This window comes from Panthera uncia, chromosome E1 (assembly GCF_023721935.1).
Source record: "Panthera uncia isolate 11264 chromosome E1, Puncia_PCG_1.0, whole genome shotgun sequence".
NCBI classification, from domain to species: Eukaryota; Metazoa; Chordata; class Mammalia; order Carnivora; family Felidae; genus Panthera; species Panthera uncia.
In genome coordinates this window covers 24,848,943-24,910,938 of record NC_064814.1, presented here as the reverse complement: position 1 = coordinate 24,910,938, position 61,996 = coordinate 24,848,943, and the positions used below count along the sequence as shown (strand labels likewise).

At 56.3% G+C, this 61,996-nt stretch overlaps 2 protein-coding genes across 2 annotated transcripts; both read right to left on the bottom strand.

The window, feature by feature from the left end:
• Positions 1–7,626: 7,626 nt before the first annotated feature.
• Positions 7,627–45,516, bottom strand: TTYH2 (tweety family member 2). Its single transcript, XM_049637725.1, has 14 exons — positions 45,373–45,516; positions 38,330–38,502; positions 33,670–33,781; positions 28,587–28,807; positions 24,001–24,096; positions 23,389–23,461; positions 18,992–19,061; positions 18,682–18,737; positions 18,295–18,387; positions 17,909–18,001; positions 15,998–16,140; positions 15,128–15,313; positions 14,529–14,607; positions 7,627–9,706 (listed from the first exon to the last, which is right to left on the bottom strand). Exons 1-14 carry the CDS (start codon positions 45,499–45,501, stop codon positions 9,626–9,628), a joined length of 1,605 nt encoding a protein of 534 aa, XP_049493682.1. The 5' UTR covers positions 45,502–45,516; the 3' UTR covers positions 7,627–9,625.
• A 5,381-nt stretch (positions 45,517–50,897) lies between these two features.
• Positions 50,898–55,688, bottom strand: RPL38 (ribosomal protein L38). The gene is made up of 5 exons (XM_049637752.1): positions 55,617–55,688; positions 55,380–55,418; positions 55,156–55,216; positions 51,696–51,818; positions 50,898–50,972 (listed from the first exon to the last, which is right to left on the bottom strand). Exons 2-5 carry the CDS (start codon positions 55,380–55,382, stop codon positions 50,947–50,949), a joined length of 213 nt encoding a protein of 70 aa, XP_049493709.1. The 5' UTR covers positions 55,383–55,418; positions 55,617–55,688; the 3' UTR covers positions 50,898–50,946.
• Between the last annotated feature and the right edge of the window lie 6,308 nt (positions 55,689–61,996).

The following is a 61,996-nucleotide window of genomic DNA, read 5'->3' as shown; positions in this document are numbered from 1 at the left end:
GTTGTAAACAGGCAGTAAGTGTTCACGGAATGCATGAATGAATACGATGAAGTTTCTCCTGGGGTTAAGGCAATGAAGCAAAATAATGTAAACAGGGAGCGGGTATGGGTGGGGGGGGGGCTAGCTCACGTGGGTTTGAATCCCAGCTGGGCCATTTACTGATCGTATGACCTTGGGAGATTTACTTTCTAAGACTCAACCTTCTTTTAAAAAAATTTTTTTAATGTTTGTTTATTTTTGAAAGAGAGAGAGGGTGTACGAGCGGGGGAGGGGCGGGGGGGGACAGGGGAGGTAACAGCAGACAGCCCGTGTGGGGGTCAAACTCAAGAACTGTGAGATTGTGACCTGAGCTGAAGTTGGACGCTCAACCAACTGAGCCACCCAGGCGCCCCGAGACTCCTGGGGCAGACAGTGACAGAACTGGGAGACACAACTGAGACAACACAGCAGGGTGCCCATGGCTGTCAGCTCTGGACTTCCCATCTCGGGGAATCAGGCTAACCAAGTTTAGGGATGGGTGCTGGAGATCTGGACGGGGGTAGACAGGGGATGTGTCAGCCCCCAAAGTGGGATTTGGGGTTGGAACTGGTCTTGACAAATGGTGATAAGTCGCAGGGGAAGGCGTGGGCAGAGCATTCCAGATTGGGGGGAGGGCATGGTGTATGCAAGGGAGGGGCATTTGTGATGGAAGAAAGACACTTGGGGGAGGTTGCCGCATCATTGTGGCAGGAGTTGACAGTCCCTGTAGGGGAGAAAATCAGAGAGGAATTTGCAAGGGCCAGCTGGGGCCAGTTTGTGGGGTGTCCTGAGAGGAAGGCTGAGGCATCTGGACAGCTCCCCGTGGGTTTTTGGAGCTGTCAGATTACAGGAAGAAAGCAAATGTCCCCGACTCTGGCTCCCCAACTTCTCCATAGTGTGTCTTCGCCACTAGTCACCTGCCTTTAACTGGGCAAGTGCAACAGAATTCCCAGCACGATGGCACTTTGCCCAAACATACTAACAAGCCCCACAGTGACGGCTGCCACCAACCCCCCCTCCCCTCCCCCCGGCCCTTGCTCCCACCAGCGTCTCTAAGCAAAGGGTTTCCTCGGGGTGGGCGCTGAGGGTGTTGTTGGCGGCTGGGTGCAGGAGCGTCTGAAAGCCCCACCGAACTGGCTTTGTGTGCTCGGAGGCACATCAGACCCAGACAAAACGTCCAGAAGAAACAGATCGGCTCCACAATGGAGCCCTGGCTGGTTGGGGCTGGAAACATAGGCATCCTCCTCCCCCTCCCCCCCCCCCCCAGCCCTGGAAAGGGGAGACCCTCTGTGCGCACATTATTCCCTGGGTGGGGAAGTGGGAGCAGCGTGCCTGCAGCCACCTTTCTCTTGGGATCGCAGTGATTTATTACAGGTTCCCTCCCCCCATCCTTCCCTGCACCCAGAAGGCCTCCAGTGCTTCCAACAGCCTTGGGCACCTCTGTTCTCTGGCAGAACAGCCGTCACCCCTTGGCAGGTCTGTCTCAGCCGCGCTGGCCGGGAAAGCCAGCATGAGGTCGTATCATTAGTTTGCACAGGGATCCTGTTAAAAACAATTTTCAATTCTCTCTGATCTGTGCCCAATCACAGGGGAAGGGACTACTGGAATCCTTGGCTGAAGACACCCCCCCCCCGTGTTCCCCCCCCCCCCCCCGCGACTCCCCACCATCCATTGCACTGCCGTCTACCCCCACCTGTTCTTTTTCCGATTTTTTTCTATCATGGTAAAATACGCAGAACACAAAATGTATCACCTTAACCATATTTAAGAGTTCAGTTCAGCAGCATTAAGTGCACTTACAACGCTGGGCCACCGACCATCTCCAGAACTTTTTCATCTTGTATAACTGAAACTCTGTAGCCATGAAAGCCTAACTCCCCATTTCCCCCTCCCCCACCTCCTGCCACCCAACAGTCCTACCTTCCGTCCCTATGATTGTGACTACTCTCAGCACCTCATAGAAGTGGAATCACACGTTGTCTTTTTGTGATTGGCTGATTTCATTCAGCATAATGTCTTCAAGGTTCAGCCAGGTTGTAGCCGGTGTCAGAATTCTCTTCCTTTTGGGGTGCCTGGGTGGCTCAGTCAGTTAGGCATCTGACTTTGGCTCAGGTCATGATCTTGGTTTGAGATCGAACCCCGCATCGGGCTGACAGTGCAGAGCCTGCTTGGAATTCTCTCTTTCTCTCTCTCTGCCTCTCCCTCACTCGTGCTCTCTCTCAAAATAAATACATAAACTTAAAAAAAAAAAAAAGAATTTTCGGGGTGCCTGGGCGGCTCAGTCGGTAAGCATCCGACTTCAACTCAGGTCATGATCTCAGGTTCGGGAGTTCGAGCCCCGCATCGGGCTCTGTGCTGACAGCTCAGAGCCTGGAGCCTGCTTCGGATTCTATGTCTCCCTCTCTCTCTCTGCTCGTCCCTCGCTCACACTCTGTCTCTCTCTCAAAAATAAATAAACATTAAAAAAAGTTTTTTTAGGGGCACCTGGGTGGCTCAGTCAGTTAAGCGGCCGACTTCAGCTCAGGTCATGATCTCACGGTCCGTGAGTTCGAGCCCCGCGTCGGGCTCTGTGCTGACAGCTCAGAGCCTGGAGCCTGTTTCAGATTCTGTGTCTCCCTCTCTCTGACCCTCCCCCATTCATGCTCTGTCTCTCTCTGTCTCAAAAATAAACATTAAAAAAATTTTTTTTTAAGAATTTCCTTCCTTTTTAAAGACTGAATAATATTCCATTGCATGTATACATTGCATTTTGTTTATATCCACAGATGGACACTAGGATTGGTTCCGTTTTTGACTACTCTGAATAATGGTGTTGTGAACGTGGATACACAAACCTCTCTTCAAAAGTGTGCTTTGGGGTGCCTGACTGGCTCAGTCGGTGGAGCTTGTGACTCTTGGTCTCGGGGTTGTGAGTTTGAGCCCCACGTGAGGTGTAGAGATTACTTAAAAATAAAATCTTAATGCCCCTCTCCTGCTCGTGCTCTCTCTCTCTCTCTCTCTCAAAGATAAATATTAAAAAATAAAATAAAATCTTAAAAAGAAACGGTGCTTTCAAATCTTTGGGAAGGAGAATTGCTGGATTCTATGGCAACTTTATCTGCTTAATAGAATTTATTAATTTTTCCAAGAGCCACCATACTGTTTTCTACAACAGCTGTGCCATTTTGCATTCCCATTGATAGAGCACAAGGGTTCCGGTTTCGCCACGTCCTTTCCAACAGTTGTTCTTTCCTGTCTCTTGATAGTCGCCATCCTAATGGATGGGAGGCAGGACTTTACCATAGCTTTGCTTTGCATTTCCCCAGCGATTAGTGATGGGGAACATGTTTTCATGTGCTTCTTGGCTGTTTGTGTGTCTTCTTTGGAGAAATGTCTACACAAGTCCTTTGTCCAGTTTTGAATCAGGTTTTATTTTGTTATTGTAGGAGCTCTTTATATATTCTGGATATTAATCCCTTATCAGGTACACTATTTGCAAATATTTTCCCCCATTTTATGGGTTGTCTTTTTGCTCTGTTGATAGTGTCTTCTGATGCCTCCAATTAAAACTTTTTCATGAATTAGGGGCACCTGGGTGGCTCAGTCGCTTAAATGTCTGACTTCAGCACAGGTCATGATGTTACGGTTTGTGACTTCAACCCCCCATCCGGGTCTGTGCTGACAGCTCAGAGCCTGGAGCCTGCTTCAGGTTCTGTGTCTCCCTCTTCTCTCTGCCCCTCCCCTGCTTGCACTCTCTCTCTCAAAAATAAATGAACATTACAAAAAAAATTAAATTTTTTTTTTTTTCATGAATCCAACTTGTCTATTTTTTCTTTCATTGTCTGTGCCTTTAGGGTCATGTTCCAGAAATCACTGCCAAATCTGACGTTGTAAAGTTTTTACCTTATGCTTTCTTCTAAGAATTTTATAGCTTTAGGTCTTATTTTGAGGTCTTTGATCCATTTTTAGCTAATTTTTGCTGTATTTGCTTTTTGGTTAAGAGACCAACCTAATTCTTTTCCACGTAGATATCCAGTTTTTTCTTTTTAAGTTTATTTATTTATTTTGAAAGAGAGAGAGAGAGAACAGAGGAAGGGACAGAGAGAGAGAGAGAGAGAGAGAATCCCAAATAGGCTGTGTGCCCTCAGTGCACAGAGCCCAATGTGGGGCTTGATCTCGTAAACTGTGAGATCATGACCTGAGCCGAAATCAAGAGTCGGTTGCTCAACCAACTGAACGACCCAGGTGACCTGGATATCCAGTTTTTCCAGCACCTTTTGTTGAAAAGATTGTCCTTTCCCCCAATGAATTACCTTGACCTTGACCTTATTGAAAATCATTTGACCACACATTTGAGAGTTAATTTCTGGACTCTGTTTTACTCTGTTGGTCTCTATGTCTGACATCATGCTAGCATTACTCTCTTTTTTTTTTTTAATTTTTTTTAACGTTTTTATTTATTTTTGAGACAGAGAGAGACAGAGCATGAATGGGGGAGGGGCAGAGAGAGAGGGAGACACAGAATCGGAAGCAGGTTCCAGGCTCTGAGCCATCAGCCCAGAGCCCGACGCGGGGCTGGAACTCACAGACCGCGAGATTGTGACCTGAGTTGAAGTCGGACGCCTAACCGACTGAGCCACCCAGGCGCCCCTACTCTCTCTTTTAATTATTGTGGTTTTGCAGTAAGTTTTGAAATGAGAAGTGTGAGTCCTTCAGCTGTGTTCTTCTTTTTCAAGATCTTTTGCCTATTTGGGGCTTGAGGAGATTCCATATGGATTTTTAGGATGGGTTTTTCTATTTCTGCAAAAAAAAAAAATGTCATTTTTCAATAGGGGTTTTGTTGAGTCTGTAGATCACTTTGGGTAGGACTGACGTCTCAACAATATTAAGTTTTCCAATCTGTGAACATAGCATGTCTTTCCATTTATTTATTTATTTAATTTTTTTCAGCAATGTTTTATAGATTTCATTATACAAGACTTTCATTTCTTTGGCTAATTAAGGGCTTTGGGGGGGATACTATTGTAAACATAATTATTTTTTAAATTTCCTTTTCAGATTGTCCACTGTCCGTTTTGATTTACAGAAAAGTTGTAAAGATGGTGCAAAGAGTTCCCATACACCCCTGCTATGGTTGGAATGGTTATGTCCTCCCTGAATTTCTATGTTGACGTCCTAATGCTCAGTGTGATGGTATTCAGAGGTGAGGCCTCTGGGAAGTGATTAGTCATGAAGAAGGTGGAACTGTCGTAAATGGGATTCCTGCCCTTATAAAAGAGACCCCACGGAACTCCCTAGCCCTTTCTACATGTGAGAACAGAGAAGAGGCACCATCTATGAGTCAGGAAGCCTTGTCTATTTGTAAACTCTATGAAGTCAAGGCCACAATTGCCTTAGAGACTTCTGTAGTCCCAGGATTTAGAGAAGGTGATGTGCTTAGGCCAGGGGCGAGCAACCTGCAAACTACTTTTAAGAGAGAGTAAATATTTTAGGCTGCAGGTTAACGAGAAAAATCAAAGACATTTCGTAGATACTTATACGACAAGAGAAAAACATCCCCATTGTTGATTAGCGAAATTCAAAATATTATGCTGAGTATACTTTTTTTGGTAGGACAGGACTGTTGATGAGAACGAAATTCTCTGGAAGGGGGACAACACCTTGTTTCAATGAGACTCAGGATTAGTATTCTCTACTGTCAAAATCAGTTGCAAGTATTTGATTTTTAAAAAAACCATTAAAAAATACAAAAACTGTGCTCACAGGCCATACATGGCAACAGGTCAGACTAAGCTCACGGGAGGTAGTTTGCTGCCTCCTGTGATAAGCAATCAATGCATTTTTGAAGGAGGGAAATTGAAATTTGAAAGGGAGAAGAAAGGAAAGTAAATTCTCCTGATCTGGGTACATCTGTCAGGGGGCACACGAGGCCTCTTGAATGCTGATGGCTCCACCAACACTGTAGAGCCCAGAGGCAGTGATATTGCCCCCAGTTCTTTGAAATACGAGACCCCGAAACGTTAGAGGGGGCGAAAGCACGGCACAGCACAGTTCAGGGCTCCTGGAGAGGAGTCAGCTTTGGAGAAAGGACCACCCGGTCGCCGCTCCACACGGGGGAGTTGGCCCTGAACGACAGACTCAAACGCACACCTGTTCCCGGCAGAGGCTCCCCTTACAGAGGGCCGGATGTTCATTACTTCCTGTCGGGGAGCAGGTTCCTGGGTCTGGGGTCAGTGCTGTTCAGAGGTGTTTAGAAACGCCAAAGGCTGTGCTGGTGGGCCAGGCAGGCAGAACACGGGCGTGCTGGGCACCGAGGCCCTCTCACCCCACCCCTTTCCCTTGGTGAGAGATTGGTGCAGGCCAAGGCAGGAATGCGGGGGTGAGCGGGTGACACACGTGGGGACCCAAACCACCCTCGGCTGTGCATCCCCACGTGACCTCCTTCCCACTTCACGCAGGGCCTGCCTGCAGCGCGGGTCTCTCTGCAGCTCCCAGAGACGACGAAAGCCCCCAAAGTGAATCTCATCTGAGCATTGAACTGCAGTTACCTTTAAAGAAAAAAATCAGATGGGGGGCGGGGGCGCCTGGGTGGCTCAGTCGGTTGAGCGTCTGACTCTTGATTTCAGCTCAGGTCAGGATCTCAAGGTCTGTGGGATCGAGCCCCGCATTGGGCTCTGCGCGGGCAGCACAGAGGCTACTTGGGATCCTCTGTCTCCCCCTTTCTCTGCCCCTCCCGAGCTCGCTCTTGTGTGCTTCTCTCTCTCTCAAAACTAAAGAAACATTTAAAAGAAATCAGATTGGTTTCTCTACTGCTTCAAGCCTTTTCCCCGGTGCTCTTGGTTTCCTGAGACGAGGGAGAAAGGTGACTCTACACGGGGTGGGGGAAACATTCCTATTTGAGAAACGCCCTAGTCCTGATGCTCAGTTTTGAGGGACGCAGAGTTCTGAGTCTGGCATGTTCTGTGGTACACAGCCCTCTGTATCACACCTCAAGTGCTCCCAAAGGATGCATAATCCACTCCCTTCAGGAAGTTCCTTGCAAGGCAGTCACTTCTGGGAGCCTAGCTGCTGAACACAAGAGTCAACAGCGGCACAGGGCCACGGGCAGAGAGCCGGAGCCTGCCCTATGAAGGGTACAGAGCATCTCGGTGCCCCAGCCCAGAGGGATCGTGAAGTTTAACTAACAATTCACATAACTATCTGGGACAGTCCTCAGTACACTGCAGGTGCTCAATAAATGCCACTACTTATTACTGGCAACATTAAGAGCACTGACCTTCAGGGGGAACTTGGGAGAAAGACTGGGGCGGGGGAAACAAGGCCTGTCCTTGGTCCTGAAGAGTAGCCGGAGGCCACACGAGAGGTCCTGTGACATCCCTTCAATAGTCCTGTCTTGGGGCACCTGGGTGGCTCAGTCGGTTGAGTGTCCGACCTCGGCTCAGGTCATGATCTCACAGTTCGTGAGTTCGAGCCCCGCGTCGGGCCCTGTGCTGACAGCTCAGAGCCTGGAGCCTGCTTCGCATTCTGCGTCTCCCTCTCTCTCTGCCCCTCCCCCACTCATGCTCTGTCTCTCAAAAATAAACATTAAAAACAAGTTAAAAAATAACATTCAAGAAAAAAATCATCCCGCCTTTCAATCCTTGCACCGAAGTCACTGAAATCTGCCGAGAAGCCCTCCCCACCAAAACCCAGCTGGAAGGGAGCGCTCGGTGCCCCTGTCACTCCCGCAGCGGAGGCAGTTAGACGGAGTGCACGCTTTAGTACAAGTGGTTTATTTCTCCCCAGGTGAGGGCGCACGTGTACCAAGCAGAAGTGTGCCCACCTGGCTCCTTCGGGAACCACCCGAAGGATTCTAGTTTAGTTTACATGCATTAAAAACAACTCTACAGTTGCCAACCACAAAATGTTAAGAAGCAACATCCTGACACCGCGGAGTTCCTATCTGCGTGCGACGTGGCCCCACACAGATATATTTACGGTACACGGGATGTCGAGGTTAACGCAGGTAAGACAGGAGTCCTGGATGCCCCGTGGCTCTGTTCTGTCCTGGGGCCGGGGCTGGGCATGGACAGCCACGGTGCTGTGAGTGTTTTGATGGCAAAGTGGCTCTCCCCAAACGGAAATGGAGCCCTGGTTCCAAGCCACGCCTCCCCACGCCCCTGGCTTCGGGTGGGCGAGGCTGTGGGGGTTCCATGTCTCGCACTCTGAGTTGACAGGAGATTAGAAGCACCAGAGACCCTAACCCTGGATCCTCAGCAGGCAGGACGGTGGGTCATTATTTCCTCCTGGCCAACGAGCTCCTTCTCAGCGAGCAGGTACATCCCAGGACAACGGGATGGGTCCGGGGTTGGGGGGATTAAAGAGGCCTGTCTCAGGTCAAGACACAGTCGTCTCGTTTTGCTAAAACCTTTTACCGCAAACTTGCTCAAAGACAAAAGGGAGGGGCAAATTCACATGGGCATTCCCCGGAACAGGGGACTCTGGTCAGCTGTCCCTCTTTGCTTCCTTCCTGTTTTAAAGGGCCTCCTCTCCGACTGGGATGAACCCACATTCCCATCGAGCAGCAGCTTGGGACAGCGTGTCTCACTGATCTTGTACTTTGTTTCAAAACCCTCCCTCCCTGCAGATGCTTAAAGACCTGGCCGATGCCAGACAAATCTGCAGCCGGGGGTAAGGAGTGAGCCCCAAGTCTACTGTAAAAACTGGATGTGCTGTGAGTTTCAATTCTTTGGATAATCAAAGTATTCAAAACACTGGGAGGAAAAAAAAGTTAAAGTCGCTTTCAAAGTGTCTATTAATACCTGAGACTGTCCCTACCTGTGGCGAACGAACTCACAGCATCGATTCTGGAATGGAAGACAGGCGGGGAAGGGCGCAAAGGATGAGCAGAGAGTGGCTGCTGTTACCCACACTGCCCCCCGGCTCTCACCTACGAGGAGCCTACGAGGGACGAAGCTGTGGTCCCCCAGCCCTGGGACCACCCACCACACAGCCTCTCCAACACCTTCCCTCTGTGGTCCAGGGAGAGTCCGTCTGGTGGCTCCGGGGCACTGATTTGGACAGTGTCTTGTCTCATCAGGGACATCACCTCCCTTAAAGGCATCTCCTGATCAGCTCTTCCGCTTTTATCCCCGGGAAAATGCCGCCCATCAGTGGGCAGCCGAGAGGAGAGAGGGACTCAGGGAGGGTGGTCACCCGGACTTCCGGCCATGTTAGCAAGAGGCACGGTCCTGGCAATGAGAACCATACAGCTCTCAGGTGGTGACGCCCGACCCTCCTTACTGCCGCTCCCCAACTGGAGAGGGTGGGATGTGGGGGTGAGCAGAACGAGGCTCCCCGCTTCGGCGTGGCGAAGCACCTGCGGGCGTTTCCGGTGTGGACAGGAGAGCAGAGGAGGGAGAGGCTGGCCCGAGTCACGGGTCTTCTGTCCGCCTGGGCCTTTGGTCAGGAATCTCAGCCAAGCCCGGGCTGACTCTCCCTGCTTCTCTGCAGCCCCAGGAGCCTGCCAATCCCATGGTCCTGCGTCCAGTCTCCAGACGCCTTTGGTTTCTATTGAAGAAATGCGTGCGTTGGCATTAATTAAAAACCAAAACAGATCAAGGAGGCAGGAACCTCTGCGGAACGCGTGTTAGGCTGGAAACTCATTCCCGTAGTGCCTCAGGTGCTCATCCGCCACGGACAGGTAGGTGGCCCTCATGCTGGGAGAATACTGTGGGAGAGAGGGGGAGGGGACGAGTCAGAACAGGGTCACCTGTTACCGTGAAATCAGACCGTACTAGCAAAGGGGCCGGGGCTTCTCAGGGATCGGGGGCCGGGCCAGTCTTTATCACAGGCATCGTGGGGACTGGACCAGAGTGGCTTGGGCAGGCTTCACTGCTAGCCATGCTTCCAGTTCCGGGGCCATCAGGACGTCTGGCTTCCAGCATCAGATGTGAGATGCACACACAGACCAGCCACCCTCCCTCTGCTATGGCTGCCACGTCCACTCCAGGCCACACCACCGCCACTGGGGACAGCGTCGGGGTGCACCAAGGCACTGGGGAACCTGCCTCCTGAGTAGCTGAGGGCACAGGCCCAGAGATTCAGAGACCCAGGTTCAAATCCCAGTTATGCATTTTACTCATCCCGTGACCTTGGCTGAGGCTTTCCAACCTCTGCGAGCCTCAGTTTCCACATCTGCAATCAGGGATCTAGGAGCACCAGGCGGTAACCGTGCAAGAACGAGATGCTACGAAACAGGCAAGACACCTCACACAGCGCATCTCACACACTTGGCCCAACGTTACAAACACCTGGGAGCCTAACAGTTCCTGATGCTCGGGCCACGCCCACCAGTTTTGTTTTGTTTTGTTTTTGAGGTAAAACCCACATAACAAAATTAACCACCTTCAAGTGCCACCAGCACTTTTTTTTAAAGTTTATTTAGTGTTGAGAGAGAGAGAGAGAGAAAGAGTGAGAGAGACCACAAGTGGGGGAGGAGCAGAGAGAGAGAGAGGGAGACACAGAATCAGAGGCAGGCTCCAGGCTCTGAGCTGTCAGCACGGAGCCCGACGCGGGGCTCAAACCTACAAACTGTAAGATCACGACCTGAGCCGAAGTCGGACGCTTAACCCACTGAGTCACCCAGGGGCCCCGCCATCAGCATGTTTTCAAAAAGCTCTTCCAAATGCAGCCAAGTCGGAGAAGCACTGACCTAACACAAAGTGTGCTCAACGGACGTCCGTTAGTGACTGCTTGGGGAGCACAGGCCTCCAGCTGGGGGGGGCGGCGGGGATGGGTGCTGGGGCTCTTTAACCCAGCGGTTCTTAACCATTTCGCAACATCTAAGACATTTCTGGTCATCACACCTGGGGGGTAGGGAGAGTGGGCAGAGGCCAGGGATGCAGGTAAACATCCTACAGCGTCCAGGACAGCCGCCCCCCACAGAAGGACCCAGCCCGTCAGTAGAGTGGGGGAGGAAGCCTGCTTCAGACTGTGGGGGCTTCTCCAACCTGCAGCCCCAGCTTTCCCCGTGAACCCATTAGAAACGCAGATTTCCCGAATCAGAAACGGGCTGGGCCCAGGATCAGGGCGCCTGGGTGGCTCAGGAGGTTAGGTGTCTGACTTTAGCTTGGGTCATGATCTCACGGTTCCTGAGTTCGAACCCTGTGTCGGGTTCTCTGCTGTCGGCGCAGAGCCTGCTTTGGATCCTCTGTCCCCCTCTCTCTTCCCCGCTCCCCTGCTCTCTCTCTCTCAAAAATAAACATTAAAAACAAAAACAAAACAAAAAACAAGCTGGGCCCAGGACCCTGTGTTGCAACATGTCCCCCGGGAGATTCTGATGCACATTCGAGTCTGAGCATCTCCCCCTCGAAGCACTGTTTCCCGAACTTCCTTGATGATAAGGATCACCTGGCTGCTCGATGCACTTAGAACTTCCCAGGTGCCTTCCCTGGACAGTCTGTGTCAGTGAGTCTGGACTGAAGTCCTGGGATCGGTATTTTTCACAATTGCCTGGATCATTTGTGTTCGTCAAATCTAGGACATGGTGCCTGAGAGGGAAGCAGGGATTCCCGGAAGGTGGAGCCTGGGGAAAGGCACATTTCCAGCCAACGGAACAGGCTGTACCTTCGGCCTGTCTTGCTTGCTATCACCCCGGGGCAGTGAAATCCCCATCTGTCCCAGAGCTGGCGCTGGCAGAGGGAGGGGTGCATCTATACGTCAAACTCGCCATTAGCGGAGTGCTGATGAATATTTAGAGCAGGCACAGGGGGAGGGCAGGGAGTGGCAGGTGCGAGGTCTATGGGGGTGCACGTCCACACACGCTGGGGGTTCCTAGGTCGGCAGCATCTGTAGATGCCTCCTCGTGCCTCTTGCCACTTGCACGGCAGGAGGTGGGGGTCAAGCTGGGTGGGCTGGGTAGCCAACTCGGCCAAAGCTCTAAGAGGCCCTAAGCAGGTCTTAATTCTAGGGAGGAAGGTGAATTCTGTCCTTGAGCCTTGCAAATAAAGTCAGCCCTTGATTATCTCTGCTAATGGCAGGGAGAGTGGCCCGGATCTTTCAAAACAGAAGGTAATCCCCAAATCATTTTTATTTGGCATCACAGCGCACGGACTAATTCCTCATTCCCAGCAGCAGATTGCCCCTAATTATGTTTCGCTGAGATTACAATTAAGATCAATCTGCATTCCTGGGTCTACAGCAGCTGGTAGGAGGAAAAGGAACCCAGGAGGCTTCTGGGTAGAGAAAGCCAGGTTGAGATTTAAACGGTGCCTACTCTGAATGCTGGCTTCCACTAGCCCGCGGTCCCTCCCTGAGGACCCCAGCGAGAGCTAGGCCTGCGTCTAGGGCTGTGCGTAAAAGGACGGCAGGTGAGGTGCTCTGGGCAAAAATAGCAAGGTGGGGCCGTGGGCGGGGCGGGGTTTCTCAATGTCCCAAAAGTGGACATTTGGGGCCGGATCATTCTCTGTTGGGCTGAGCAGCATCCCTGGCCTTTGCCCACTAGGTGGCGGTAGCACCTGCTCCCCTCCCCCACCACCCCCAAGTTGTGACAACCCCAAATGCCTCCTGACAGGCCAGATGTCCCCTGGGGCAGAACTGTCCCAGGGTGAGCCGCTCAAAGCTATGGTTCAAGTGCCACCTGCTGCACAGGACTCCCTCGGATCCCACACAGCAGCAGGGACAGGTCCCACCTCCAGGTCCCAAAGCACTTATTACAAGAGCCGCGTTTTTGAGCCCTTCCCGCTGCAGGTTATGCACTTCCTGAAGACCCGGCTGGGTCCCCCCCCCCCCCCCCCCCCCCCCCCCCCCCCCGAACAGCACTGTGGTTTCCCCCGCAAGCACCACCTGTGTTTGGGGCTGACTCGCTGGATATGCGTGTGTGTGAGCACCAGGGCCCGGGCGTGTGTCATTGGCCCCGTGTCCTTGGGTCCCCAGCAGCAGCCGCTCTAGTTTACCGGCTGGATGGCCCCTTCCAAACCCCCTGAATTAAAATGCCTTGTCCAGGGGCGCCTGGGTGGCTCCGTCAGTTGAGCATCGGACCTCGGCTCGGGTCATGATCTCACGGTTTGTGAGTTCGAGCCCCGGGTCGGGCTCTCTGCTGTCAGCGCGGAGCCTGCTTGGGGGATCGTCTGTCCCCCACTCTGTCTGCCCCTCCTCCACCTTGCACATGCTTTCTCTCTCTCTCTCTCTCAAAAATTAAACATTAAAATAAGTAAATGCCCTCTCCAGCCAAGTGGAGGCAAGGGGCACTTTAACGGACACCGGGCTCAAGAACTGTGCTGCAACCCCACCCATCACAGACTTCCGGCCTTGCTTTCCACTCGCCACCCCGGCCGCCCCATCTCTTACAGATGTCGCAGCTTGTGGAGAAGGTGGCGGCGGGAGGGAGTGGGCGGGACGGTGGAGAGTAGGGGTGGAGTAAGCGGTGCCCTCTTAGAGCATCTACGCACCACACAGACACGCGTTTACAGTGACTGAGTCCTCCAACACCCGCCACCACCGTGGGGTGTGTGCTATTATGCCCATTCTACGGGTGGGGAAACTGAGGCACATAGAGGCAAAGTGCCTGTCTAAGGTCACAGAGGTCAGAAGCAGTGAGCTGGTGTGAACCCGAGCATCTGGCACAGGAGTCTGTGTCCTTGGATTCCACGGTCTACTGGCTCTACTCGAAGCGATCTATCTGTCTCAGCCAGGATTCCTGCGGCCCCCACACTTCTCTGGGAGAGGACAGAGCCTTTTCTTTCCAATATGCACCCCCTCGCGCCACAGGCTCCTTTCCCGATGCTGAGTCTCGGTCCCCTGGCTGGAAGCGGGCGTGGGCCAGAGGCACAGGCCCCACTCAGGTACCAGCTGAGCGGGGTTAAGGAAGGCTGGTGTCCTAGACATGGCACCGCGGGGCTCCATCCCGCAGCCCACGGTGAAAGGCTAAACACCATCGGAGAGCAAAACAATTTCCTTGGAGCAGAAAGGGACGCTCTCTCTTACTTACGTTATTTCATTCAGCAAACTTATCACTGCAAATTATTTCTCTGTCCCTTTGAGATGCATATAAACCTTTTTAAGGGCTAAACCAGGCTCTTGCCAGCTTTGCAATCCAGGAAATGTTTTCTTAAGAGCCTGACGCGGGGCTCGAACTCACAAAAACCAGGCTCTTGCCAGCTTTGCAATCCAGGAATGTTTTCTTAAGGGCCTGGGAGCCACCTCTTTGGAAGGTAACCATCAAGGACTGCCCCCATCTCCGTGGCAATGAGCGACGCTGAGGGCCACCCTAACTGGCATCCATTCGGGATGGACTAGTGTGACAGAGGCGCTGTGCGGTCCTCTTGCCTGGGGACAAGCGTGCACGGGGGTGAGCTTTCCGTCTTTGCAATGTCTTTAGCAGATTGCCAGCGATGTGCTTGGCAGTCCGGGTTTAATGCTTACTTAGTAACAAAACTGTTTCACTTTTTCTACCTTCGGGGAGGGGATTCACCAGGTTGAAGGGAGGTCTTATCTGTCATCACTTCCCCAACAAGGGCCTAGCTCTGACTTTGCCCGGGAGCCCAGGTTACCGTGGGAGGAGGGGAGCCTCTTCCGATGAGCGGAACGTTCTCGTAGCGTGGGTTACCGCCGAAGAGCATGGCCTGGTTCCTGCGGGCAGAGAGGACAGCTCAGGACGGGGAGGTGCGGGGGTGGGGGTGGGGGCGCTCGGATTTCTCCATGAGGGGCCCACGGGTGCGCATGTGCAAGCACGGGGTGGAAATGGACCTGGGGGAACTGTGGGCAGGAATATAAGGGAAAGAGCCCTCAGAGAGGCCCAGGGGAGAAGCTGCGGGTGGGGCACCGGGGGCCAGGAGCAGCGTGGCCCAGAGAAAGGCAGCTTCTGGGCCCTGCGATCTGCCCTGAGGGCAAGGCTTGGCATCTACAGGGATGCACATGTACTGGGGTGGCTAGATGGCCCCCGGGGGCCTTCCCACCAGGCACCCTCTGGCTGCAGCCGGGAGACCACGGCTGGCCTTGGATGCCTTCCTCCCAACCCGGTTCTCTGGTACCCAAATGTGCTCCAGATCTAGCTCCCCTAGGGCTGGGGCGGGGGGAGGGGTGGCGGTGCTGCCCCAGCCGCGATGTGTCGAGACATGTACAGGGGGAGGCCCGGGGAGCCCTGCCGTACATGTATTCCGAGACTGGGGCATTGGAGATGGTCTGTGCTGGGGGCTGCAGGCTGGTCTGGCTGCCCAGGCCGCTGCTGTAGCTGCAGAAGCTTCGAAGCTGCCCCCGAGGGGGGTTGTGAGCGGCGATGCGTCGGGCCTGGGGGTTGAAAGGGTCGTCACCGTCGATGTCATCATAGGCTCTGTCCCTAGAACGACATACAGGACACAGCTGGCCGTGAGGGCCTGGACTCGGAGGCAGCGGTGTCCCGGCCGGCTTCCCAGGCTTTGCTCCGAGGACCCTCTCTCGCCACACGCGTGTGTCTCCCTCAGGTTCCTGAAACACATGGTCTTCAGGCCTGCCTCACATAGATCACTCCACCTGTTCCCAGCTTCACATCCACCTCCTCCAGGCAGCCCGCCATGCTGACCCCGTCACACTGACCCTCCCTGCCCTGCTTCCTTTTGTCCGATCTGCCCACAGGCACTGAAACACCTCATCTCTATCTGCTTCGTGAAAATGTAGGTGCCCCACTACCGGGGCTATAATCTACCCTTCTGGGTATTTTGGAAGCGCCCCTCCAGCATCCAGAGCCCTCATGATCTGGCGTCACAAAGCCCTTCAGAGGAAGAGAGGACGAGGAAGGGGCGCCAGGTGGGGGTATGACACTGTCACCATGCTCTCGGCTCCGCTCCTGCCCCGGGCCCTTGGAACCTCCTTTTGGGGGTCTGTCTGGACTCTCAGGGAAGCTTCTGCAGAAATCCAGCCAGCCTGTTGGGGCTGAATGCCTGGAGCCCCTGCGGCCATCGTTCGGCCCAGGTTATCGGCTCTGGGCGCAGTCACAGAGCAGAGCCTCCTGTGTGCTCCCCCAGGAAGCCCCCTGGCAGCCCACCTGGTGGTAAAGTGCTTCCAGGCCCGCGGCCCCGCGCAGATCATGGTGGAAAAGGCCAGGGCGGCCAGGAGGGAGAAGAGGCCGAGGTAGAGCAAGCCCTCGATGCCGTCGTAGCAGATGCCAGCAAGGGCGTCCAGGTAGTCCTGGAGGAGGAGGAGGGACACGTTGCTGGAAGGCGGGTGAGGGCACGCCTGGGGTCTGAGCTCACTTCTGGTGGCCCCTCTCCCCAAGCCTCGGCCGGGGATCGTCTCTATCCCGAGCGCTTTTTGTACAGCCATTAAGGGTCCACACTCTGGAGCCCAACAGAAGGGCTTTTGGGGTTCACTCCATAAGCGTCTGCTGACCGCCTACTGTGTGCTAGGCACGCGAGGGTCGGGGTCGGCTCCGAGCAAGACAGACACGGCTGCAGGGTGGGAGAGCCAGAAGACAGGAGACATTTACGCTAAGACCAGCATGGCCAGAAGGAGTGGATTGTGCCTTGAGCAGATGGGGGAAGGGGGCACGGGTGACATGTTCGGGAAAGAGGAAAAAGGGCCAGAAGGAGACGGGATGGGGGGGGGGGCGCCAGTTCCCGCTAGGCCTTGCAGGCAAGTGAGGAGTTTGCTTTTTATCAGTAGGTGACGAGATGCGAGAGAAGGGATGCGACCCAACTGGCTTTTACAAAGACCACTGTGGTTGCTGTGTGTGAAAGGTCATGGAAGGTCAGGGGGCGAGAAAAGGCTGGAGACCAGTTAGGAGGCCACGGCCGTCACCCAGGGGAGCAGGGCGGTGCTTGGGTCGTGGCAGAAGCGGGGAGGGAGAGAGAAGTAGACGGGTGCAAACGCATACTTGAGAGTCTAGATGCCAGGATTTGCTGAGGGATTGGATGTGGGTGGTGCAGAGGGAGAGAGGGTACGTGCCAACGTCCAAACCCAAGCCCTTGACCTAATAGCCTGGAACCTTCAGTGAGCCACTTTACAAATACACACGCATATAGGGGCGCCTGGGGGGTCAGTCGGTTAAGCGTCTGACTTCGGCTCAGGTCATGATCTCACAGTTCGTGGGTTCCGGTCCCATGTCGCGCTCTGTGCTGACGGCTCGGAGCCTGGAGCCCGCTTCGGATTCTGTGTCTCCCTCTCTCTCTGCCCCTCCCTGCTTGCACTCTGCACTCTGTCCCTCTGGCTCTCTCAAAAGTACATAAACATTTAAAAAAAAGATATCCATATATAAATATCTGTCCGCACACGCAGTTTCCTTTTCTATAAAACTGCCCACGAAATAACACGTATTTGACAATATTTTTTTTTTTTTTTTGAGACAGAGAGAGACAGAGCATGAATGGGGGAGGGTCAGAGAGACGGAGACACAGAATCCGAAACAGGCTCCAGGCTCCGAGCCGTCAGCACAGAGCCCGACGCGGGGCTCGAACTCACGGACCGCGAGATCATGACCTGAGCCGAAGTCGGCCGCTTAACCGACTGAGCCACCCAGGCGCCCCCGTATTTGACAATATTAACCGTGACAACCGAATGGCTTATGGGTACAGACTGTACGGAACAAGGGTGCGCAGAATCAAGGGCCCACTACATGGAGCTGTGATCGTTATAGGACTCTCCGTGCTAAATCCATATGGAATGTGAGAAGTGTCCACACACCCTGGCTTAGTGCTTGGGGGGAGGGGAGCTCACCCCCCCCCCCCCCCGCCCCAGAGTGTTCCCTGCATTCGGGGCTGTGTGATATGCCAAGTTCTTGGAGAGGCAACCCTGGAAATGAGCAAGGAATGTTCACTTGCAGCCGGGGAGATGGACGGTTGACCAGATGGCCGGGGAGTCTGGCCGATGGAGAGAGGCTGCTCTCTGGGAGAACATGGCTGGCGGGGGTGCCCCCGTCCTGCTTGCCACCCAGGGCACCCCCCCCCCCCGCCCCCAGCACCTTGTGCAGCCCTCGGCAATCCAGCATGGCTGTCAGCTGGTGAAGGCCGGACTCCGACGAGTTCAACAGGAGCTGGATTCCGAGCAGGTCTTTCTGAAGCAGGAAGAGGCAAACACACGGACAGGCAGAGAGATGGAGAATGAGCGGTGGGGGAGGGCTTGTGGATAAAACCTCAGAGAGCAGCGTGTGCAAAGAGGCCTTTAAAGCCAGAGGGAGGAGGGGGACTAGACCCCTGGGGAGGGGAGCGCTCTCCACAGCCTGGCTCTGCAAAGCCATGGGGTCCAGGAGGGGTGAGGTAGAGTGGGGAGGAGGGGAGAAGGGTTGTTGGGGTCCAGCTGGGGCTCCCCCTGTTCCGGCACAGATCCCGGGGGAGGCAGCCGCCTTACCTCCGCCGTGGGGAAGAGGGGCACGGCAAACTGTAGCAGACCGGCCACCTGGATCTGCATGGTGGTGAGCGAGCGCTGGAAGATGGTCAGTGCCTGGCCAGGAGAGACCGCAGCCCTGCCGTGAGACTCCCCTTCCCAGGCACTGTTCCCTGGCAGTCCTGCCCCCTGGCGTCCCTGATTCCGGCCCTTCCCCTCATCCCTCAGGTTTCGCGGGAGCAGCACGGTCCCCTGGCTTCCTGCTACTCAACGTGTGGTCCTCGGATAAGCGGCATCGGCCTCGCAATGAAGCCAAAAGCACACAGCCACCTACACCTTACTGGTCGGTGTTGGGGCTTGGGGTCAAGGGGGGGCGGTAGGCAGGGCGAGGACGGGGCAGGGTGGGCATACCTGCTGGAAGGGGCTGCTTACGCTCTGACTGCAATATAGGTAGTAACGGGTCACCTCTGCAAGGCAAAGGCGTCGGCATCAGGCAGGAGCTCACAGGTGACCGGACCGTCATCCGTCCTCAGTGGCCAAGCCAACCCCCAAACTCCCAAAGGAGGGCGCTTCTATGAAATGGCCCAGAGGTCCAGCTGGACCTGAGGTTGGGGGGTGGGGAAGGGTAGGGGACTACAGGGCCGAAAGGTACGGTTCGCCATAGGCCTGGTCTGAGTATTTAGAGCCTCTCTTGACAACACAGGGCCCGAGGGGGGGTTACCTGTGCGGATGTGGTCCTCTGTGATGTTCAGGATGAAGGTGTCGGGAGCTGAGCAGAAGTCACTGGTGCCCTGAGCCAGAGAGAGACGGGAGGGTGGAGGAAAGTCACGACACCGGGGTCCCGGCTGGAGTCAGGCACCCTCGGCCCCAGCCGCTCGGACCCCTCTGCTCAGTCCCGGGTGGAAAGCAACAGGCAGGAGCCAACTTCCCTGGGCCTGAATCCTGGCTCTGCCCCTTCCTAGCCCGGTAAGTCTGGACAAGTGACTTACTCTTTCTGTGTCTCAGCTGCCTCGTCAATAACACGGAGAGAAAAACGCTATCCACCTTAAGAATTAATCTATGTAAAACACCCCGGGTGTTTAATGACCCTGGCTTGGTCATTAAGCATCTGACTTTGGCCGGGGTCACGATGTCCCAGTTCGTGAGTTCGAGCCCCGCTTCGGGTGAGCCCCACTTCTCTCTCCCTCCCTCTTGCTCTCTCTGCCCCTCATCCACTTGCACCCTCTCTCTCAAAAAATTAAAATCGATCAATCAACCCAACACCCAGAAAAGTGACTGGCGGACAGCCAGCACTTGGCATTGTTACTGCTCTTTATTTCTCAGTGCCTGGGATGGACCCGAGGGGTCCGTGAACCTGCAAGACGTGTGATGGGGACTTCCTGCACCATGGCCATTGCTGACCTCTGTTGTAGTTTTGTCTTGCTGTTATTAAGCCCCACATGCTTTTGGGGTGTCAATCTATGAAGCGTCCCCCGGACTCTCTTCCTAAAGGATTCTGTTGGCATCGGATCCATCTCTGAGCCTTTGGGTGCGGGTTCTGCTCAGGATAAGATGTGAAGGGGGGGGACGGAGAGTTAGACTACGGGGCTCCAGGCTCTGCCACTGACGAACCCGATGGCCTGGGCCCCCCAGCATGGCCCGGAGAGGTGACTGCTAAGGGCCCACGGACTGTATGGGGCAGGCCGGGGGCCCTGGGAGAGGGAGCAGCCAGGATGGCATCCTCTGAGCCAGGCCTTTCCCAGGTCCAGCCTGGGGGTACGGTGGAGCATTGGGTAAAGGAGGCCTCAGAGTAAGCTCTGGTCCTCCAACCTGTTCCTAGGGGCTCCCCTGCTCCAGGGGACCCATCCCCACAGCCCCCGCACTGCTGGTGCCCTGCCCTCCTTCAGGAGCAGCTCCAAGCTGGGGCTTCGTTCATTCATTCACAGAGTCGATAACTACTTATAAAGCACCTACCAGATGCCCTGTGCTGTTAACACTAGGCATGAGTATAGTGGCCAACTGCATCGTGGTACTTACAGGCTTTGGGTAGGGCTGGGGAATAAGATGCCCCTTTACATTTTTTTTTCTTAATGTTTATTCATTTTTGAGAGAGACAGAGCGCAAGCAGGGGAAAGAGAGAGAGACGGAGACACGGGATCGGAAGCAGGCTCCAGACTCTGAGCTGTCAGCAGAGAGCCCGATGCCGGGCTCGAACCCACGAACCGTAAGATGATGACATGAGCCGAAGTCAGACGTTCAACTGACTAAGCCCCCCAGGCGCCCCTAGATGCCCCTTTAGATACGGAGCTTCCACAGGGACACATCTGTACATGCCCACGTGCTCATGTGCCCACACACAGCCACGTGCTCAGGACCCTGGGAGAATTACTCTATATGCAGATCACTAATACGTATCAATCAGACTGATTTGTTACTACCCATCAGAGCCACAGCACCAGCAGGCCAGGGGGCACCCCTACCCGGTCACTGGAGTGGCAAAGAGGGAGGAGCCAGACCTGAGTGGGGGATGGGAGGCCTTGGGAAAGATAGAGTGAGGTTGCCATCTTGGCCTGGGTCACCTCTGCCCCGTGCAAAAATATGGGATCCAAAGGGGGACGGGAGGCCCCCTCCCAGCCCACTCAGGCCTGCCTGCTCTTCAGACCCGAGTGAGGATTCAACTTTCCTGTCCAAGGAGACAAAGGCCCACACGTGCGTTATTCACACAGTGGGGATGGGGTGGGGGGAGGCAGGGGGCACTGGGCACGGGTGGGGACTGAGCACCGGAGAAGCCCAGTGTCCAGCCCCGTTGAGGCAGCTCTGGAGAGCACAGGTGACGGTCTGAAGGAGTCCCCCGGTGCCCCTCGCCTGATGACACAAATGCACAGCAAAGCAACGGCGGCTACTGCTTACTGAACATTTCCTGTATGCCCCCCCCGCCCGGGGGGTTAACCAGCCCTTCTCCTCCTCTGGATCAAGTGCTATCCCTTCTCCCCATTCCACACTCGAGGAAGCTGAGGTCTGGGGAGCTTCAGTAACTTTCCCAGGGGTCCTGTTGGGAAGGGGTGAGGGGGGGCCGGCCTCCCCCGGGCTGGCGGGATTTGCAGGGAGTGTTCTGCTCAGCTGCCCACTGGCGTCACCCAAAGCCCAGAGCTCAGTTCCCCCAAATTCTACTCTGAGCAGGTTCTCGGGGGGTGGGGGTGGGGGTGGGCAGAGCTCCTTCCTGAGGGAGGTCCTCTCTCGGGGACAGGGAAGGGACGGGGAGGGAGGAGCTCGGCGGGGTCTGTCCTCGGCCCCACTGGCTCAGAGAAAGGCGGCTTCCCGGGGCAGGGCAGCGGGACCACACAAAGGCTCCCACAACAGCCTGCCTCCCGCGCATCACCCTGCTTCCCATTACCATGCAGCAGGGCCCACAGTCCGCTCAAAGGCGCATTCAGCTCCCTCACACAGGCCTGACTCAACAATTGGGGAAATGGCCTTTCTCGCCAGAACTGGCAGCCCAGGGCGCCCAGCTGGGGGATTAAACCGCCTCTGGTCTCCCCGAACACTGAAGCCCAGTGCCAGGGAGAAGCCCCCGCTGGGAGGGAGCTGTCCCCCAAAGGGCAGCTCATGGCGGCAAGATGGAAGCTTCCGCTGCTTCCAGAAGGCAGAGGCTGCCCAAGGGGCAGGATGGGCCCCCGGAAAGCCTGCCTTCTGCAGTCTCCCTGTGCTTACAGTTGTCCCTGGAGGAGAGGCTGTCGGCCAGGCAGCTGTGCATGTGGCTCGGGCCAACAGCCACTCCCCTGGACTATGTACCCGCTCAGCTCCTGAGGACATCAGAATGCTCTGGAGCAGGACCTGGGCCCTCCTATCCTGCCCTTGCCTGCATCTGGAGGGGACCCGGCCCTCGGGACATAGGCTCCCATCTGCTTTTTCTCTCTCATGCCCAAAGTGGACACTGCATGGTGGGGGCAGGGAACAAAACAGGAGACACGCACCTCCTCTCCCTTCCGGACAAGCTCTGCCAGAAGTTGCTATGAGCTAAGCAGCACCAGGGGCCATTCATACTGTGGGCATCACGGCGGCGAAATGCTCAAAGCCAGAACGACTAGCCGGCCCCCAAGTCCCTGGGCAAGGCGTGAGTTTGGGGAGAGGGCTTCCAGAAGGTGCCCTTGACCATTCTTTTATCCCCAGGTAGCTAGGGCAGTACAGACGCACGTCAGGGTCTTAGTTTGTGGCCCCTGAATCAGGCAGGGATTCCCAGAAATCCCCCCGTCAATCCTGCCTGCCCCCCCCCAACTCTCACGCTTACACACACACACACACACACACACACACAGCAATGCACCTCCATGGCATCCGTTCACACGAGGTCACAGTGATCTGCCTACAAGTCTTTCTTCTGCAGGCTGAGACCATGTCAAGAGCAAACATCATGTCCTCCTGGTCTCTGCATCCCTGGGCACCTGGCACGAGATGCCACAGAGCCAGAAAGTCGGTGAATGAATGATTCATGCGCACAGCTTAAATTGAGCGTTAGGTGTTTAAAGACCAAACATACCTACATAGGAAGCTTCCCCTACCTTGTGTGTTTCTTTTTAGACATTTTCAGGCACCACATCCAGAAACATACACCATTGTGTTTTAGGCTGTGTGTGCGAGTTCAAGGCAACGGGCCGGAAGGCAAGCTAAATGCCACATTCCACATTCCCGATGCCCAGGGAAGCTGGCCAAGCAGTGTGCTTCTGAGGCCGGAGGCTTCTCCAGCCTGAGGTTGAGATCCCGCCCATCCCCACCAGACCCGGTTAGTTCTTCACACCCAGAGAGGTCACCTGGCCATCCCAGCTTGGCCTTACTAGCAGTGGCTGGGATGCTGGAGTGGGCCAGTGGGGCGGGAAAGGGATCAGGCATCTTATCTTGGTTCTGCCCCTAAATACCTCATGACCTTGCGTGAGCCTCTTCCTTTCTCTGGGCCTCCGTTCCCCCGGGAAGGGCAAGGGGGCCGGTGAGGACGATCCAAGCTCACTCAGTTCAGGGATTCTAGGTCAGGGACAGAGACCAGAAGCTGGCCCTGCCCTGGGGGCTCTGGGCACGACACATCGACATGCCACCAGACAGACAGTCCTGGTCGGACCACCCACCTCCCCCCAACCCCGAACTCACCACTGCTGCAGCTGTGTCGGCTGCCAAGGACGTCCAGCTGAGGAGCAGAGCCAGCACCCCGCAGCACAGCATCCTGGGAGAGGCACAGGCACAGGCTGGCAGGCGGGAACACTGAGGGCTGTCACCCCACCAACCTCCAGTGCCCTTCCTCCTCACCACCATCCTGTCGGCCCTGAAACTCTTGCAGTGGCCTCTAATACCAGCCTGCTAACTGCTGGGAGAGAGGCATGGAGGCCGGAGCCCTGGGCCGAACAGGGGACCCCTAAGCAATTGCCCCTGGCCAGCAGCAGAGTACGAGCCGTGAGGACACAAGCTACGAGGAGGTGTTGGTTAGAGATGGCAGAGGCTCTAAGGCTTGGGTCACATTCCTTCAGCTGTTCAGCAGACAGACCCAGGGACGGAGGGGGCCCAGTCCTCACTCCGTGTCCAGATGGTAAGTCAGTGGCTGCTGTCTCCCTCGACTGGGGGCTGAGGAGGGGTCGGAAGGTGGCTTCAGGTTCTTGCCCCCCACCACACCCTCCGAGGCCGGCCAGGCCCCCATCTCTCTCAGACGGTGGCACCGTCACCCCCGATGCTTGCCCGGCTCTCTGGCCCACAGACGGGGATACTCACGAGGCCAAGAGACCCCTGGAGCGCCTGGCCAGTCCCAGGCAGGCAACGAGGCAGATGAGCAGGTCCAGGATGAAGAGGAGGAGGTAGGAAAGCCATCTGGGTGGACAGGTTGGGACGGTCAGGGGGAGGTACCACCCCACCAGGGTCACCCCACCTGGTGCCTAATGGAGAAGCCTGCACGGCAACCCCGAGGCCCCCCCTGACAAATTGCCTCAGGCCAGCAGCAGAGCACGAGGCTGTGCCCCCTACCCTGGATAGGAAGCACCAGTGTGTGCAGCAGATGGGCTCTTCAGGGGCTCCCGGGGCTGCACCCCCCAATTCTCCCTGGACAAAGGGGCCACCCTCCCCCGCCCAGGCCGAGGGTCTAAACCAGCACTGACTGCTAGAACTTTCTGCAGTGACGGACACGTTCAATCTCTGCACTGCCCACTGTATCTGCCCCTGCCCACGCGTGCCTCCAGGGAACTCGAGATATGGTTTGGGCAGCGGAGGAGACTCATTTCTAACCTTAGCTGCTTTTGATTAAATTATATCCCAGCGAGAGGCCCCTCGCTGGACAAGGCAGGTCGCCATGGTCTCCCTGCAGCCCCCCAGCAGGTGCGTCTTTGGACCCCGGTTCCTGCTGCTTCGAGAACTCTCACCAGTGTCAGATCACAGCTAGCATCTATGTCCACAGATCTAAGAAAGCCGCTAAGATGCTGCTTCTGTGATGAGGGCTCAGCCTGGCTTCCCATCGTCCCGGTGGCCTGGGATGCACCACTTAGCACAGTTAGGTTCATGTAAGCAATATTTGTGCCATACCCTGGGTTTACTGCCAGGGGTGCCTGAGGCAGGGGGCTCGTTTCTAGACCACCAGGGAGCTTAGCAGGGGGCAAGGGAGCCCCAGGCCGGGTCATCTCAGGGCACCCCTCACTCCTCAGGCCTTTTGCTCCCACCCAGGGCTGCACTGACGGGGACAGGCAGTCACACACCATTTGGGAGAGCCTGACAAGCTGCCTCCCTCCTTTAAGACTCAGTTTCCAAACCTTTACTGCTGGAACCTTCATCTCTCAGGGCTGGATGAAAAATTAAATGCTCACTTAGGGGCGCGTTGGGGGGCTCAGTCGGTTGAGCGTCCAACTTCGGCTCAGGTCATGATCTCACGGTTCGTGGGTTCAAGCCCCGCCTCGGGCTCTGTGCTGATGGCTCAGAGCCTGGAGCCTGTTTCAGATTCTGTGTCTCCCTCTCTCTCTGCCCCTCCCCTGCTCACACTCTCTCTCTCTCTCTCTCAAAAATAAATAAAACATTAAAAAAAATTTAAATGCTCACTAAATGCAAAGGTTAATAAGGCATGTCATCGAGGGATTTCAAAGTCCCTGCTTTCCTGCTTCTCCAAAGCATGGGCTGAGGAATCCAGAGCGTCTAAAGTCCAAAGGCACTGATCCAATCCTAAGCAGAGCCCCCTAGTTCCTTTCGCTTCCAAACAGGATCCCAAGGGGGTCCTTACAACCGAGCGCCAGCCTCACCTAGCAGCTGAGGGACAGACAGAAGGGGCTTCTCCAAGCCCCCGCAGCGGGAACGCTTTTGATCATGATTATTTCTCTTGATGCAACAGGCAGATAACTCATGGACCCCCTCCTCTCCAGCAATGATTTGCTGCTTCACCAGCACCGTCAGGAGGCTGAGAACCCATGTGAAGCGTAGGTGGGAGCGGACGGAGCTGGAAGACAGCGACAGTGGCTTCCAGAGGGAGGAGAGAGCATGTTGAGGCCACCAGGCAGCCAAGGGCGCTTCTTCCCGCCTCTGGGAGTGGAGGCTGAGTGCCGAGAAAGGGGGCTAAGCAAGACCCCTGACTCTGCACAGAGACGTACAGCAGCCTCGGGTCTCCCAGGACTGGAGCTGGGGTTTTGGAGCAAGTGCAGGGCCCTCCCTCCACCGACGAGCCAGTTTCCTGAGAGTCAGGACAGGAAGGAATCTCAGGAACGTCACATGTGAGGACCCCATTCTGCAGATTGGAAAGCAGACAGAGGCCCGCGGGAGGAGAGCCTGGCCCAGGAATTCTGGACTCTCCACATCTGTGAGTCTCCCCGCAAGAGACATGGCCAGGCACCTCTCAACATCCTGGTCTCATGTTTCAGTCCTAAAGGTTTCTTATTACCTCTCTCCCTGCTCTGCACATCAGCGGAAATCAGGTTAGGATTGCTTCTGTCACCCTCCATGATCGTGTTTCAATGTGTTTTCTCTGTATCCGCACCTTGTGTTGTAAGGAATTCCTGGAAATAGCTCTGTGGGGCGGATGTGTTTTCCCAGAGGGGCCCAGCGGTGATCCGGGATGTGTTTCTAACCAAGAACTTGGCTCTGGAAGGAGCTACCCAGGCCTTTACTCCCAGAGCTCTCCCGGACCCGGCCTCCGCCGATGCCTTGGTCACACCCCTTATAAGCCTCTCGAAGAGGCTTGGCTTTTTATGGTCTCCAATACTTGGCCAGGCCGTGGCTACAAGTGCTAAAAAATATTTGCTTAGCTGGATGGCTGTGCTTTAGAACCATCTGGAAAGAGAAGATGGGGAGTCTGTTCAGAGGAGAAAGCTGGTTAGGTCGAGGAATATGTCCTCTGTTCCAAGGAAGTTGAGGCAAGGGAAGAAATGGGCAAAGAGCAGGTGAAGGAAGGGACAGAACACGATGGTTTCCAGGGGCCATGCATGGGTGCTAACCTTGGACTAGGCCGTTTCCACCTCAGCCTGAGCAAGGGGGCTGGGGATCGGGGGTCAGAGGGGACCCTTCGGTCACCCACACTGAAACAGGTGATAAGCTTCATCATGATCTTTCCTCCCTTTTTAATGAAATCGTCTTAAAAAGAAGCCCCTTTCGATACGTAAACTCTGACTTATTTCATCTTTGTCGTTACCGAATGCCCACACGAGGCCCTTGGGTGTACAAGGTCCTGTTCCATATCCGCTCACAGAGAATGGCAGGGTCAAAGTGGACACCGGCTTTCCACCTGCCCCCGAGCCCCCCTGACCAAGGTTCCAAACGTTCGGACAATGAATGGCCCTCAGGTCACGGGACTAATCGGATGCCACTGTTTTAGGTCACGGGTCACAGCCAAGTCCTTAAGAGTCGGGAAGTTTCTGTGGCTTGGGAGAATGGCAGTTTGGGATGTGAGGAAAAAAAAATTGGTGGGAAGCTGGATCCATGATATCCTGGGGATGCAGGGGCTGGATGGGCTGCAGGGATGAGTGGGGAGCGCCAGTGGGGGCTGGGGACTTCATGAGTTTCTGTTGACAAGGTCTGGCTTTATCCTACCCCAGGGGAAGGGAGAGCCCTGGACTGGAGGTCCCGCCAGAAGCATATCCTCTGTGTTCTTGTTAGTCAGTCCGGGGTGGGACTTTCTCATAAAGGAGAAATGAATCCAGAAAACCAGTGTAAATTGTGCAATGGGGCGGCGGTAAAGGCTCTGACCTAATGCCTTGAGGGGGAACCAACACATTTGGGGGCGGGGGTGGATCCCAAGAGCTGCTGTTTGCTCTTCAGGACTCATTTATTCATTTCGACCCAGGGGCTCCCTCCGTGTAAGGTGCTCGGCCCTGGCGGCACGGCGAGGCGCACTTTGTGAGTGGAAGACTCAGGCGGGGAGCTACCCAACGCCAAGACTGCCGCCTCCTTCCTTGGCTCTCCCCAGAGTGACCTTCACTAGATGCTGCACGTAGAGGGAGGCAGCCGGTCCCTGGTCAGCTGGCCTGTGTCCAGTGCCTTAACTCGGGATGGGGTCTGGGAGGCAGGGGAGACACAGACGGACGCCCCAAGGTTAGATGATGTAGGTATGAGTTTGTACAGCTGGGTGTGGCCAAGGTGGGGTGCTGCCCCTCAGCCCCCCATCCCTCGGGCTCTGCATTAGTGAAGCTAGGGCATCTCTGCCTTTGCTAAGAAGTTGCCATGAGGGGGGGGCGCCTGGGTGGCTCAGTCGCTTAGGCAGCCGACTTCGGCTCAAGTCAATGATCTCACAGTTCGTGAGTTCGAGCCCTGCGTCAGGCTCTGTGCTCTGACAGCTCAGAGCCCGGAGCCTGCTTTGGATTCTGTGTCTCCCCCTCTCTCTACCCCTCCCCTGCTCACGCTCTGTATCTCTCTGTCTCTCAATAATAAATGAACGTTAAAAAAGTTTTTTTTTTAAAAAGAGAAGTTGCCATGAGGGGAAGCTCTATGCAGGCGGATAGGCCACCGTCTCCCTGACCCCCTGCACCCCTGTGGCTGAGTCTGCAGGTGTAGGGAAGCCTGCTCCGGAAACCCTGGCCGGCAAGGAACCTATAAAGCCCTTATGTCTTACCCAGCACCAGCCATGGAGAATGCTGGTCCCGGAGGAGTCCCTGGAGGCCAGGCCCAGCCTCCAGCGCTGGATCCTGGCACTTCACGGCCCCTTTGCCCCTTTCTGGGCCTCTGGACCTGCCCACATGAGGCTGCTTTACATGACCACCACTCAGCACCAACACCCCTCCGATTTCAGGCATGGCTTCTTGAGGCCTTCGGGTGGGGAGTCCCTGCCTGGCCCCCAAATGCAGGCTGGGCTGAAGGAAGACGCACGGCCCCCGCTGCCCCCCCCTCTGGCCCCTCACCTGTAGTACTCCACGTAGCCGGTCTCGTCGGCCAGCTCGGTCAGCTCTGCGGTGACCTCCCTCCACGCCGGCAGCCCCGACAGCTGGACAATGATGTTGCCCGCCATCTGCTGCATGAACTTCAGCGTCTGGATATAATCACCCCGGGCAGCCAAGATCTCACTGAGCCGAGCTAGGTGCTGCTCTAGGTCTGCCTCCATCTTCTGGGTGGTTCCGGATACCTGGGGAGGGGCCGGGGTTGTTAAGTCTGGCCTCCTCGGGTGGGAGGAAGCTGGAGAGGTAACAACTATCCTGACAGGAGCAGGAGGGCAGAGGCCCCGATCCCCCCCACCCCCCCAGCCAGCCCTCACGTCCCTCCATCTGCCGGGGGAGGGGAGGCCCAACCTGGCCTTAACCGGCCCCGGGCTCCCAGATGGGGAAACAAACAGGAGAACCTGTTTTGCTTCCTTGCAGATTCTCTTAAATCTTTGAACATCTTGGAGGATCAATTCTTTTTTTTTTAGACTGAGGAATAGAATATTTCACTGAAAAATTCCTCTGTTGCTACCTGACTTCTTGTTCCTACAGTCGGATCTCTGAACGCCTCACAAGAGGAAGGCTTTGTCGTGGGACCCAGCAACAGCTCCCCGGGTGTCCCGGGCCCGCATGAAGGCAGAACAATAGCACTTTGAAATGACACAGAGGGACCGATCCTGCCTCCGAAGAGCCTGGCCAAGTGACAGGGGGAAATCGGGGCCTGCTCTGAGGGCTCACACACCCGCCCCTGCTGCCACCGTCCAGCCAGGTGGACGGACAGGTTCCCTCTCTCAGCTGGGCCGAGAGGGCCCGGAGCTGAGTGGACCCTGCAGGAACAGCTTTCTTTCCAAAGGCACAGAGGGAAAGGCGATGGCACTGACTGTCCTTGGCTTTCAAACAAGAAGCACAAATAGGGTCTGGCTCAAACAGCCCGGACTCAGGGTTCCCGCTGGACCCAGGGACGCAGCCTGGGGACCCCGAGCTTGCCCCCGCAAGCCTGCTCTGAGCCCGCGTGCCAGTGTCAGGGGGAAAACTCTCTTGTGGAAACTGGCTGGCCAAACCAACAAGCAGAACCGGCTGGAGGGCGGAGTGTGTGCTAATCCTCCTGGGGCCGCCTCAGCTCCCCCAGGTCTGGAAGGAAGATAAAATGCCAGCAGAGGGGGCAGAAGCTTCCCAGAGGACAGGCCCATTAGGTAACACTCCTGGCCACCAGCGGTGGGGCAACTTTGTGGCTTTTCGCATCTGCGCTTCTCCATGAGCTTCGGGTTCCAGAAAAGAGAATGGCCCTCTTTGTTCCCCTTTGTTTTGTTTTTCAACGTCAGCGGCTTGTTCCATTTTCCGGCTTGCTCTCTGTTCTTACAAGTTGGGTAAGGACTAAGAGGTACCAGACGGCAGAGGTAGTCTAGATTGGGCAGTTTATAGCTTCACACGGAAGAAAAAAAAGACATACAAGCAGATTCTCTAACTATCACCCTAATAAACTTTCCGTTTCAATTCAGTAAGATCCGCGTGTAAGTGTTTTGTCCAAAAGGCACTATTACTAAGTGCCAAGATTAGGATGTGTTTTATATTCCTACATGATAGAAAACCGGCTTTAGAGCAAAGGGCTGCTAAAAATGATCTGTAAACTTTTTCTGTAAGATGATTTTTTTTCTCCTTCCATAGCTCCGTAGCTTTAACTTCTTGATTTCTTAAATCTCTTCTTGGCAAAAGACAAAAGCCAGGAAAACATCTGCCAGGCCCCTCGCTTCCCTCCTGATGTCTTCCCGAAGATAACAACAATAAAAAAATTAAAACCACAACGTTGATCTGCTTACAGCCCTGCCCCCTCCCCATTCCCCACTCCATTCCATTCCTCCTCCATCCCCCGGCCTCAGAGGGTGACACGAGAGCTCCCAAGGGACAGGGACCAGGGACGTCTCAGAGTTGGGACAGAGTTCTCCCCCACCTCGGTGACGAGCTCTGTGAACAACAGGGGACAGATGGCTCAGCTCTCTGGGCTGGGCTGGGGTTGGGGCAAGCAAGCAGGTATACCCCCAGATGACAGAACAGTCGTCCCTGGCCCAAGCACCGGCTGGGTGATCAGATGCAAATTCTCAGCCTTGTGCCAGGCCTACAAAATCAGAAACTCTGGGGAAGGGCCCAGCACTCTGTGTTTATCAGGCACTCAAGTTTGAAAACCTCCAGAGGGGAGGAAGCTTCTCTGCTTAATGAGATTTTCTAGAAGGGCAGCCGCATCAGGGGGCAGAGGGGTACAGCCTCTGCAGGTGGCCATGAGCCACACACCCCCTCCCCCCCCCCCGTCTCAGATCCTGAAGGGAGGGGCTAAGACCAGAACACCTGGGTGCAGGTTCTGGTTCCAAACACACTAGCTTCAAACCCTGTGCCCCGGATTCCTCACCCAGCGGCTGCCATGGGCTTGCTGGGGCTCTAAGGAGACAGCCCAGAGCGGCCACACTGGCCACTGGAACGGGTGGCTTAAGTCTGAATCGGCCAGGCTCATGGGGCCCTTATTTTAAGCTGAGACTCTGAGGGGTCAGAGGTGTGCCTGGTCCCCTGGGTGAGTCGCTGTAGCTCAGGCTCCCTTCACTGGAGGAGAGAAGGTAGATGAGGGGCACTGGACGAGAGAGAGGAAACCCCTGACTGGCACTCCCAAATGACCCTTTCTGACCACCCCCAAATCAAAATGTGCGGCTGACCCAGAACCCTGCCAGGCCTGCCTGAGCCTTGAGCTGCGGCCCCCACCCACTGGGGTCCTCAGAGTGGAAGGGTGCAGGGGTGGGACTTCCGATCCAGGAAAGCCCTGAAGGGTTCATCTTGCTCTGGCCCAGTTCTGGCTGCCTGACCTGTCCTTGGAGTCCTGCCCTCCCTACTCCCACTCACCAAAGCCTCCTCTCTCCTTCACAGTGATTACAGGAACATATATAATTACAGTAATTATAATAATGGCACTCATTATCATAGTCACACCATCTGGGGGGACTTTGTAGATTACCGGGCACTTTCATCAACATTATCTTATTGAACACCATTTCCCTGATGTAGGCCTTCACCCCTTGGATCTGGGGAACCCTCCAAAAGCTGCTGCTTCCCTTGCAACCCTTGGGACCCAGTATGTGGGGTGCCTACCTTGAGGCCCAAACCAGCCTCACAGGCCCTGGCAAGGGCCCAGAGCCCTGCCTTTCCACAGGGCCCCCCGTGGGCTCACCCAGAGGAGGCAGGCGGTGGTCCTGCGCAGGAAAGAGACAGCTCCCAGCTGGCTGGACCATCACAAAACCCTGGGGCTCCTGACCTCAACTTTTAGACATGGTGCATAGAAGAGGGGCTGACGTCCAGAGACACACAGAACCCTTCCCTTTGGGAACATGGGGGAGTTTGGAGACGTGGGGCTCGCTGTGGAATGTCCAAATCTGGCTTGGAGACTCAGCCCTCGGGGCAGACGGGCCAGCCTAGGGGCTTGTTCCCAGTTCCTTTCGTGTATATATTCTCACCTTACAGGACAGGAAGAACTCAACCTTTCCCATCAGGATGGCCCTGGGATTCTCGATCTCAGTCCCCGGCGGGGGGAGACAGGGGCCATTCCTTATGATGGGCACTGGTCAACTAGTGCAGGTCATTTCTCTGGGGCTTCCCCGGGCAAGGGACTCTCCTTTTGGGGCTGGGTTCCTCCTCTAGGGGGAACTGGTGCTGTGGGTGGAGACAGAGGGGGAGGCAGAGCCTAGAGGCAGTAACCACGGAAGCCCTTTCCCGCTAGGGTAGAGATGGGGTGGGGGGCCCAGAAAGTGAGGACCCCTCCCATGCCTCTGGGCTGGCCAAGCTGTGTGCGGCCTCAAGGCTGCCCTCAGGCCCACATCCCAGCTGCCCACCCTCGCCCCACAGAGCTGCCTCTGCCCCATGTCTGGACGACTCAGTCTTCCAGGGATGGGTTCTGGTGGATGCAAGGGGTAGATGGACAGGCGCTGCAGGACAGGTGGGTCCTGGTCTGGCGTGTGACCCTCAGCTCCCCAGAAGGGCTCTCTCTGAGGCCAGAGCCACGCCAGCAGCCTTCCTAGGTGCTGTCTCTTTAAGGGGCACCACCCACCCCCTGCCAAGGGCTGCTGAGGGATTAAGGTCTTAGAGGAGCTTAGGGAGAAGGAGCGGGCAATGAGGTCGAACCCTCTTCCAGAATTGGGTCCCAGGGCAATGTCCAAATGCTCTGGCTGGGGCTGGACTTTGTGGCTGTGGCTGCCCAAAGACACGACCTGGCTGTTGGCTGAGGTCACCCCTCTGCAGGGGACATGGTCCAGAGGGGACTGGGAGCAGTGGGGATGTCCAGGGACTGGCTCCCCTGAAAACTGTCCTTTGGTTTTCTACCGGAGCTTGGCTCCTAGGGGCACGGGGGCTCCCTGGAAACCGGCCCAAACACCTACCTGCTGCTTACAGCAGAGGTGACAAGCACTTGGAGGCCAGGGAGCCAAGGCCAGTGTTTGAGAAAACCCTGATCCTGTGGCTCGGCCTCTCACTCAGGCCAGGGGCCCAGCAGAATGGCTGTGGCCCTAAAATTCCAACCCCTTCTCTGGCAGCCCACCCCATCCTCCACCCTGAGCCCCAGCTGGACGCCAGAGCCCGGAGGACACCTCGTCTTCCCACCCCTCGGGGTGCTTCACTTGGTTTTGAAGCGTTTCACACCTTGACATCTTCTGGACCTCACGGTGCCCCGTACGGAGCATTTGAACTGAACATCAAACACCATGGGGCTGATTGTCCACGTTCAGGCTCCCCTTGGACAAACGGGGAAGTGGTCAGCCCTCCGGAAGTGAAGAGGATTGGAGTCCACGGCCATCTCCGTGTCCTCCCAGGACCCGGTCAGCCTTTCTCCTTTTGTCCTCACCACCCCTCCCTGCCCGAAGAGCAGAAGTTGCCTGTTTACTCCCAGCAGAACCAAATGCAGCCCCAAGGGGTGTCCGCTCCACCCCCCCACCCCCAACCCCCGAGCCAAGCTGGCCGGGCCGTGACTGGGGCCCTTGTTCTGAGCACGCTGACCTCACGGGCTGCGCCCGGCCCGGCCAGTGCTGCCCGTGAGCCTTACCAGTGCATCTATCCCCGAGAAGGTGTGGTTCGCGTTGTCCAGGGAGTAGATCAGCTGGTACACCCCGTCATTGGTCTCGCTGTTTCCATAGAAACCAACGCCCACCGCGGCACTAGAGGCGAGACCCCAAGCAGAGTCAGAGGTGACACCCAGAAGAGAAAGTTTTTTGTTTTGTTTTTTCAAGCACAGTATTTTTAAGAGCGGTTTTCGAGTCACAGCAAAGTCGAGCAGAGGTACAGAGATTTCCCACATCCCCCGTGCCATCGAGAACACCTGCACGGACACGTCATTATCACCCAGCGTCCACGGCTTACCCTAGGGACCACTCTGGGTCTGGAACGTTCTGTGGGTTTGGACAAACGTATGACACGTATCCACCGTGACGGTATCCTACGGACCGGTTTTGCTGCCCTAAAAATCTGTGCTCCACCTATCCCGCCCTCCCTCCCCGGCCACCCTGATCTTTTCGCTGTCTCCACAGCTTTGCCTTTCCCGGAATGTCATATGGTTGGAATCAAACAGTCTGCATCCGCTTCAGACTGGCTCCTTTCACGCAGTGCTATGCTTTTAAGGTTTCTCCACGTCTTTTCATGGCTTGATAGCTCATTTCTTTTTAGTGCTGAGTGACAGTCCAGTATCTGGATTTACCCATTCACCTACACAAGGGTACCTTGGCTGCATCCAAGTTTTGGCAATTATGAACACAGCTGCTGTGAACAGCCGCTCCTTTTTGAGTAAGGAGCTCTTTCCTCCCCAGGGAGGGAGGGGAGGGAGTTCCGGCAGGTGAGGGAGGTGGGGGTGAAGGTTCGCGGCCACCTTGCCCCTGGCCTGGCTGACCAGCTCTACAGTACATTTCCTTTAGGCAGAGAATACTACTGCTGTCTTCAATCTGGCAGCTCCAAAGCGGGGAAGGTTGCTGGCCTGGCCCTAGGGATTCTGCTGCTCCCCAGGTGACTGTCATAGGGAGGCTCGGGGGACCCCTGAGGTCTCTCCTGAAACCTCCAGGAGCTGGGCCTCCCTCCCACCATCCTCTACCCTTTTCCCCTGCTTCCCCACAGCACCCATGGGGCCGCCTGCCATACTGAAACCTTCCAGCTGGTAGAAAGTTCCTTCTGACATGGAGCTGCGGCCCACATCCTCACGACGTGCACCCGCTGGTTCTCGACCGTCCTGGGGGGCGGCCCGGAAAAAGCCTCCAATCCTGCAAGACGCCCCTTGGGCATCAGAATGTGGCTCCGTGTCGTGTCACCTCTTCCCTCCTGCTCTCCAGGTCAGACACGTGCCCTCCAGACCCCGGCCCACATCATCACTGTCCACCAGGTTCAACCCCTCCAACCGGTCACCGGCGCTCCTAACCACGGCCTGTGGGTGAGGCACCCACGGCCAGGTGTCCGCTCGGTTCCGAGCACCCGGGGGGCTAAGCCCCGGCAGCCCCCCTCTCCCCACCGCCGACCCCGCGGCCTACGACCCCCCCCACCGGATCAAGCCTGCTCTCCCCTCCTGCCTGTAGTGCCGCTCTGATTTTCGTTTTGTTTTAAGCAAAAGCAGAACTTTCAATCTGTCCTTGTGAAACCGCATCTAGTTGGTTTTGATCCAACATTCCAGCCGGGACACATCATCTCACATCTCGCCAACGTCATGTGCCGGACTTCGTCCGACCTGAGCCACTGGGGGTTCACTGTGCAGCCTCCGAGATCTCACCCAGAACAAACACTACCTCTGGGGGGGCGGGAGATGAATGCACATGGGCATGCACTTACGTGTTTTCTTTTCTCCTTAAAGAGGAAGGATCTAGGGAGACTTCACAGAAACCTCCTCCCAGGGCGGGCTCAGCCACGAGCTCAGTGTTTCTCGGAAAGTGGCTCGTGGACCACAGGACAGAATCACCTGGAGCGCCTGTTAGAAGTGCAGGTAAGGGGCGCCCACCCTGCGCCCACCGTGTCAGTGTGCTCTGAGCACGTGCATTTATTTGACAGCAAAGTCCCTACCGCTTCCTCTGAGTCACACACAAACACACACACACACACACGCTGGCCACGGTTTGCTGTCCCGCTGTGTGTTCCGTTCATTCAACCGCATGTTCAACCAGCTTTCATTCCAGTTCACTGCACTTAGGGGCGCCTGGGGGGCTCGGTCGGTTCAGCGTCCGACTTCGGCTCAGGTCACGATCTTACGGTTCGTAAGTTCAAGCCCCCGCATCGGGCTCTGTGCTGATGGCTCAGAGCCTGGAGCCTGCTTCCGATTCTGTGTCTCCCTCTCTCTGCCCCTCCCCTTGGGCTCTGTCTGTATCTCTCAAAAAATAAATAAACATTAAAAAAAATTTTTTTTTTTTAATTTTTATTATGCTCGGAAAAACACCTTTTGTTTGCCCCTTGCGTTTCTAACTTTCTCCTTTAGTCACCTGCGTCATGATCTAGTGTTTTCTGGGGATTTGGCCTGAAGCCAACACCTTTCCATCTCTTGCTGTTTTGGGGATTGGAGGTATTCTACTTCTCTGCCTTCTCCTAGTCCGGATTTATTGGAGCTGGCCCAGGAGGGCACCTGGTCTTCAAGACCAGAAATGGCCCTGGCTGTTCAACGAGGGCCTCCCAGCTCCCGCCGGGTGTCATGGGTCCTGCCTGGGCCACGTGGACCATTCTGCTCGAGGAAAGAGACAGAATAAATGCAGTGATGGCCCTGTCTATCTTTCCCAGCTATAAATTTACTGTCTCCCAAACAGAAAAACACAAGGAGCTCTCCTCATACCCCTTTTGACGTTTCGGGAACCTGCTGCTGGTACTTTCTTCTATGGATTGAATCTCCTCTCTTCTCCAGGATCCTTACTGGCAGAGCTCAACACAACATCTCCCCCCAATCCCCCCAACCTCACCTTGTACCCCGCTACTCCCGCTTTTTCTACTCCCCACCCCCCCTGACTCTACCCCTCCGTTCCTTCCAATCTGAGCACAACCCCAGTGAAGGTGACTGTCAGCCACTCTACTTACCGCTGTTCCCCAAGATCCCCGTAGCACCCCCACCCCAGCCCCGTCATCTGCTCTCTCTGCTCTAGCCTCACTGGCTTCTTCCAGTTCCTTAAATGTCCTGTGCTCCCTCCTGCCACAGGGCCTTTGCACGCACTCCTCTTCCTTCTGGCTGGAAGTACCTCCTCCTACCTTGCCCCCCACTTTTGCCTGGTCACCCTATGGATCTTGGCGTCCATCACCCAGCAATGCCCGACTCGAGTCGGCCATCCAACTTGACGCTTGTTCCTTTCCTCCGAACTTACTTCTCAGTTTGTAATTTAGTTTGTAATTGTAAACAAGTGTGTAATTCTCTGCCTTTCCCAGTGGACCAGGAGCCACAGAAGGCAGAATTAGCGCCTGTGCTCACCGCCGGCTCGCTCTTGCCTGGTGCAAATAGCATGTAGAATTTTGAAGGATGAGTCACGTCACATTTCTGTTCTGAGTTTTCCTTAAACAGCTGGTAATTATTGCTTATTGGGATTGACCCTCATAAAGTCATTCTCACTGTTCCAAAGTATTCTTCTGTCATTTGTAGAGGTTTTTTTGTTTTTTTTTAATCTGAGTTCCCAGAGAGGGCTCGCTGTGTGGTAAGCACTACAGTTTCCTTCACTGTCTCCTGCCCCCTGCCCCCCTCCAGCAGGCGGCCTTTATTCTGGTTACTTTGTGGGAGCTCCTCTCTGCTGGGCGTCAGACTCGTCTTTGAACTCCTGACTCAGGCAGTTTATGATTTAGGACCCGGCTGCACGTTCCCTGCTCTCCCCCCCGCCCCCCCCACCAGCCCTAGTGCTCAGAATGTTGGCATCATTGCTACCCTGCTTCCGTTCCTTCCTTCCTTGGCTTAGAGGACCCTTACGCTGCAGGCAGGACAGGACGTGACCATGTTCTAATGGAGAAGAGACCACAGTAGAGAAGTGAGGCTAACGGCCCAGGATCACTGCGTCCTGCCCGCCTCTCATCCTGCCGCTGAGGCAGAGAGCTAAGTCCCACTGTGGGTTCTTGGATACAATGGACACTTGGCAATGAGGGTCTCTACGCCTCGAGGGTGACCACCCCCAGGAGCATCTCAGGGTGGATCCGAGGCTTTTGGAAAAACCTCTGTAGATACGAAAACAAGAAACATACAAGCAACTCCCGAAAACAGACCCAGCGTGTGTGTGGACACTGCCCGGGGGGTGTGGGCTCTGGCACGGAGTTGGAAACCCTCATGCGCCGTCTGAAGGCACTAAGAGCTATTGATCTCTTGAGAAGATGGAATTGATGGAGACTGCAGCCAAATTTTCTCTGAGCTCGCAGACCAGCCGGGAGGGTACTGCGATGCAAACAGCAGACACCCCCTCCGTCCGGGAATGCCGTCCGGCAAACTGCTCCAGGAGCTGCCGATGGGGGCAGGCACGTGCCCGGCCAGGCCGCACAGGACTGCACCAGGACAGAGGCGCACTAGGGAGACCCCCATCACCACCCCACGAATCCAATTCCCTCTGCTTCGCAAGAAACGCCTTCACCCTGTGAAGGGTTCTGCCATCAAGGTACCCGGAACTCGGTCGGGAGGATGTGGCCAGACAGCGGACGAACCCCTTGGGGTTTGGTGAGGGGCTGGTGGTGGAGGGAGAGGGTACATGGTCTGCAAGGCGGCACCCAGTGCACACAGGGACACTCACCAGCAGACGAGGCCGGCCACCACCGCCGTCCAGGTGACACAGCAGGAGTTGCGCCGCTTGGTCTGTATGGCCTCGTCCCGCCTGCAGCAGCATGCACAGACCACGTACGCCGCGAGGAAGATGAGGTTCAGGCCCAGGCAGACGGCGGCCACCAGCCCCAGGAACATCAGTGACTACAGGGGAGATGCCTGGGGTCAGCACTTGGTCCCAGGGCAGGTCCGGAAGGCGCCCTGCCCCGGGGCCCTGAGCTCCCACTCAGGCTGTGAGTGTAGGGGCCGTGACTGCACGTGGTCGGTCACCCATCCTCTCCTCTGCCCTTCCTCCCTCCTCCCACAGTTGAGGGTCTCGCCCTGTCCACACGGGGCCTGGCACCGGGGTTGGGCGGGGGGGTGCGGGGGCAGATGTGAGGGAGAAGGAGCTGGGCTGAGGTTGGTGGCTTATGCACCTGCATGGAGATAGGGACCAAGCCCTGCCTGATGAGCAGCCCTGAGATGTCCAAGAGACAAGGCAGGAACCGCCAGCTGGCAGTGGGGGCTGTGGGTGCTGAGCTGCGTGGCTGGGGGACAGACAAGGAGGGGGACATCCCCGGGGGTCTGAGGGCCGTGGTCTCTTGGAGGACACAGGGCTTGGGCAGGATGTCTCAGAAGCCAAGCGGAACCTGGGCCAGGGCCAGGAAGGGACGCCTGGTACATCTGCTTCCTCTGAGCCTTGTTCTAGATGCTGGGGTCCCTCCAGAGAAACCAGAAGCCAGGGCTGTGCTGGAGGGGGAGGAGAGAGGTCAGAACATGCACCCAGGGGGTCCCTTTCACTAAATCCGTAAAGGGATAGATGTCCGCCAGGTGTCAAGGGCAGCAGGAAAGCCCAAGATTCTGAAGCCCGTCTCAGGCCAGCGGAGCTCCTCGGGGTCCTGCAAAGAGAGCTGCCGTCTGTCAGGCGGCCCGGAGGCACTCCCCTCCTTGCCCTCCAGTCTCTTGCTTCAGCCAGATGGACACCAGATGGCCCCAGGATTGGTGGCCGCCAGCCAGGGCCAGACCTGGCTGTAAGTCAGGCTCCTGAGCTGACAGCCTCACCCTGCTCCCCACGTGCCCCCGGGGCGGGGGGGGGGGTGGGTTCCTGGTCTGGAGTCCCCTGCCCTCTAGTCCGGGCTGGGACTGTTGGGCTGGGAGCCCAGGACCTCCTGGTCTAAGGTGGGAGACCAGACTTGAGCAGGGCCATGTACCCATAGGAGACAACCCTGAAACACAGAGGCTGGGCTCTGCTGTCCTCAGGCTGGGGGCAATTTTCGGCGGGGCGAGGGGGGAGGGGAGCGGGGGCTCAGAGAAGTGAGGCACCTGCTGGGTCCGCCCTGTCTTTCTCTGCTTGGCTGCTTGGCCCTGGGAGGTTTTGGGGACCCTGATTCCACCTGCTCAGCCCATCGCCTGCACCTGCAGGCTTCTGAGCCTAGGGACAAACGGCCAGCTTGGTGGGGACAGTCCAGAAGTGGGCAGGGGCAATGGCTCATTTGGGAATGGGGATGGTGGAGGGCGTAGTGTGGTTTCACCTCCACCTGGGAAAAATACATCACTGCTGTTGCAGGAACTCGCCTCTCCACTCGCCTCCCTCCCTCAGCAGCGTGGACGGTAAGCCCACCTGCAGGCAGCTGGGAAGGCCCAGTGGGTCTGAACACATCACCCCTGCAGAAGGGTCCCTGCAGTCCTCAAGGTGTGGCCGGGCACCGCCTGTCCCGTGACTGATCCGGGAGGCCCCCACCCAGGTGAGACAGTAGAAAGGAGCGGCCCCCTTCCTGCCCCCAGCCCATTTGTCCTCACTAGAGGGTCCTGCAGCCCCGGGCCAAGGTGAAGGGGGCCAAGGAAGACTGGATGTTAGGGGCTCACTACTCAAAGTTCACTGACCCGCTCAACATGGGCCTCAAGCCTCGTTCTGCACCCTAGTGAGTCAGAACGGCATCTAGGGATGGTCCCAGGAGATCTGTATCCCGCTCAAGTCTGGCAGCACTGATGAGCACCGACAGACTTTTCTCAAACCTCTTCCAGCAGCTTAACGTTTGCTTCAAACATGCTTGCTTAGCGGAGCCCCGCTATTCAGGGCCTCTTCTCACTGAGGAGTGGACCGAAAACACACGCTTTGTCCTGGCCACCCTCTCGCAGGCCCCCGAGGCCCCTCTGCTAAAACCCAGGGATCCCCTGACCAATCTGCAAACCGCTGCACAACGAGCATATGCCCACAACCCAGCAATTCCGCTCCAGGATATTTGCTTTACAGAAAGGAGGGCCTGTGTCCCCACAGGATACGGACATGAACGTTCACCGCAGTGGTAACAGCCCAAGGGCGGAAACAATGCAAACGTCCACCAACAAGAAAACAGATACATGTGCGACGTGCTATAGTCATACACTGGAATACTACGTGGCCATGGGAAGAAAGCTGCAGCTACACACACGGCCGAACGGTGATCTCACGGGCACAGCGGTGGGGGAGACAGGCCAGGCAAAACGGCAGACATAAAGTTCAACGTCGAAGAAACCCACCTATGCTTTTATTATTATTATTTTTTTTTTTAGAGAGAGAAAAAGGGCATGTGCCTGTGTGTGAGCAAGCAGGGAAACGGCAGAGGGAGAGAGAGGGAAGGGCGGGGGCTGGGAGAAGGAGAGGGAGAATCTCAAGCAGGCTCCACACTCAGCCCGGGGCTCGATCCCGTGACCCTGGGGTCATGACCTGAGCCAGAATCAAGAGTCAGATGCTCAACCAACTGAGCCACCCAGGCGCCCTAGAGAAGCGTACCTATCTGTAGTGACAGGTGGGAACAGTAATTCCCTTTGGGAGGGTATGGACTGGGAAGGAGTGTGAGGGAGCCCTGGGGAGGTGGGAATATTCTCTCAGGATGGTATCACACACACGTATTGAGGTGCACACTTAAGAGTGTGCACTTTCCTTTAAGTTGTTCCTAACGGGGGAAAAAAAAAAAGCAACCTGAACCCCGACAGACCTTTTGTATACCTCAGAGAGCGGTTCACATCCAGACCTCCTCCCGGCTACCCTTGACTTCTAGCTGGCCTCCTGGCCGGCCCCCTTCCCAACCTCTCCCTACACAGGCAAAGCCACCACTCTGCCATGCGTCCCCACCCAGCAAGGGAGGACCTCTAAGCGGTAGTCTAGACATGGGCTGGTGCCATTTCAGTCTCTGCAAACCATAGCCAGCTGCTGCCCTTAGTCTGTGTGCTGGCTCCCCTAGGTCATGCTCTCAGAGCCCCCTGCCCCCTGTGAGCCCAGTTCCGGGGGCAGGGCCTCCCAAGCTGGGCAGCTGCCTCAAGTGGGTTCCCGGTGATGCAGCCCAGCCTGGGGAGAGGCCAGGCCTGGGAAACCCAAATGCAGGGGGGCTCTTTGGTTAGCAGTTCACCTCCAGACGTCTCTCTGGGTGCTGGGGGGATAGGGTGCAACGGCGGGGAGGGCAGGGAAGGAAAGGAGGAAGTTGGGGAAGGGGGAAGAGGAGGAAGGAGGAGCTGGAGGAAGGAGCGGAAGCCTAACCAGCAGAACCCCACAGCCGCCTGGGTGTCACCTGCCATCCTGGGAGAGACAATTATGTTCCTGCCCCTAATTAACACTGCAAGTCCCTATGTGCGGTGGCAGTGGGGGTGGGGGAGAGCAAACCTCCCTTCCAAAGGGAGCTGGGAGCTCTGCTCACAAGTCCCCTGCTCTCACAGAGCCTGGAAAGTAGTTTCCCACATCAGTCCCACCTCCACAGTGCCCGGCAGCTCCCACCTCCCCACTCTGCCCAACACCAGCCCACAGCAGCTCCACATCAGGGCTCGGGGCTCCCGCCTCTCCCCCCAACAAAGTGACTTCAATTAGTTCTGGTTTGTCACTCTGTGATGAGAAACCCAGAGCACGAACCCAGGACCCAAGGTGGGGCGGCACTGACTGATCTGTACTCTGGGAACGCGGACCACGAGGGGCTTCTGCACTAGGCAGGGGAAGGGGCGACAGCCTGGGTCCCCCTCACCCCAAGAGGTCAGGAGACAGCTAGAAAGTGAGCGAGCCCCGGGGGCGGAGGGTGAGGCCAGAGGGAGGGGAGCTGCAGCACTGGAGGGAAGGGTTAAGCCCCCCCACCACCAGCAGGGGAGGGGGGCGCAGCGTGATCGTCCCATGACCATGACTCAGTGTTCAGACTGAATGAATGGGGCTTCCTCATTCCAACTTTGGCTCCCCGGCTCCCAGCTGGGCCTTTCCTCCTGAGAGCTGCCCCCAAGGAAGGGGGTGGGGGGAGCCCTGTAGTTCTGGGTCCGGCCCCCACGCTGTCCCCACCCCTGGCCTGAGGTCACACACTTGGGACTCTCTGGGGAGCCTAGGAACTGAAGCACCATCCAAAATTAACACGTGGAAATCCACGTCTAAATGCAAAACGTTGCAAACCTCTCCGTCTAAATGCAAAAAGTTGAAAACCTCTCCTCCACCTCACCATGCACATCTGGAAAGGACACCCGGTCTACAGAAGCAGGGAAAGGAAAGGTGGAACAGGAAGCACACGTGTGGCTCTTGCACGTTGACCGTGGCCACCGCGAACATTTGCACGGCATCTGGAACTTTACTAAGACAATTCATCTGGTCTCCCTGCACTGGGGGGGTGGGGGGGGGGTGGTGAAGGCACAGCTGAAGGAAGGAACCCAAGTTTCTTGTTCTGGAAAAGAGACACAGCCGGATGCAGTGCTCTGTCGCCCGAGAGAAGTATTGCCCTTGGACACGTTACTGAGCCCCCAGCCCATCTAATGATTTGTATCACTGGGTCCCACTATGTCCCTCTATGTACTAAGTGTGTCTCATGCAACGTCTCATTCGGTACTTGCAGATGAGGGAAGGGAGGCTCAGAGATGGACAGACACCTGCTATGACACACGGTAAGTGATAAAACTGGGATTCCAACCCAGACAGCTGGATGGCAGAGCCCCAGCCCCACCTACTCAGCTGCGGTAGCCTGACACCCAGAAGCCCTGGCCCAGAAGCCCTGGCGGCCTTGGCAATCACGTGACCCCACACCAAGCACAACCCTGGCCCCAATCTAGTTTGTGGAGCACTCCGATGACTGACAGCAGAAGGTGCCCGATCCGTGGTGTTAACTGACCTGGGACTTGGGAGGAAAGGGACTTCCAGGAGAGACCCATGGTCAGACAACTGAGGAACTCAGCCAAGTATGAGCCACCTAAAATAACACCCCAAGCCACACTTCCCATCCTGGCCCCTCACACCCACATCGCACTCGGTGCCCTCAGGAGAAGGGCCAGGAGGGCCGCTCATCACTGGGAGTCATTTGATGCCCAGTTCGGTGTGCCAGGGTCTAAACCCTGGGACAAGAGGGGCAGGGGGCTGTGAGTGGGTCCCGCTGGCTCAGCGGCCACCTGCCCATGGGACTTGGTGGGGTCGGGGAGGTTCAGGCCCTGCCAGCCACAGATGCTGGCTGGACAGGCGCTGTCTATGGGGTCGTAGTGGGGGAGGGGGAGGGAGAGTACCCTACCCCTGCCCCCAGGGCTTCTTGTCTCAGCCAGTTTAGATTTCTTTCCGTGAAGAGAATAAAATTATGGTTGGAGACCCTGGGTGCAGGATCTGGGCGCAGGATTTGGGACACAGCAAAGAACACACACACACACACACACACACACACACACACACACCCAACAACACAGCTGTCTCAGAAATCATATCCGCCTCTTTTCATGCATTCATTGGGAGCGGAAGATTCCCTGGAGCTATCCCCAGGCGGCCACATTCTCAGGGAAGGCTGACTTCCACAGGCTGGGCTCCGGGAGAGGGAGGGGCAAACACATATTAGGAGGGAGCCTGGCTAACCCGCCCAACTGTCTTAGCAGGAAGGGGTCCTGATAGCCTCCTCTTTCTGGAAGGGCAGGCCCCAGGTGCCCGGGGCCTGAGGGCGACAGGGACACTAGGGGTTATTATTAGACTCCCGTCACCACCGGGGCACTGCACACCCTGCCAGATCAGGATCCCCGGGGCCCTGCAGGAGAAAGGCCTGGTGGGGGAACAGGCGAACAGCTGACTCCAGGCTCAGCCTCCTGCTCAGCCTCTCTAGACCCAGCAGAGGCCCCACTCTGCCCCGACCTGCCCCACACTGGCAGATCACGCCTGAGAACCTGACACTCTGCAGGCAAAGGCCACCAGGGGTCAAAGTCCCAAGATGGGTCCCATCCTGGGCTTTTCAGCCGGAATCTTTGACCCAATAGTGAACTGACTCAGCTGGGCCACGGGAGGCCGGGGAGGCCTTGGCCAGACCCAGAAGGCTGGGAGAAATGTGCAGCTCCGCCAGGGCCTGGAGGTCTGGGGAGCCCCTCCCCCTAGGGCAGTACAGAAACGGCAGAGGGGAGGGCCGGCCGAGCGGAGAAAGGGCAGAATGAGAGGATGAGGGGAGTGGCCGGCCACGAAGCCAAGACCCCAGAAATCCAGGGCCTTGGGGGGAAATCACCCCCAGCTGCCCACTCAGCCACCTCCCCCAGCCCTGCAGACGTCCAAGAGGGGCCTAGGCAGAGGTGTCGGCAGCGACTCCCGCCCCGCAGGCAGGGCTGCGGAGGGAGGGGCGCTGCGGAGCTGAGCTCGGGGAGACCAGTTTCTGCCCAAACTTCTCCCAGGCCACACACACCCGGAAAGAGAGCGCCCGTCTTGGAACCGCAGACGGAAGAAAAGCCCGAGGCGCCTCTGGCATCCCGAGCTCGCTCAGGAGCTGCCGGGGTACCGCCACAAATACCCGCTCCCCCGCGCTCGGCCCCTTCCCCCGCGCGCAGCCGCCGCGCCCTTCCTCCCCGTATCCCATCCCGGGCATAACTCCCATCTTTCCAGTTTCCCCGGCCCACGAGGTTCCCAGACGGGAAGGCCGTGGCCAAGCGTCCCGGGGGAGAAAGGGAGAGGGGTGACGAGGCTGCGGGGGGAGAGTGGGGGCGGGTCGGAGAGGCGTATGGAGCGCGGCGGGCCGGGAGGGGGAAGGGGTGCCGCGGGGGCTTGGGGCGCCGGCCGTGACCCGGGTCCCGGCGGCGCGAACTCACCTCCCGGTAACTCTCATCGCGGGGGTTGAATGTGCTGTCCACCGGCTGCAGGCGCAGGCCCAGGTGCGGGACGCTGTGCAGCCACGCCACCCACCAGGGCGCGACGTACTCCACGCGCGCGGCCAGCATGGCTCGACCCGAGTGCGCCCGCCTGCTGCGGCCGCCGCTACCCCGCCCGGGACGCCCCGCCCCGGCCCCGCCCCAGTGCAGGCCCCGCCCCGCCTAGCTCCTCCCGGGCTCGACCCTCGCCCTGGGCGCGCCCTCGGGCTGCAGGGGGTCGGCCCTGCAGTCAGCAGCCTTTTCCTTCTGTGGATTCTGTCCTGGCCCTGAGCGCCAAAGTGGTGGAAGGAGAAGTGAAAACATCACCCAAGCACTCCTGTTGTTTTTTTAAATTTATTTATTTGGAGGGGGGCGGGGGGAGACAGAGAGGGGGAGAGAGAGAATCCCAAGCAGGCTCCAAGCTGCTAGCACACACTCTACAATCATGACCTGAATTGAAATCAAGAGTCCCACGCTCAACCGACAGAGCCACCCGGGCGCCCCGCTCCTGTTTCTTTTTATTTATTTATTTATTTATTTTTTTAATTTTTTTTTTTAACATTTATTTATTTTTGAGACAGAGAGAGACAGCATGAACGGGGTAGGGTCAGAGAGAGGGAGACACAGAATCGGAAACAGGCTCCAGGCTCCGAGCTGTCAGCACAGAGCCCGACGCGGGGCTGGAACTCAGGGACCGCAGATCATGACCTGAGCCAAAGTCGGCCGCTTAACCGACTGAGCCACCCAGGCGCCCCACCGCTCCTGTTTCTTAACAGCAGTCTCCAGGTCCCTGGGTTCTCATCACTTATTATCAAACCAGGATGTGGAGCGTCAGGGAGTACTGCGAGCAGTGCGTCCCGGCCCGAGAGTCGAGACAGCCATTCCTAGGGCTTCCAGAGGAGAGTTAAGTAAGCTGACAGACTGGGGCCTCGGGGAACAACAGTCTGCCCCTGGGTCACTAGTTCTAAATTCACTCCCCATCATTTATGGAGCATCGGTTTCGTAAACCACGCGGACTGAGATGTGGCTCTGTCCTGGGAGCCCCCAGCCATCTGCCCAAACAACTGACTTGATGCGGCTTTGGAAACACTGGGGCCTGGGAAGAGCAGCTTGATTCTTTGGGGCAGGCGGAAGGAGGTCCTGGAGGAACGGATCCTCGAGCTGACCAGGAGGGAGGGAAGGGCTGGACATCTGGGGGGGGGGAGGGGGGGCGGGAGGACATAAGACCGTCAACAGCATGTATTTACTGAGCACCTACTATGTGCCATGCACCACAGGCACTGAACAGGGCCGATGGAAACCCTTGGCCGAGGGCACTGCGCTCCAGGGTGTGGCTGCTAATGGCGCACACAGAAATCTGCAGACCGCCGTCTTAGAGGGGGCTGCGGGGGAAAGCAAAGGGGAGCAGAGTCAGCAGACACAGACGGGGTTGGTGGTAGTCGGAGATCCGGTGAAGCCTCTCGTGGTCGCCTGGCCCTGAGAATGCTGAGCACTCACAGAGGGCCAGGTGTGAGAAGGTCGGTTCTGGAACTGCAAACAGTGTGGTGTGACCGCAGGACGCCAGGGGTGGGGGAGGAGAGGTGAGGCTTGAGGCGAGGATGAGGTCAGGGTGGAGGGCCGCCGGGGTTTCAGTGGGAGCGGAGTTACGGACAGGTCGGGCTGGGACACGGTCTTGTGGGTGGTCGTAAGGGGGCCAGAGACAGGGGTGAAGAAGGGGACTCGAGAGACTCCTGAGTTTCTGGCTGGGGAGCTGGGTGCCCTGAAAGCGTGGCTGCTAGAGGTTGGTGGACCACCGACGTCCCTACCATGACCCCTATCAAAGGGCCAGGGGCCAGAGAGGGCTTGCGGATCTGTAGTCAGGGGATGGTCCCCGGAGCCTGGCTGTGGCTATCTCATCTACGCATGCCCAAAGAGGACGCGCCCAGGGGGCCACAGGAGGCCGTGGACCACGCCTTTCTCATAGGGGTTTTCATAGGGGTTTTCATGAATTTAACAAACTTTGAGCCCCTTCTCTGTTCTAGCGGATACGGTGATGCATGAAACACCCGTGTTCCTCTCTGCATGGGGTCTCAAGTTTACTAGGGGAGGAGAGGTGGCCTTCACCCCACTCAGTGATCAATGCTCTCAAGAGTCTGGTGTTGGGAAGGGGGGACTTGTTAACTTGGGGTGTCCTGGGGGAGGGTTCTGAGCCAATATCCGGTGTAAGGGTGTGGAAGGGGACAATCCCAGAGTCCTCTGAGGGGGGTGGGTGGCAAGGAGAGACTGGGGAACTGCAGGGACAGAGAACAGATCAGGGCTGATTGCCCCACCAGGGCGGGAGAGTGGGTAAGAGGGAACGTTTCCAGGTGATGGAAATATGGATTGCAGTGATGGTTATGCCACTATAAACGTTTGTCAAAATTCATAGACTTGCACACTAAAAAAGTGAATTTCACTGTAAATTACACCTCAATAAGCTTTACTTTAAAATAAATACTTTTAGGGGCACCTGGCTGGCTCAGTCGGTTGAGCATCCGACTTCAGCTCAGGTCTTGATCTCACAGTCCATGAGCTCGAGCCCCGCGTCGGGCTCTGTGCTGGCAGCTCAGAGCCTGGAGCCTGCTTCAGATTCTGTTTCTCTGTTTCTCCCTCTCTCTGCCCCTCCCCCGTTCATGCTCTGTCTCTGTCTCAAAAATAAACATTAAAAAAAATAATACCTTTATTTAAAAAAAAAAAAAAAGATGGGGAGAGATACGCAAGGGCCATTTCACACATGGATTCTGGTCTCTGACGTGGCCACAGCTGCTTGCAGAGGAAAATGTACTTGGAGCGATTTCCCAGGGCCCAGGGCAGGTGCAGACAAGAGGATGTGGCCTTGGAACTCACTCTGCCCGGTGCCACGTGCATGGTTGCCCTCCCATTCCTCTCGGTCAATAGCACAGAAGGCTCTAGCTGCTGACCCTGCCTCCGGAACACCTTGGAGGCTTGAGGATTTGGCATTTCTCCAGAAGATTAGATCACAGCAGCGAACTCTAAGTGCTTTAGGGGAGAAGCCAGAGACCTCAAGTGGGAGGGGTCTGCCTTCTGGGAGGTGGCCCCTCCTACTTTGGGGGAATTGACCTTGAACCCGGTACAGGACCGTCGTGCCAGAGCGGAGGCTTGGGCCCCAGAGAGGGAGGGGGCGGGGCAAGGGGCAGGCCTGCACACACCTGACAAACCACAAAAGCTCGCCCTCAGGGCCATCCCTGCAGCTACTTGGGTGCAGCGTGGAACACCCAAACCTGCTGGGCCAGTCTGCACCCAGCTAGACAGTGATCAACTGCCATCGTTCTAGCTGCTTCTCCAGGGGCCTGCTGACCTAGGCAGGCCAGCCTGTGAAGCAAAACAGCAGAAGAGGAACAGGAACTCTTCATGGAGTTGACGTGAGAACAGCCCCCGCGCCCATTCCAAACCGGCAGCCGTGGCCCGCACCTGGCCGTTCACCTGCTGTGCAACACGAATGGGCTCACCCGAGCCTACAAGCTGACCTCAGCGACGCAGCGGGTGACCCTGGCCACTCGAGGGCTTGGAACACACCTAGGCCTCAAACCAGCCGAATAATCATCTCTGCAGTTGGCCTTGGCCATCATGGCGAATTTAGAAAAAGTGCCCCAAATGGCTGAGGCAAAAGCCAGTGCAGAGATCCACGGCAGGAAAGGGTGCCTCCTCTAGACTCCGAGGCCAGACAAATGCCCACGGGGCTTGTCTCCTAGGAGCTGGGGCTGGTCTCTGGACAATGTGCTGGGACAAAGGGAGCCCAAGTGGCAAGCCTGCCCTCTTCCTGGGAATCTCGAACCCCCGAAGAATGGAGAAGACTGGAAGCCACGGAAGGTGCTCCATTCTGGGTTGGTCAATGATCACCGAGCGCCTGTGGACCCCTCCTGGAAGAAACCCGTGCCGCTCACGACTAGACTCAATAACTCCCTTACGGCTTTAGAATTTCTATAGGGAAAAGGAAAAAAAAAAATCAACTAATGAATTCAGGCACTTAGCTGCTTGGGAATGGATTTGATCTTGTCAACCAGCTCGAGACACTAGGCACTGGAGACCACTCATTTGCTGTAGCGTGTCGCCACCTTGTGGCCTATCCTGATATGGCCCTCATTCATCTCAAAATGGCCAGGTGCCAGATAGGGTTCCAAAACCTTTTACTATTCGCTCCTTTCCCCTTACAATAAACCACGGAAGGGTCAATAGTTATTTGCCTTAACGATATGGAAACTCAGGCAACGCTGGGAAAGGCGGTCTAGCAAACCCCACCCAGCCCTGCATGGGCCTTGCACACGGGAGCCCACACAACTTGTACCAGGGACCTCGTGTGGAGGCACTTTGCTGGTCGGCCTCAATGTTTTTTCTGCTTGAAATATGTGCATCCTACAGCACCTGCCCAACCCCACTGTCCTGAGAGGGGAGGGGATCCTCGGAGGCTCACTGCCCTGCAGCGGCACAGGGAGACACCTGCTGACCACGGGACACCGCCACCGCCTGTCAAAGCCATCTTCCGGTCTCTTCTCTGAAAGCACGGTCCTATCCCTGCTGGACTTGTCCACGGTGACTGTGAGATCAAGGTGCAGTGAGCAGACAGGTTTGCAGTTCCCTGGGACTGGTTACCAGCACACGGTGCTCAGTGAGGTGATTTCTCAAGATCACGCTAATTGGCAAGTGGTAGAACTTGGGATTTAATCCCCAAGGAGCCTAGGCTGGCTGGGGCCTGCACTGCTCATGCTGGGAATACCCTTACGGGCCTGTCTGAGCAGTGGGCCCCATTCACACCCCCCCACCCCTGTGAACTCGATGTGCACCCCACTGCCGTAAGGCCCAGGGTCAGATCTCTGCGGCAGGAACCCCGGCTCCTCCCCCCTAACCATCAACTGGGTTTATCAGACTGTCTTTCAGTCCCAGGATCTTGTTTCCTGTTCCCTCTTCCCTGGAAAGCTTGGCCCACTTCGTAGACTAACATTCCTCTGTTCGCGGCAACGATCTCATTACACCCCGCAACGTTCTTCCCTTCCGCTCCACTTTACCCTGAGCGGGAGCACTTAGGAAACAAGTGTTTCAGTCTGATGAAAAGCCTCATGCCTACCCTGCGTCGAGGGAGACCTTCCACAGCACGCGGTGGATCTGAACGCAGCCCTGCTGGGAAGATGGGCGGGCTCCGCACTTCTAAGACGGCCAATCAACTCCACCTCGTAACTACCATTTTCGTTATCAGGAAGCTCACTTTACCTAAATGACTTCTAAATCCCACGAGGGCACGCTGGCTTACTTCCACAAATACCTGGCTCTTCCGTCTATTTCCATCTATTTATTTTCAAACTTAGGCTAAAAAGAGGATGGTTCTATTCATCCACTGGGATCACGGCCAAAGATGAGGGACACCAAGTAGGTAGCAACCGGGACCCCCCGCCTGTTCCCACCAAGCCGTGACCAAGTAACATTTCCCTTCCTGCCCTCAAAGACAAAGGACGTTTTAGGAATTTTTAAAACTTTAATACAGTTCCAATCAGTGTGCCGGGTTCATTTCAGCTCCTTTACTGCCAAACCTAGGAGAAAAGAGATACAGAAGTGAGCCACCCAAAACATACATTGTATTTTGAGTTACTCTTGCTTGTCTGGATTTTGTACTTAAAACTAAAGAGGGTTAACAAAACTCAGAAATTAAGCATACTGAGGTGGTTTTGCTTAAAATAATAGTGTTTGACGACGATGGTAATAATAATAGTAATAGTAATAGTAATAGTAATAGTAATGATAAACAAAACACACTCCTCTTCTCACAGCCTCCATGAACAAGTCTCAAGAGGTGCTTACAAAGCCAGGCCCTATCGGTTAACTTCTCACGGTCAAGAGGCAGACTCTGGGAGCACTGTGCTCCGGGCCGTGTCCCCCATGGCCCTCGGTCCTCCCACCAGCAGGAAGGGCCCCGTCCAACCTATGCTCACAGCCTATAGCATTTAGTTTCCCGACCTGCACCGCTGGTACAGTAAAGTAGCCACCTTGCAGGGCTGTGGGGAGAACGGACGAGTGCCCCACACTGCATTAGCAAAGCACGAACGGGAATGAAACAAACTGCCCTCTGGCCAAGGAAACGATTCCTGGTATGGGATGGACGCTGGGGACCGCGACTATTCACTCCTTGCACGACCAACAGCAAAAGCAGATACTTAGGACAAGCCACACGTGCACCTTCCTAAATCTGGGGACAACTCAAGGAACAAGATGGAGACACATGCACATTCCACATTTCTGATTCCAAACTCACTCACCTGGGGGCAGGGACTGCTTCAGTTTCTCTGCCTTCTCTTTGTCTGTGATGACCAAAGTGTAAAGGTACCTGCTGCATCGGACTTTAAACTTCACATTATCCTTATTTTTCTTGATCTTGACGGCTACCAAACAGACCAGAATGAGCAATTAAAAACTGTGTCACAGAAAAGAGATGTCAGGCAGCGCACCTGCTTTGTATTTATGCAGAAAGGGGCACTCTGGACTGCAACCACGGACAGGGCTGTGCTCTCCTCCCTGTACCGTGCCTCTGCTGAAAGAGAAAACAAGAGGTCCTCTAAGACTTCAGTATTTAATAAGTTGTCAGAAACCTGTATTTCCCGGGCGCCTGGGTGGCTCAGCCGGTTAAGCGTCCCAGCTCTTGACTCTGGCTCTCATGATCTCAGGTTCACGAGATTGAACCCTGTGGGCTCTGCACTAAGCGGGGAGGCTGCTTGGGATTCTGTCCCTCCCTCTTGTACCCAGGAGCGCTCTCTCTTTCTCTCTCAAAACAAAAACCACTACATTTCCCTTCAGTTCCCTTCCAGAGAGGACATCCCCTGGGCCAATGGGAACAGCTTGCTTCAGGATCACCTACACAGTGAGTTATATGCTAAAGCTTTTCTTAAATTCATGAAACTCCTTTTCCGGCCTCTTTCCTACTGCCAAATTCTCTCCCAGGACCACAGCACAGACAACAGAGTCCCAGGTGTAACTCAAACTCAGCGCTGCAAGGTCAAAGTTTTGTGGTCTGTGGATGGCGTGGTCTGCTCTGGAGGCCACTCGCTTCCCCGTATGTTACGGCCATTTCATGTGCCCATCAAAACTCCCCACCGTAACTTTAGAAACAGCCCAAACTCTCCCCAGAATTCGTTATTATCGTATCAGTGGATGATCAGTATCAATCAAGAATCCTCTGGCTGGGGAATGCACAGGGCTCTGGCGTCTCAGCCCCATACCTGACCCGACACCAGCGCTCAGCCCCCGCATAAGCAGCGCAAGATTAACTCGGACTCACAACCCACAACTCCGTCTCTGCCAGTAACTGCCGGAGAAGACAGACATGGCACAGGAAGAAGCCCTTTAGCCCGCCCAAGGCAGGGGCCGCCTCAGCTTATGTTTTAGTAAATCCAGAAAACTGGGTATTCATTCAAACCAACCTATTTTGCTACCTTAACGTTCCCGTTAAAGCGAAGGCACCGCACTGCCCCTAGCAGCTGCTGTTATGTCTACACATCAGGCTCAACGTTTGCGGGGAAGACCCGTGGATCTCTTAAAGAAGAGACGTTTACTCATTATCAGAGCGTGCGGTAGTTCCGTTCTGGGCACGGTCCTGCACCCCGAAGGACCAAGAGCAGAAACAGGAGACTTTATGCCAGTGTCCAAGGCAACAGCATTCAAAACAACCAGAGGAGACACCGAATGCCCACTGACGGACGAAGAAACCAAACGGGGCACGTCCGTACGACGAGTATTCAGCCTTAAAAAGGCAATTCTGACAAACGCGACGACGTGGATGAGCCACGAAGACCCTACGCTACACGAAGCAAGCCAGTCACAAGAGGACAAGCACCACTCCACGAAGCAGGCAGAATGGTGGCTGCCGGCGACTGGAGGGAGAGGACGGGGAGTTACTGTTTCAGGAGCGTAGTTTCAGTCTTACAAGATCAAGAGTTCTGAAGATGAAGCGAGCACATTCTCTGGGCCAGCGAACTGCACACTTAAAAGCAGGTTTTATGGGAGCGCCTGGCTGGCTCGTTCGGTTGAGTGTCTTGACTCTTGATTTGGGCTCAGGCCATGATCTCACGGTTCTTGACATCAAGCCCTGCATCAGGCTCTGCACAGACAGCTCAGAGCCTGCTTGGGATTGTCTCTCTCTGCCCCGCCCCCACTCGTGCGTAAGCTTGCTCTCCAAGTAACTAAATAACCTTTAAAAAGTAAAAATAAGCTTTATATTACACATATTTATAAATTCAGTTTTTAAAAAATTTACTGAGCCGACACTGAACACCCTATTATGTCTGCAGGGGAGCAACCCCGACCTCACAGGCCACAGGAAAACCACGCTCCCAAATTAAAACGCAAACCAATCTGACAGATTTGGGGCCGTTTCTTCAACATACTGAGGTCTCTAAAGGACCCTCTGATGTGATCCTTGCACCAATCCCGCGGGACAGATGCTATTGTCCCATCTTCAACTGAAGGAAAGGGGGGTGCTGTGTCTACTCTGCTGAGGAAGGCCACTTACCGACAGAGCTGGGATGTGACTCAGGCAGGCAGTGTGACCACCCCTGGTCCGAACGAAACTGTCAAGACAACCTCTCTAAGCACGACAGTACACGACACACACGCGGTCACCTGCGGTCCCCAGAACCACCGGACAGACATCCCTACCAGATGCTACTTGTTCCCACAGACGGCCCCCATCTCAAGAAGTACCAGAGGCGCAAAGGCAACAAGGACACAGATGGGAACCCCCTCCCCCAACCCTGTGAGCCCACGTGCACTTTCATCCCTCCAAGGACAGAGCACCAGACAGGACAACCAGGTCCTGAACCACGTCAATAGGTCAGCAGGACGCCAGGCCATGTTCAGGGCATCTCATGTTCTCTTAATGACACGTCTGAGTGGAAAAGGAAACTTTAAGGAGTATTTGATGTAGCAGGAAGAGGACGACTCTGGGCTAAAAAACAAACAAACCCCCCCAAAAATAAAAAAACCCAAGGGGGCTCCTGAGCGGCCACCAAAGGCTCAAGTCATGATCCCAGGGTCATGAGATCGAGCCCCGAGTTGGGCTCTGTGCTCAGCGTGGAGCCTGCTTAAGATTCTCTCTCTCCTTCGCTCGCTCTAAATATAAAGCACCCTCCCTCCAAGGTACGAACTCAACATCTACCCCGCGTTAAGCACAAGCCCCCAAACCTCCCGCCGCGACAACAAAGCGAGAACAGAACTCCCTCCCACGCGTGGTGCGAACGCCGAGAACTGGGCACCGGGGCCGCGACCTCACCAATCCGAAGCTTGCTGTTGTAGCTTTCGGACGCACCGCTTCCTTTCCCTGATTTACACGCCGGGAAACCAAGTCCGACGACTTCGTGCGGTTCCCTGGGCGCGGGGCCAGGACCCTGACCGCCGCGGGCCCCCAGCCCAAAGTGCCACGCTGGAGTCAGGGTCCGGAGACCCGCCTTTCCCGACCTCCACCCAGCAAGGCTTCTGCTCGGAACGCACACCTTGTTCTGAACTAAGCACGGCTCTGAAAGCGCTCACCATCAGGCAGAGCAGGGAACGCGCTGCCCAACGAGGTCTTCCTTCCGGGAAGCACGCCAGAACCGCCGCTCCCCGGCGGCCGGGCACTCGCGGGAACAGCCTCCCCGGGGACACGCCGGGGGACTGCGCTCGGGGTAGGGGCCGCCCCGCGCGCCCGCCACCGCTCGCTCCTCGCGCCCGGTCAGGGAGACCACTTACACTTGGCATCCTTTCGCCTGGCCGTGAGCAGAAAGTCCTTGATTTCTTCAATCTTGCGAGGCTGCAACACAAACGGGCAATGAGCTGCACAGACACGCTTTTTCTGGCTATGACTTAACCATCGCCACCAGTCCCTGGCGGGGATCGGAGACCCCTGCTCAGGCGCCCCCGCCCCGGGGGCCCCGCCGCCTCCCCGGGAAGGTCCCGGCAGGGGCCGTACTCACCATGGTTACGAGGGGCGCAGGCGAGCGCGCGGCAGGCAGCTGCGGAGAAGACAAGCGTTAGCGTCAACGGGGCGCGGGGAGGCGCGACGACCCCCGCTCCTCTCCCCCACCCCCACCCCGAAATGCCGACCCCGTCGCACTCCATCCTCCTCCCCCGCACCCTCGATCCACACCCGGGTTCCTCAGCTCTCCCCCGGTCGTGGATTACCCCGGATTACCCGCCAGAGCCCCACTTACCGCCCAAGAGACACTCGCGGCGAGCGGCAAGAAGGGAGGACGGAAAAGAGCGAGACTTCCGTTTCCTGGCAGTTAAACCCTCCCCCGAAGGAAACTGGGTACGGTGTCTGCAAAGGGTCAAGAATTACATAGGCGTTTGTCCTTCCCGTTGCAGCATCTCTGCCCCCTTCTGGCCCATATTAATAGTGCAGATCGAGGAATAAAGTGGGCCGCCTCCCTCCTCCCTTCACTCTCTTTACCTTCCCCATCCCCAGTCCCCCACCCAGGCTTTGTTAGGCTTTCTTTCAGATCCGGTTGAAAGACCGAACACTTATTATCTACTACTTTCATTCGATCTGTGCGTTGGGCATCTACTCAGAAATTTTCCTGTTTAAATAAAGGGATCCTCTTAATGTGCATTTTAGAACTTTCTAGGGGTTTCTCACATTTCTGTCTGATCGCCTTGTCTGTGGACGTCTAATCCGTCATGCTGCTTCCAACTCCTTTAAGAACTGGTGTGCAATAAGGGTAAATTAATACTTCCAGTAGCTGACATTGATGGAGCATAACATGGGGCATCCCCTGTGCTAAGCCTCTGATCCCCAGGCGCACCTGTGACAGGTGGCTCTCGTCGTTACCCCAGTTTTTCCCACGGGGCGAATGAAGGTTTGTCCTTTTGGAGAGAGGTGAAGCCAGGACTCGAACCCACGGTGGTCAGATCCTAAGCCCAGACTCCTGGCCGCTGCTTTCGGAGGCGGTGCCCCTGAAACGGGCGGGCAGCTCTGGGCAGGCAGCGTTTCCTTTGCCCCTTTGGTTCCTCCCAGCCTCCAGCCCATGCCTGACCTCGTTTTCTCCGCAGGCCTTTACCCTCAGCTCTCACACAACGTCTTTTCAGGCAGGCTATGGGAAGCCTGAGGGTATCGATTTTATTTTTATCCTCCGCTTGTCGTCTATTTTCAACCTCTCTACAAATGTCTACATTTGATTATATTTTGTTTCCCCCCAATTTAACAACCGCACGACAGGATGTGATTGCAGCGTGCTCGTTATTATAGAGCAACCCACCTGAAGCGAAGGAGTACTTCGCCGTGAACTGTACTTTGAACTTACTCTCCTCCATCCGTCCGACCGTCCCTCCCTCCCTGCCTTCTGTTAGACAAGCCCAGCTTGAGCATCTTCCCAGGGAACACAGGGAAGGATAAACCGACAGTCCTTGCCCCAGGGAAATCACAAAGGGCTCCAACTGTGCTAGGGAGCATTTTAAAAGAAGCCAAACTATGTGTATACAGAGGCATCTGGGTATTAATAGTAGGACACCTTAATTGGCAGGAGCCTCATTTTAGATGGTCTGAAGGTTGGGGTCCAGCCTGGGAATCATGGGAGCCTCAGCTCTGACCTGAGAAAAACACCCCCGAATGCCTCAGCCTGACTTTGTCAGCCCTCCTCCATCCCAGGCTGGTGACTTTCTGGTCTTTTGTCCCCCAGCGATCAGCCGCAAGCAACCGGTTTTTCAGCCCAACCAACTGGCACCTCCTGGCTCCAGGTCGTCCCCTCTGTTACTAAGTCCTGCCCGGCAGGACTCTTCACCTCTGACCCCTGTCACTTGTCACTGGCACAGCAGACACACTCCTGATAGACTGTGTGACAGCGTTAACCTTTCGAGACATTTGCGCCGTCTTTTCTTTGAAGACCAGAGTGGGGCTCGGCGTCATTTGATAAGTCTCAAGATTCAGTATATACGTGCATGGTGGGTGGCCCCTGCTGACCTCACAGGGGTCTCCGACTGTGAGCGTCACCTCCCGCGGGGTCCGCCCTGGGCCCCTTGTGGAGTTTCCCGTGTTGTGTGGGTGTCGGCACCACCAGGGAGGATTCTGTCATCCGAGACCACTCACTAAATGGAGTGCGAATGAAGGAAGGGAGGGAGGGAGGAATTAATTAGGACAAAGCAGCGCTCGGCGCATAGTAGGTCCACAAGATATTTCTTGCGTGAATGCCTGGTGTTTCTCTCCACTACAGGACCTACGGGACAGGGGCAGGGGACAGGGGACAGGGGAGGGGCTGCACCTCCCTTTGGGCGGAGATCCCAGAGAGATAGGTGCTTGCCCTCGTGAACTGTATAATAAGAGAACATAGAGGTGTAGTTACAAAGCACGAAGGCAGATTGGCTCAAGTACCCAAAGTTCCCTCCAGCTCCCCAAGGGGCACAACTAGGAAAATGAACAGCAGCTTCTGGAAGGTGAGGCCAGGAGCCTAGAGGCACGTTCGTCATGCTTCACGGGCAGATGATCCCAGATGGTCGTGGGACAGCAAAGTCTGCATCTCTGAGTGGGGGGCCGGTGCCGCACTTGACAGAATCCTCCCTGGTGGTGCTGAGACCCACGCAGCACAGGCTCTGCAGGAGATAAAGACCCCCAGACGTGAGAGCTAGGCTTCCGTGGTCCGGCGTAGCTTGGTTTCTGGAAATAGTTCAGTGTGGCAGGTACCGTCTGGGGGTGGGGGTGGGGAGAAGAGGTTGGAGGGGGTGCTGGGGGGAGGCAAGCCCTCCGGTGGTCTCATTTCAGTCTCCCCTGCACCCTTGGGGAGCCAGACAGCCTTCCGTCCTCTCCCTCTGGAAAGCCACACCTTGGGCTCCAGATCCTTTCAGACCTGCAGGGAATGGGTGATCTGGACCCACTGGGAGGGGCAGGAAGTCAGTGTGTCAGCAGGGGAAGGCTGGTGGGGTTCACGTCCAGAGAACCAAGGGTGATGCCAAGTGGTGAGATGGCCAACCAGGCTTCCACTCGGGCCTTTGCAGGGCCCCCTCCAGTGGGGGAGCTCATGGTCTACATGAGGGGGGCAGGGGTAGAGGAGTGGCACCCCAAGCTGCTCTGTGGGTCTGCCTGGCACCCTGGGGTTGCCCACCATAGGCATCAGGGCACAATGGCCTGTGGCCAGTTCCGGGCTTGCCTCCTTCACTTACTTGCTTCAAATGCGATGTGTGGGGGGTCACCTACCTCTCTCTTTCCTCATGGGGCTGCTGCGAAGCTTCCTGGGATAACTGAAATGACAGCTGAATTCCTGTTATCCCCACTCGCTCCAGGAGGTCTGGAAGCCACCCCCTGCCCGTGGGTGTAGTGTCACAACCGCCAGTGGGCGTGCCAAGGCCATGACTGGAAATGGAACATGAGGGAACAGCCCCTTGCCGCCTTCTGAAATCCGGGCTCCCAGGACGGGTATGAAGGGACAAGTGTGGTATTTGTCCCTGAAGGCACAGGTGCTTCCGGATGTGCTATCTCATTTAAGTCTCCGAGAGGCCTGTGCGCGTGGCTTGCACCTTTGGCCTTCAAGCCACCTCGGAAGGAAGTTGTTTATTAAACGCTGCAGGGGGCGCCCAGGGGTGCAGTCGGTTAAGCATCCGACTCTTGGTTTTCAGCTCAGGTCATGATCTCAGGGTTCGTGGGTTCGAGTCCTGCATCAGGCTCTGCCCTGACAGTGCGGATTCCCTCTCTCTCCCTCTCTCTCTCTCTCTTTCTCTCTCTCTCTCCCCGCCTCTCCTTCTCCCTCTCCTTGCTCCTTCCTCGCTCATGCTGTCTCTGTCTCTCTCAAAAGAAAAATAAATAAATTTTAAAAATTAAAAATAAGATAAACCCTGAGTGTTTTCAGGAGGGGAGAGTCTGCCGTGTTTCTGGCTGAACGGGGTTCCCTGGGAAAAGGATGGGAGGGAGGGAAAGAGTCCAGGGCCAGTGTTGGAGCCGGTGCTTTTTGGGGGGACCCAGGATGGTGAGACTAAAGGAATATGGGTGACTCCCCTCCTCCAGTCTGCCCTCCCCAGCTGGAGAGAACCTCAGGGCCCCTGAGTTAGAAGCCACAAAGCATAACTGGTCAGGCTGGAATGGGGTTTCTCCAACTGGGCACTACCGACCTCCGACCTTTGGGACTGGGGTAGGAGCTTCCAGGGCAGGAGTCACTCTGAACGTTGTAGGATGATTAGCAGCCCCCCGCCCCTTACCCACCAGATGCCAGACCCTCAGCAGCCCTGGTGTGGGGGAGGGTGGAGTGGGAGAAAAGCCCCCGTCCCCCAACTGCACCTGCAAGGGCCTGTAAGAGGGCGAACAACCACCTGCCCAGAGAGCTCGTTGATGGAGTAAATGGACTCCAGCCGTTTTTAGAGAGGCCGCCGTTAACCAGGCACCGCGTTGGGTGCTTTCTCTGTCCCAGCAACACCTTTCAGGACAAGTCTGTGCCGCTCGAGTTTTGTGCCAGCGCCCCCACCCCGCACAGCTGTGACAACACAGACACCAGATCCTTTCAATCTCTGTCCCCATCTCAAGGAACTCCCAGACTAGCAGGGGAGTCAGTGACGCATCAGGGCTGTGTGTACAGTAAGTAGTGCCTCTCACTGTGGGACCAGATGGGGACCGCAGGGGGCTAGTCCAGGCTGGGGAGGCCGGGTGGGCCCAAGGAAAATCCTCCAGGAGGAAGTAACCATGATGCTCGATTCACAAGGGAGAAAACCCACCCAGCACCCTGGGAGCAGCCTGCCAGAATGTGCAAACCCTCAAGGCAAATGTGTTCCAGGGGGGCTGGAAGGAAAAAGCAGTCAGACTGGGTGGCAGCAATCTGAGAGGTCTTCCTGGAGGAGACACTGTGACATAGGATGGGAAGAAAACTGTTTCTGGAGAATGACAATCTCAGGGCAGAGCCCGTGTCTGGCTGGGAGACGTTGAGCCTCAGTGGCATCTCTGAGCCTGTCTCTATCAAACAGGGATATTATTTGCTCCTTCCAAGGCTTCTGGGCCACTGTGCCAATTGTGCGTAGGCTGTGCAACCGTCTTGCGGTTGCCCTGCTTATGAGAAACCAGAAGATACGACGAACGAGGAGCGGAAAACACTTAGCCCAGCAGCTGGCCCTGTAACTGTTAATTGAATGCGAGTCCAGGGCGGGAATTGTGGGTGGATATGCACAGCCACAACCTGGAGAAGAGCTGGTCAGCCCGAGTGGCGGGGTCCTCCCTCCCCAGCGCTGGGGGGCGGGGGGGGGTGGGGCAGGCAGAGGGCACCTGCCTGGGCTTCTCCGGTGGGAGCACCAGCCGCTGACACCTCCTCACTGCCCCTGCCTCCCTCCACCGGCCCCTCTCAGTCCGTGAACTGCTTCCACGGTGTCCAATCTGCTACCGTAAAAAGGATGGATTGGACGTCGTCCACCAGTGAGGAAAATAATATCGGGCGGAGGGGAATCCATCTAGAGTGTAAAAGACAAGCACCGCTTCTATATATCAACGTGTGCAGGGGTGAGGGGACGTTGGAGTGAGAAAGAGAAAGGGCGCAGTCCCTTCAAAGTAAGGGACAGGGGCCAGCCTATCAGCTTGTCTATATCTTGCATTATGCAGCGGGAGAGAGAAAATCGATAGAGCTGTCAGCAGTTCAGCGTGCTCACACTGCAGACGTCCCCATCTCAGAATGCTCCAGACGGATGCTCCAAATTAAAAACCAGGGGAGGGGGAGAGGGGGATGAAGGGGTGGGAGATAAACACCCCGGCAGACCAGAGGGAAGGAAGGGATGCGACTGAGGATCTGGGAAAATGAAAGTCCATAAATCCTGAGGCCCAGGGAGCATCCTGCGTGAGAGTGACAGCAGACCCTTCCCTCGGCAGTGGGGTCCTGGGTCTGGGGTCCCCTCTGCCAGGTGGGAGTCCCTGGGGAGGGATCGCGGGCAGGCCTCTTGGATTAGAGGTGTTAATGGAGACAGGGATGGGGGGAGGGGGGTGGGGGAGGCAGAATGACCCCGATGATACCCTCGTAACCTGGGGTGTGTGCGCGTGGGGGTCCTGTGCATTGGGGGTGGCATTGCAGGAGCTGCAGGGGCAGGGGCAGGGGGCAGCTCTTTGCTCCTTAACTGCTCCCTCCCAAGAAGCTCTGGCTTCCTCTTAGCACCCCCCGCCTGTGTCCACCTCCCTTCTCTGTCCCTGCTTCAGCCCATCCTTCTAGCCCCTGGATGGCAAGCTTGTGGGGGAGCCGGAGGATGTCCCCACGTCCTTCCCGGAGCTGGCCAGCTGCTGTGGAGACTCCTGGAAGGACATGAGCTAGTGGGCCAAGCACCCACCGCCTTTGCCTGTCCCTGGCCACCCACCGCACGTCCTCCCCACCACCCCCTCCCAGGACCCACCTTTCCAGGGAGGGCTGACAGAAAAGAAAGCCAGAGCCAGCCCCCAGTGGGGGGAGGGTGCTGGCTCTGGGAAAGAACCACTCGCTTCCCACCACTGCTGTCCCCCCCACCCCCAACCTCGGCCTCACCCTCCAATCCTTCCATCTTGCATCCTTCTAGGTCCTGACAGGGAACAGGCACAGCAAGAATGGGCGATTGGAGGATAATTTTAGTAAAAGAACGGGTTTTGAAGGTGTGGGCAGGTGCAGGGAACCGG

Excerpts from the sequence above, each read along its gene's own strand:
- RPL38 (XM_049637752.1), bottom strand. Across the intron at positions 51,819-55,155 it reads CAGGCGAAAGGATGCCAAGT|CCGTCAAGATCAAGAAAAAT; the intron begins GTAAGTGGTCTC and ends TCTGTTTGGTAG. Across the intron at positions 50,973-51,695 it reads GAAGCAGTCCCTGCCCCCAG|GTTTGGCAGTAAAGGAGCTG; the intron begins GTGAGTGAGTTT and ends CTTTTCTCCTAG.
- TTYH2 (XM_049637725.1), bottom strand. The coding sequence starts at position 45,501 with ATGCTGGCCGCGCGCGTGGAGTACGTCGCGCCCTGGTGGGTGGCGTGG. Across the intron at positions 18,002-18,294 it reads CCCTCTTCCCCACGGCGGAG|AAAGACCTGCTCGGAATCCA; the intron begins GTAAGGCGGCTG and ends TTCCTGCTTCAG. Across the intron at positions 14,608-15,127 it reads GCCCCAGTCTCGGAATACAT|GAACCAGGCCATGCTCTTCG; the intron begins GTACGGCAGGGC and ends CTCTGCCCGCAG.